Source organism: Medicago truncatula, chromosome 7, assembly GCF_003473485.1.
Source record: "Medicago truncatula cultivar Jemalong A17 chromosome 7, MtrunA17r5.0-ANR, whole genome shotgun sequence".
Classification (NCBI taxonomy): domain Eukaryota; kingdom Viridiplantae; phylum Streptophyta; class Magnoliopsida; order Fabales; family Fabaceae; genus Medicago; species Medicago truncatula.
The window spans coordinates 34,821,291-34,882,444 of record NC_053048.1 but is presented as its reverse complement, the minus strand read 5'-3'; the positions used below and the strand labels follow the sequence as shown (position 1 = coordinate 34,882,444).

Below are 61,154 nucleotides of genomic sequence, written 5' to 3'. Positions count from 1 at the left end.
TCATATGTGTTGGCTAGTAATAAATGCAATGAAGCCGTCAACTGATGATTACTTGGTAGTTTTAGGGTCCTATAAATGCGGTGATGATGGCTTTGATCCGGTATCTAGTTCAATTGAATTAGAGATTTTCTCATTGAGAGCTAATAAGTGGAAACATATTAATTGAGTGTGGTTCTCAATTACCTTATATGGTTGCTGCTAGATATGATAGCAGTGAACAGAGTTGCTCTTAAACGGGGCTATTCATTGGTTGGTTCATAATCATGAGACCAAGAGGAATGTTATTATTGTCTTTGATTTAACAAACAAAAAGAATGTTATTGTGAAATATTTGCAATTACCATTTTCTTAATATTTATGATTTTTCAACTAAACCCTCAGTTGTACTTGTGACAAAGAACTTGGAGATTTATAATACAATTAATGTCAAGTATTAGAAAGTAAATTAGGGTATTTTAGTCCAAATATATTAGAGTCTGCATACTTGGCTATGGCGACACAACAAAATTCAAACCTTGTCGGGTGGCTTTAGCCAAATTCTATGTTTTTTGTGATAAAAACCAAAACCTTAACAGAATTATCTTTGATTTGTAAAAGTTTTAACAGAACATATAGGGACAATGATTCTTTTATTGGAACGAAGCTTGATATCTCTTGAGATGTTTTTTATTTTTGAGGCTATTTTAGATGTTTCAGAGCCAAGAAGATAGGCAATGCTTGTAAGGTTGCCATAAGGAGGTTTGGACCTGAAAACTAAAAATGAATTGCATGATGACTTGTATGTGTTTCTCATAAACCTACCTTATGGTGATTCTCATAAACCCTCTTCTAGTGACGAGCGTCTTGCAAATAATGTACCAGACCTTATAGAAGCTGCTATAGGGTTTTCTAATAAACTTGAACAATCGGCAGAGCTCTCTGAAAGAGGGGAGCTTGATCGAGGATTGAGGATTCTATGATAAATTTCGTACTTTTATTCTGAGAACATTTAAATATCTTCCCTGATTGCTGATTTATATATATATATATATATGTGATGGCTGGTAATAAAAAAAAACTCAATTTTACTAGCAGTTTACGAGCTTACGGTTCTACATTGATTGAGCCTTGAATACTATAAATCTAATAGAAGATCAAATTAGTTGGTAGTGAAAATAATTGCATGAATGTATTCATTCATTCTCTATTTCCGTCATATTTATAGCCAATGGACAACTTTGGCAGAAAATGAAAGGTACAAGAATGTGGTATAAATCTGGCATCTTAAAATACTCAGCTAGATGCTTGGGTTATTTTCCATCAATTGCTGAATAATCAATACAGTTTTTTCTAATGCTTTAAACTCAGCTGATACCTCCTCTATTAAATCAAGAATTTGTATCAATGTGGCGTTTTAAAAGGTTGCGGACTCATGAAATATGTCATTAGTTGCATGCTCAAATGATTGTCCATCACTTGGTGATTCATCATGATCATGGTTGATATTAAAGGAACTTTGTGACTTTCTTAGTGCTTCTAATTCTGCTGAAACTATTGTTTGTCTTTTTAAGATTGTTTGAATTGTCTTATTTGAACTTGTTTATTGGTATAAGTAGTTGTAAGAATGTTTGGGAGAACATTTGAAAACAAGTTATGAAATACTATTCATAATATTTTCGTAAGTTCCCAAGATAGTTTTTGAAAACTACTTCAAGCTATGAAAACAATATGACTTTATTTTATCTTTTGTTATAGAAATAGCTTATACATGAGTACTTGACATGATAGTCACTTATATACCATGAGCTAGAAATTATCTCATGGCAAGATTCAGTAGAAATAAAAAGAGAATATCTACAATGTCTCTCATACAATCATGTCCCTCTCTCTCTCGATCTGTATTAACAACTCACTAAAAATTTGCAGAACCATAAAGGATTTGTAACAAAAAAACATTGCACTACAAACCGTAATAGGTTTGGACGAAAACGTATTTTAAATCAAACACGCCCAGGAAAAATTGGTTGGGGAAAAAGACATTAACCACACACCAAGAAAATTCAAAGTTATATAATTGGGTGATTTTTTTTTTCCCAATGTTTTTGTCATTGATTTTATTTCATACAAGTGCTTAAATGGTGAAATTTATTGAGGACTCTTGTATATCCAGAAGAATAGATAACATCCTTTTTGGCCTTCTGTAAATTCCCCCTACGAATGACGATAAATTTTGGGAAGATATATGTGCAAGTTTATGCTTTACATAGTCGAAAAAGATCGTTTTTAAATCCAGGCGGTGGAGAAAGAAAGAGCAGTGAGAAGAAAAGGTGCAGGCCATGGATGTAGAGTGAGATATGCAAAATTCTTCCTACTAGTCCCACTTGAAATAAAGTTCTTCCCATTCCTCCAGGGTAAATTCCTTGGAAAAAATGCTTATGCAGAGCTTCTTGCCCAAGTCTCCTGTCCTTCTAGATTGAAACTATATTTCAAAACTAAATATGCCGACCAGAAATACACTTTCAAAAACATCGTATAATTATTTTTTTTTAAATGTAGGGTGAAAAGTAGTCCTAGGTTCTGGTTCTGCCAGAAATCACCAAGTCCTTTGTGGGGGGTGCTAAGAATTTGTGACGGCATTTTCTATAACTATTTTCCTATGACTGCGGTATATTCCAGAAGATCATAGACAACAAAAGCGATGAATACCCAGTAAAAGACAAGACACAAATCTCCAATTTGCAAAATTCTTAAGAAAAGTCACAACAATAAAAATAAAAAACTAAGAGCAAAGAAAGCAAATTGTCAAAACATAAATGTAAGGGACAATAATGTTTCAAGAGCTTGTTCTTCATTATAATAACGTTTCACTGGTTTCATGTCCACCTCTAAAATTGCATGGGTGGGTTTGTTTCTGTAAAAGGGTTTTGGCATATTTGAAACAAGGTTTGGTAGATCATACAATAAGCATAGAGTTTTAATTCCATAAAAAATTTGAACCAGTTTTCAACTACAAAGTAATCAGTCAAAAGAAACAAGATCTTGGTAGTCGAGTTTATTTAATCAAGCGCTACAACATACATAATCTTGTCTTTTAAGTTTCACAAAAGAAAAGAAAAAACAGAAAGGATACAATAAGTCTACAAGGTGACCTAAACCAATAACAACTAACCACCTAATTAATATCGACTAACCAAGAAAAAGTCGTCGTCATCAAGAACCTGGACGTCTTCAGTTCCAACAAAATGCTGTCTACCAATTTCCTTCACCAAATTGGCAAATTCTATCCTTTTCTCCAAAGGGAGAGGTACAAATGGCAGCCTGAAAACTGGCCTGACAACTCCAAGTTGAGCAAGAGCCGTGTTCAAACCAATGGGATTTGGCATGTGGAAAAGCCAGTCAATCAAAGGCAAGAGCTTAGAATTCAATGTAGGATTTTTGCCCCGAAACATGAGTTCTCGCATTAAACCCGGAATCAAATTGCTTGCAACAGATATCACTCCAGTAGCCCCATAACCCCATCTAGCATCGTGGCATTCATCATCGTTCCCGCTCCACACAGCAATTCTATTATCAGTATACTCTTTGACCCTGTCATTTCCCATACATTCCTTGACACCAGCCAAGCAAGAACTTTGAGCCAAGTTTTGAATCACATGTGGAGGAATGTCTTGACCAGTCCGTGAAGGCACATTATATATGATCGTGGGCCCCATGGAAAGCACACTTTGAAAGTGAGCAACCATGCCTTCCAAGGAGGTTTTCCCATAGTAAGGGTTTATATGAAGAGCACCATGCATTCCAACCGCAAAACCCTGCTCAGTTGCATGAATTGCTTCCCTGGTTGAGTTGCTTCCAGTATTTCCAATAACCTTAATATTCCCACCAAAACAGTTGACGGTGTGCGCAATAAGCATTATGTGCTCTTCCCAGTTCATTAGTTGGCCTTCACCAGTTGTGCCACCAACAATAACACCTTCAACTCCATTCTCAATCTGCATATTTACCAAGGCATCATATGATTCAAGATCAAATCGACCATCGGGTAGGTATGGAGTTTTAATGGCAGTTATCAATCTCAGACACTTTATGTCTTCGGTGCAAGTCCTGTAAATACAATATATATAGCTTCATTAATACTGATTTTGTGATACGGGATCACAAACAAAAGCAGCAGCAACAAAAATAAGCAGCCATGACGCCAGAAACATATGAGACCAGTTTTTAAATAAACTCCTTAAAACATGCAGTGGTACAGTTGTAAGCCTTATATGTCTAAACAAAATCTCAAACGGAATAATAGAGGAAAAACAAATTCAAATTAAAAAAAACCAATGTGTAAATAAGTGAGAGTCTATTGTTTAAATCTCCTCTATGGTTTCACTTTCATCACAAATCAGATTATAAAAATACTTTCTGTGTCTCTTCCAGAAATCCTATCCAGAGCATACATTCTATAGCACTCACTTCCCTCCAATCTACACAATTTAGACATAGCCCCACATAACATATAAAGCATAAACCCAAAAAATTAAAAGATGAAAACAAATGGAAAATATAGAATTTAGTATAAAAACAAATGAACTTGGAACAGAAAATTCATTATTCAAACCTACCTATTTTTCATCTCATAACTCCGCATTGGGAGGTGAAAAGTGGATTTCACAGTTGCTTGTGTGGGCTTCCAGGAAGAGTTCCTGAATACAGACAAACGTTTAACATTAAACAAACAAAAAATTGGATTGATGGTACGGTAATTAAGTTTCTCGGCAGCACAATCAGTATCAATCACGAGCCTCATACATGAAGACAAATAAGCCTTAACGCAAAATAAGAAAACAGAGTAGGCTCAATGATGAAACAACATATTGGGTCTGTTTGGCAAGCACAATAAGTTAGCTTATAAGCTCATATCCCTAAAAAAGACATGTTTAAGGTATATTTAGTAAGACACATTTGAGCTTATAGCTTTTAAAGCTCGTATGACGACAAAAGACCCATTTGGTTACTGTCATTTTCTAATGAGTTTATAGCTTATTTTTATGAGCTTATAGCTTTCTTTGATAAGCTAACTCAAGTAGCTTATAGCTTATCACTTTTTACTTTTTATCTGAATTTTACCCCTACAATCTTTGTTGAAAAAATAAAAATATCAATTAAATATACATTTTTTTATGTCATTTCATATTTGTAAGCTACTTCAACCGCTAATTATATCAAACACTACAAATTCAGCCAACTAGCTGATCCGCTATCAGCTATAAGCTAGCTTATAAGTCATCCGCTATAAGCTAGCTTATAGGTCATCCGCTATAAGCTAGTTTATCAACCATCCGCTATTTTTGAACAAACAGGGCCTAAGTTACCATCATTTTCTCACGCGTGTATAGCGTGTTTTTATAAGCTAATTCAAGTAGCTTGTCATTTTATTCTCTCAATTATACCACTATTAAGCTATTTTTTACAAAACACTCAATTTCGTAATTAGCAAAGGATAAATGTTTTAACAGATCAACACACATGCCCACAAAATCCTTGTTCAAACATAACAACTATTCAACTAATAAACAACCTCATCAACAATGTTCGTATAGAATCAACTACAATACACATGCATGAACACAAATCAAATCAGAACAAAAAAGTTCAAAAAAAAAAAGACATTAACAATTAGTAGCTGATAATGATAAGTAAAATGGAACATTTGAACCTAATGGTTTTGTTAGTAGCAACATTGGAAGGATGAAGCGGAAAAGCGGATCCTGTGAAGCACACGCCAGTATAGGTCTTGAATGTAGCCATAACTCAAAACCCTAGAAGTAGAAGAACGAAAACGGTGTCGCTTTGAGAGTGTGTTGTTGGATGAAGAGTTTGTTTATCATTGTGGAAGGGAAGACTAATGTGTGATTTATGGTCTCAGAAATGTGAGGGCGGCTGCCAGGACTATTGCGTGCGCTTCTTCGATTATTTAATTCTAAACAGGAAATCTTGTCTATTAAAGGGGTAAAAATAACTCTTTTTCATTGAAATTTATATTTTACTATTTTGTATTTTTTCAACAAACTAAAATGGAATATATTAATAACAAATGAGACACCTCTTAAATATAAGGTATACTAAAGAGGACGTTCAAGAATCAGATGTATGATAAATATATATAAAGACTAGCAATGTCTTATACCCAAACAACACAAAGGGTTTGACTGCCACTGCTCGCAACCGTACACAAAAGATGCGCTATTCGCCTTTAACCACCAATAAGTGTGGAACTTAACTTTTTTCGAAATTTCCATAATGGAAGAATGAACATTACTAAAAATTATATTATTACGTTCTTTCCATATGAGCCACACGCAAAGAAGCAACATAAGCTGAAGAAATAATCTACAACTCCTCTTGCCACCCAAATAATTTGTAAATTGAGAGAAGTGGGTGCTTTGGACTTTGTGATCAACACCTGAAAAATCAAGCCACAAGCCAAAAAAATTACAATTAATAAACAAGTGTTGTGTGCTTTCAATTCGACCGCAGCCCGCCACACAAAGAGAATCGTCCACATTAATAATGTCGCGGTTCATGAGGTTTGATTTTGTTGGTATCCTGTCTCGAAGCAACTGCCAAGCTAAGGTAGAGATCTTTGATGGAACTTGATAGTGCCATATAAGTTTCTCTGAATCATCTAGCACCGGAGGAATCTGAGTAGAGAGTGTCTGGTAACCTGAACGCACTGATTAACCCCCTGCAATATCGGGGTGCCACTGCCAAGTATCTGAAGCATTTATCTCCAAAGTAACATTAGCAAGTAACAACCTACACTCCGCTACCAACTCCTCCTCCCACGCCCACAATCTCCTCCTCCACTTCCACGCCTCACCCCCTCCTCCCAACCTAAAGAGAACTTCGATGCTACTGAAATCGACTTGTCCTCCGCTAACTCAAACAAACGACTAAAACGCTGGCAAAGAGAAGCTTCCCCTAACCACCGGTAACGCCAAAAAAAGAGTGGTTGCCCCATCACCTACCTTTCTCGACACCTTCTCTGAGAACCAACTCTCACCCTCCTTTTTAAAACCATCTCTAATCCTAGCCATCTCCCTCCACCAATAAGAACGACTACTGCCCCCTACCTCCAACTGCCCCGCCTCCTATCCATACCTGGCAACACCCTATACCAAAACTCGTCTCTTTCAACCAACAACCGTCAATACCACTTCCCTAACAAAGATAAGTTAAGCTTGCTCAACTTCATAACCCCCAAACTTCCATTCTCCTTTCTAAGACAAATAGTGTTCCAACCAATCCAATGTATTTTCCTATAATCCTCACTCTCATCCAAAAAAAATAAAAATAAAGATTCAATGGAAGAGATAATATCTGACGGAGCTTTGAAGAAAAAAAGAGCATAGACAGACAATGAGGTCAAAACAGATTTTAGCACTGTCAGTTGACCCCCAAAAGACAAAAAACGACTTTTCCACGCTGACAGTCTAGACTTAATGATATGCATCACAGGATCCCAAAATGTCAATCTACTAGGATTTCCCCCAATAGAGAGGCCCAAGTACAGATTCGAAACATGACTAACCTTGCAATTCAGAATTGAGGTTGCCTCTACCAGCCAAGACTCAGAAATATCCACCCCAACCAGCATACTTTTATGAAAATTGACTTTCAAACCAGACATCACCTCAAACAATAATAACACCGCCCGCATGGCTCGAACATTGGCCTAACTCTTGACACCCAGCAACAAAGCGTCATCAACAAACTGAAGGTTAGAAATCGCCATAGAATTAGTTGAACCCACCGAGTATCCCTCAAAAATGTTAGCAATCACCATCTCTGACATCATAACATCTAGACCTTCAATAGGCAAAAGAAACAAAAAAGGAGGGAGCGGGTCACCTTACTATTTTATTTTGAAATTTTTAACAAAAGTGGATTTTCAGCCATTAGAAGAAAAAACAAATGTCCTTAAGCATTTTTTTTAAGAACAAATGTCCTTAAACCTACATTTAATTAAAAACGTGGTTTGGATATAAGACTTTCCTTTTCAACCTAAAATATATATTAAATATATATATATTATATTTGAACAATAAGCCGCACGCTTAACATTTTAAGAGTTTTTTTTTTTTTTTTTACAAAGTTAATCAAGGACAAAAGAAAATAGCACAAAAAAAAAACCAGGTCCTATGGAAGAAGACTCGCGAGGCGTCACTCTAAATCGAATGGAGGACGTCTTCTGGAGGAGCCGAGTGGATGGCGAAGTCAACATCAGAAGCACGTTTTAAAAGTTTTTGTATATTTACTCATTAATGTAATTGGATCTGGATTCTCTCCTGCACTTTCTCTGTTGTTGTCTGTCGTGCAATCATTTCAGCCACTCATCTATGTTTCTCTCTCTTTTCAAAATTGCTGTTTTGTATTTATTTATTTATTTGTTATGAATTCTGAGCTATTGGATGAAACGCATGAGGGATGGCTGAACAATAAAGGCAAGAGATGATCCATTTTCAATGTAATTATAAGTCATGCTAAGAAGTACCTTTAGAGTTAATAAAAAGAGAAAAAAAAATACCTTTAGAGATCAACAATGGAGACGTCCATATATTTAGGAAATGAAATCAAGCTCACATGTATATATTATTTATTTATAATTTTTAATAGTAGTATTTAATAAACATTCAACCTCTCTTGCCCAAAACTTTACACAAATTTTTTAAATGAGACAAAGGGTCTTCTATCATTAAATTTTATTTTTATATGTATCAATGACAAAGATATATCCCGTATTTTTTATACTTATCAACGGATAATATTTCTCCCATATTTTTTTTATGCATTAGTGACAAATATTGATCCCGGGATTTTTTTTATAATAATCAATACAAATATCTTATACTTTCAATGTAATTTAAATTTTTTTACATATATTTTTCTGAACGTCAAATTTTATTAAAATACTTGATCCCTGCACAAGACGAACAGAGACCGGTCGTCCAAAAACTACAAAACATAGGTGTCGTATATATGCGGAACATCAAAAAGAAAAAACGAAAAAAGACGCCAAAACACACACCAACTACCCACGACCTACCTTCAACATCCATAACAAGCAACCCCCAACACCAACATCACCGCATTAATCAAAACTCCATTGCAAACAACCACTGAAAAACAAAAACCATAAACACTCATCGCTTGCTACTCACACAAAAAAAAAAAAAAAAACCTCTAAAAACCACCTAACCCAAAGAACAACCCTCCAAACCAAACATCGTCTTGTCATCACCATAGTTGAGCCCAATTTGACACCCATAATGTTCTTTTCCAATGCTTTTTCGAATTCCACCACCTCTCTACTCGAGAGCCATTGAGGAAAAGACCATAAATATCCAAAAACAAACTTGAGGCAAAGTCTGACCCCCGATCTCGACGTCACTCTAGTCAAGGCACCAAAACATAGTTGAGGCACGAAACAACAAAACAACACAAAAACTCAACGAGAGCTAGCGACGGTGGATATGGGGCCAAAGCAGAGGCGCCTAACAACAACAACAAACCAAAAATAAAAATAAAAATAGGGTAACGTAATAGCAGCAAGCAAAAGTAATAGGAGTAGTAATGACTTTAAAACGACAAATATTGTATTTCACACTGTTTTGTATTATGTATTACGTAAACTGCTTAGTGCTGGCAACTGCAATATTGTATTTCACACTAAAACTTTAAGTCCTTTGATGTCAAATAATATATTGCATAATGATAGTTTTCGTGAAAAACAAAAAAAGAGCAAGAAGTTAGGATGGAAAACGACAAATTACATCTTCTATGTCGTACTCAACTATGTATGTTCTGTACTTCAATTGAAGTTTGGTGACAGTCTCGTCCATCTCACTAACAGGATGAGTCATCAAAGGACCTACCAAATCAATGGAAAACAACATGTTACAAAAAAGTATGACAGTTGTATAATTCAAAAAACACTAATAATAACAATCCAAAAAATGGAAGAAAAAAAATTCAGAATTGAATCAAAGTTACCAGTTAAGCAATGGTATGAGAGGAAAGTTGTAAGATCATGTCCTTCCATTTGCAAACCTCTAAATATCAAAATATATGATTCTTGTGTTGTGTGTGAAATTTACCACGGTTTAGTTTTTTTGTTTTGTTGAGAAAAACACGTTTAGGGCTTGGTATATATAACGAAGTTTACATGGAAATTAGGGTAGCCGAGTTTGCATGAAATCTAGGGTATTCTGTTTGTAAACGTATTAAATAAGTGTAGAAAATATTGCAAAAAAAAAAAAGCAACATGATAGGAATGAAATAAAGACATGAAATTGTGTTAAAAAAAAGTGTACAAAATATTGTCAATAAAAAAGGTAAGAGGATAGAAAAAAAAAGAGGCAAGAGGATATGAATAAAATTGGTGCGATGTATTTTTTTAGTATTAAATAAGTGTACGGAATATAAAAAAAAATATAAAATAGAAGACATCAAACAAAATTAATGTACGATACATTTTTTTAGATGAAATTTGTTAAATTAAACAAGTGTAAACATAATAAAACAAATGAGAGAAAAAGTAATTACTCGAGACCTAACGAAACTAACAAATAAGAAAACAGTGTGTTTTAAATTGTTTACCTCCACTCCACGGTCTACACAGTCCACGGTCTCTCTCCTCTCCCTCTCATCTCACTTTCAAAGTAAGTACTACAACTATAAACTACAGTGGGTCCCACCACCTATCAACAACCCCACACTCTAACACTGGACCCCACAACACCTCCCATTTCCTCCTCCTTCTTCTATTTAACTTTCCAAAAACCGCTAAACACCATTTTCCCACTCTCTCTCACACGATGGCCTCAAATCTCAACCGTAATGGCGCCCAAAGAGGAAGCGCCAAATTCGATCGTCCTCTCAAACCTCGTCCCCGAGCTTCCTCTCCCTTACCGGGAGGATCCGCTCCTCGCCGCTCTAACTCCGCCGCTAAAAACGATGCCGGTTAGTTCAATTTCACCATTACCTAATTAACCAGATTCAAATGTGGTAATGCACCTCTTAATTACGATTAGGTCGCAATAATTAAGCTCTTCACACTCTTGATTATGACTTTTTGCTTGACCTAATGATTATAGCGGTTGTTCACGAATTGCACGGATTCGTTGTTGATTGTGCATTTTTGTTCATGTTTACTCCGTGTGTAGTTTAGGTAAATTTTGATTGTTAGAAATGTGAATTGGAAAGCTAGTACGTGATATAGGACCAACCGTTTGTTGAATTGAATATTAATCAGATGCATGATTGATATTGTTTATTTAAAATTGCATAGCTGTACTTTAGATCTGGAATTATTGATATCTCGTGTACTTCGAGCTCGTAGATGATGAAGATGTGACTGTGATTGCAGAATTTTCAATTAGATTAGAAAAGTAATGTCTATGAGCTTTTGAATGTGCTTTGATTAGTAGGTTTATCTAACGTGTTATCTTATTTTGTCGAGTTTTTTTGCGTTATCATATTTAAACTCATCCGTATTATTAGTCTTATATTCCTCGTATCATTCTAATGGAAAATATCACTGAAGTGATGTGGATTTTGAATTTGAACTGCATTTTATTTTTCAATTATTGTTACGAGAAGTGATTTGTGAAGTTAGTAGCTGCAACCTTTGAATCATATTAAATGCATGGTTAGGATAGGTTTCGATAGGTGAGTGTTGGACTTGGAGAATACTTGGTATTATTGATGTATACTTTGTATTATTGATGTTTTGAAGGCACTGAGGTTACTTGGGAAACTTTTTGAAGAAAGTACTGGATGTTGTTCTTGTAAGCACCAGGACGAAGCCAGAAGAGGATTTTGTAGTTATCAAGGGAATGTGGCCATTATATAGTTTGTTGGACAGTGGAGTCGCCACTCAGAATAGTTAACATGATGTTAGGATATCAGAGAAGGTTTATTGTATTGAAATTAAGGGGCACTGTACACCAGGAGTTAGAGAATCTGGTGATACCTGAAAAAGGCTCAGCTAGATGGTGTTTACCTTGTAAAGGTAATGTATAGCGCCAGACTATGTTAGATTTGGAACTTAGACCATTAAGGGTGGATCTGTAATGACTATAGGCGCGGCACCAAGTTGATGTATTGATAGGTGAAATCTCTTTATGGCTCGGGAGATAGTGAGTAACGAGGTGGAACTATGATGGCCGCATGGTTGCATATATGTAAATTGGAAGAGATTTATAGTTGAACTTTCACATAGTGATATGTGTGTTATTATTAAGTGAAAAATTGAAATTATAGTGTGTTATTATTAAGTGAAAAATTGAAAAATTAGAGTATGAGAATACTTGGAGACCGTAACAGTATGGGTTTAAATTGTTTATTTGACGGTGAAAAAGCTTCTGAGCAGTTCATTACATGAGGAAGGTATAGGGTTTAAAGTTCCTTATAACGACTAGTCAAAATTTTTAGAGACTGTGGATATATTAGGGTTCAAAGTCTGATATCGGAGAGACGTCGTTGTGCTTTTTTTATAATTTTATTTTGAATTAAAGCCAATTCTTGAAAACAACGTGACAATTAAAATCTCTATTTTTTGTTGTGCTTTCTGATATGGTGGTGTTGGAAACACCAAAGACAACAATTGGAATTGGCAGCATTGAAAGTCATAGGTTCATCATGTATTTGTGTACTTAGGAAGTTGCACTTGTATTGATTTTCTTGCAAACATTACATTTGATTAATTGTAAGTATATAGAAATAAATATACATAAAAATGTCGAGTCTGATAAGTGCTGGCCACTTAAGCATTAGCATTACATAATTATCTTCGCTCAAACTCTCAATCTCAACTTCAATCGTTGCCTAACTTTTAGAATCTCAACGGTTGGCATCACTTCACTCATTATCCTATAATTTTGTGTACAGTGCCTGGAAGAGTTCGAGTGGCTGTAAGATTGAGACCGCGAAATGCTGAAGAAGAGATGGCAGATGCTGATTTTGGTGACTGTGTTGAATTACAACCAGAGGTGCATTCATATTACTTGATTAATAACCATCTGTAGAATTTGCGTATTGCTTTGATTTGTAGATACATTTTTTGGATTGTTTTATGCACATGCCTTGTTTGATGTTTGACCTTTTGTATTTTTACTCTCCTTCAGCTTAAAAGACTGAAACTTCGCAGAAACAATTGGGATTCAGACACTTATGAGTTTGATGAGGTGCTTACTCAATCTGCATCACAAAAGCGTGTCTATGAGGTTGTCGCTAAGCCAGTCGTAGAGGTCTGTTACAATGGCGCACATCCTAAATGTTGAATTAACTTCCTTTGCCCAGCTATCCTATCCATTTCTGTTTCATATTGATGTTATTTATGATTTAATAAAAATCTTTTCTGGTTTTAACACTCTGTATTCACTACGATATTGTCCTTTTTTTCAATGTTATACTGTTTAACATGTGATTGATATGTGGCTGGCAGAGTGTTCTTGATGGTTATAATGGGACTGTAATGGCTTATGGTCAAACTGGAACGGGGAAAACTTTTACTCTTGGACAATTGGGGGAAGGAGACACATCAAGTCGTGGAATCATGGTGCGTTCCATGGAGGATATTCTTGCCGATTTATCTCCAGATACTGATTCTGTCACTGTCTCATATCATCAGGTTGTATATTTTTATGTGCATTACTGTTTTTTGAATCATATCTATCAACTTTTATCTTCTAGTTTTTTTTCCCTTATTTTGTTTAATCATGAAATAGTTCCTTGTTCACAACATTTATAGGGTAGTTTAAGTTTTGTGAAAACTTTATCTCATATATGTATGCTATAAATGTGTAGCTTTACATGGAGACTCTTCAGGACTTGCTTAATCCAGCAAACGATAACATTCCGATAGTGGAAGATCCAAGAACTGGTGATGTATCTTTGCCTGGGGCAACTATTGTAGAAATCAGGGATCAGCAGAGCTTTTTGGAGTTGTTAAGAATAGGGGAAGCTAACCGGGTTGCTGCTAATACCAAAATGAACACCGAGTCTTCTCGTAGTCACGCTATGCTGACGGTAAAATAATAAAACTTGTGTCACTTTTATTTTTTATACGTTGCAAATAAAGAAATGCAATTATCGTCTTTTTGCAATTCCTTAAAAATAACAGCCAATCTTGATAAGTTATATTTTTTTTATTTTTATTAAACAGGTACATATTAAGAGGTCTGTCGTAGAAAGCGAAGATATTGTATCTAGTCAAAATGGTGATGCCTCTCACTTGATTAAACCTTCAAAACCACTTGTTCGGAAGAGCAAGTTGGTTGTGGTAGACTTAGCAGGTTCAGAGCGTGTTCACAAATCAGGTGTGCACTGAACTTAAATTCGGTGTTTAGTAATTATGGCATGCATGTCATGAATCACCATGTTCTGAGAGTGGCTTCTCCATGAAGGATTGTCATGGATGAATGCATGCATTATGCTGGCAATGGCATTGTTGCAGGAAAATGTGGATATATCGAGAAGTAGAACTTTGCTTGCCAATTTATACATACGTGTTTATTTTTTATACATTTCTAAAGTTTTTTAGAAGAATTAATAAGTTATTTTTATTGGTATTGGTAATTTGATTACATTTATTATCATTTTTTGACGAGCATGATTTTATTACTCGTACTTCTGTCAATGTTACCTGTTATCTCTGATATGAAGAGTTGTGTTTTTTTTTTTGTTTTTTTTTTTTGAAATGGCCAATGTTAGTAATTACTAATTAATTGTTAGATTAATATCTTTCTCCTTTGCCTGGGATCCCAAGACCTCCAACTCCGTTAACCCTTAGCTCAAACTGGTTGAGCTAACCCAATCCCCCCCAATATGAAGAGTTTTTAAAGTGCTCAGTTTGTTGATTATTCAATGGTTTCTGACATTAGATGATAAAGATCCAAAAGTGTTAGTTTTACGTCTTTTATTTTTAATTTTCTGGATATATGCACTCCTAAGTTCTAAATTCTAATTGGAAACTTCTAAGGGATGTTTGATTTATTTTCTGTTTTTATTTTGATGTGATTTTTGCTAATAACTAATTTCAAAATAAAAAAAATTTCCCTAAAAATAAAATAAAAATTGACATGTTATTTTTCCTTTTTTATTTCCAATATTTTATAAAGGAAATGGTGAAAGTATTTATTGTTTTGGGTTTCGTGAAGGATTATTTTCATCCAGCTCCTTCACAAAATCTTGAAAACAGAAAAACTGAAGAGGGAAACATTTTTTGTAACTAGTAGTAAACATTAATTAAATAAATAACTAAATTCAAATGAACCACCCTATAATATTCCCTATTTCTTGTGGGTTTTGAAACACGTACATTTGTTCGGTGTTGGTCCTTTTCTTAATTTCAATGGCTGAGTAGCTTCTGTTATTAAGGGTTTGCTTGGATTGGCATTCTTGAGCTTATCTACCAGCATAAGCACTTATGAGACTCTTTGAGATAGCTTATGGAAACAGCTCAAGACCTGTTCATAAGCTGTTTTCAACTTATTTCCATAAGCTCTCCATGATAGCTTATAAAGACAGTTTATAGCTTATATTAAAACAATTTGACTTCATTTTATCTTTTGTTATAGAAAGAACTTATACATAAGCACTTACTCCCTCCGGTCTCCAATGTAAGAAACAAAAAATAAAATTGGTGGTCTCAAATATAAGAAAAAGTATAGTAAAATGAACCTATTAAATGCCACAATTCCAGTTTTACCCTCATTAAATCCACCTCATTAATGTCTTTACTACTTCAAGACAAGGGTAAAATTAGAAAAATATCACTTTTTATAATGACTTAAATGTGGTCAATCCACTTTCTTAATATGTGTGCATTTTTTTTTGTTTCTTACATTTGAGACCGGAGGGAGTATATGATAAGTGATAATGCCATAAGCACTTAATGAAGTTGGTTATCCAAACAGGGTAGTTGGCATGTTCCTAATATTTGTTATTTTTTTCCCCACCAGGAAGTGAAGGGCTCATGCTTGAGGAAGCTAAATCTATAAACCTTTCACTTAGTTCACTGGGAAAATGTATTAATGCTCTAGCAGAGAATAGTGCCCATGTTCCATTTCGTGATTCAAAGCTCACCAGAATGCTCCGAGATTCTTTTGGTGGTAAGTTGCCGTGATCTCTTTTCTTAGACATATCTTATGCTTATCTTCTGTTTCATCACATGATGCAATCAAAATTCAAATATTTCAGTGTAATAATGTCATTCATTGTCTGGGGGAACTGGTTTCTCAAATCCTTGATTGACGTATTTATAGTTTCTTTCTCACAAATATTTTTGTAACTATAAGAATTTTTGGTTCTATTATTCTATATAACCCCAGTTGATGTTTTCCAATACTTTGCAGGCACAGCTAGGACTTCATTGATAGTGACTATTGGTCCATCTCCACGCCACAGAGGAGAGACTTCTAGCACCATATTGTTTGGCCAAAGGGTCAGGTTTCATATTTGAGTATCTGTACTGTAATATATAACTTCTAATTCATACAAAGCACTAGCAACAAACTCTTTGACACAGTTTTCAACGTACTCTCTTTGATCGGTTACAATTTACACCGGTCTCACCAAATCATGTGGCTCATAAAATTTGGTGGAACCAATGTATATTTTACCCAACCAAAGAGAGCGTGTTGGAAAATGTGTGTTGCTAGCACTATTCAAATATCAATTTAACTCTTAATACCTGTTTCGTTTTGTTCCTATTTTTATTTTGGTGTCTGTTGGAAAGTATTTTGAATCTGAAAAGCCATTCATAGCCGACCTTTTGGGTCAGAAGTTATTAAATACTATAATTTGAGGACTGCAGATTCTACGCCTGACTCCTTGTGCATTAAAATACTCTTGCTGGTATCTTAATTAGATCAATGTTCAATGCTCATTCCTCTTCATTAAATTTTTTCTAACCATATTTAGCATCATATTCTGCTTAAATTTGTTGATTTTACTGAGTTGTTATTGTCATTTTCTCATTTATGTATGTTCTTCTATTTAACTCGTAAGTGATGTGCATTATATGTCTCAGGCTATGAAAGTTGAGAATATGCTGAAAATAAAGGAGGAGTTTGATTATAAAAGCTTGTCACGAAAGCTTGAAATACAGTTAGATAAGCTCATTGCAGAAAATGAGAGGCAACATAAAGCTTTTGAGGATGACATTGAAAAAATAAATTTGGAGGCACAGTGTCGTATTTTGGAGGTTGAGAGAAACTTCGCTAATGCATTAGAGGTCTGTTGCATTATCTATACTATGCTAGCAGTGTAGCACAATGCTGAGTGCGTGTTTTTTATTTTTGGAATATGAGTCTTTTAGTTTTGATGTATTTTACCGATGTTATGCATAATGCTGTATAAATTAGGATTTAAATAGATGATTTCACGCATGGTTCCAGCATTTCAGGTGCTGTGAACAGAAGCTACTGACTGTAAAGTAATTATGGTGTATGACTTGGCTAAACAGAATCCATATCTTGTTAACACAGGAGAGACTATGATGAGTGTTATTTTCTAAAGAAGCATCTTAGGTTGTGCTTTTTGAGGATAAGAAGTGATATATCTAAAATAAAAGGGTTTCTGTTTTTGCTGGAAAACCTTGATCAAGTTTTAGGCATCTGTATCTCTTATAGACACAGCTCTTAGGATATGACTTAGCTCAGTGGAATCCATGTTTTGAAACCCATGTCTTGTTAACCAAGGATAGACTCTGATGATGAGCGTTAACTTTTTCTAAAGAAAAATTCCAGCTTGTTTATTTTGAGGACATCTAAAATAAGAGGGTTTCTGTATGTCTTGAATACTTTGAATTAACTTTTATGCATCTGTGTGTGTATATATATATAGACACACATACTTTCTTGACTGAATATTTTAGGATATAACATGGCACTCAATCTGTCCTTATTTTTAAACCCTTGATAGGGGTGTAGTATAAGGACTATGCCCTTCCAACAATTATGTGGAAGGGGTAATCTGCATTATTAAGGCTATATCTAGTTCCTTATAACATGGCACTCACTGTTTGCTATAATATGTTTTTAAGGCTATGTCTAGTTCCTTACACTGTCTTCTGAAGCAGAGATAAGACATGTTACCTTATGTCACATTCTTTTGAAAATCTAAATCCCTGAAGATGCTATGTTTTAACATTTTTATTTTGATTCTTTTTTTTTTTTTAATCTTTGGTCAATTTCTTACCTTGAGTGGTACAATTTTACCCTGTAGCAAGAGAAACTGAAATGCCAGATGGAGTATATGGGAATTGTAAAGGAGCTGGAACAGAAGTTGGTGTTGAATCAAGAAAGACATGATTGCAATGCTGATGATGGAGAGGTATTCCTTTTTAAACTATGATATTCCATATTTTTGGTTGAACTGAGTTTTTTTTGGATATAGTGTTATTGTAGCCTGATTTAGTACTGCGGGGGAATGCTGGGTGTGTCCTAGGTTCCCAGACTAATTGTTGATTATATGCTTACGTACTTTTGGTAGAATTGGTCGAACTCAATTAAAGAACCCAAGTTTTGTCACAATTTGCAATCTATGCCATTAATGGGTTTTCTCTAATATACATGTTTAGGGATTGGGTGGTTTTGTTTGGTCTTATTTTTCTTCTCTTCTTCGGCGTTTCCTGTGCTGTTAGTTTGCTAAGGAGGACATTTATCTTCCATTCTCTTTGTAATTCAAGACTGACGTAGGCTGTAGGCAGATGTTGGAGTCAATATGCTTTCATTTCTACTCAATCATATTGACTTTCTAATTCCAAATTCCGTTAAGCAAGTCTCCCTACACTTCTATCATGCCAATTAGGGAGTGGGAATCGACTGCAATTGATATTCCATGATTATACTATTTACCAAGTCAAGTCAAGTTTTTTTTCATAAATTTATTTAACTAAAATAGCTGGCTTTAGGTCATCAATTTTCTCTCCTTGTAATGGCTAGTCTATTTAAGTTAATATCAACAAGATATTAATATTGTTGCTGTTGATCTATCGCCTTTAGGAACCAGGCTTTTGGTTGATTTTTATCGTATTGAATTCTTTCTTTAATATATTAAAATTATTTATGTTAGTTTATTTGAAGGCTTTGACCTATTTGACCTATTTAGAGGTAGGCATGTTGGCCTATTTAAAGGGATCATAGTAAAGTAGGTTTTTAAACAGGTTTCGGGTCAAGCCCAAATTTTAAAAAAGCTATCTCAAACTTTAAAAAGGGTCCATGTCAAGTATATAGGCCATATTTCTGCCTTAGACCCAACCCTGGCATTTCCATCCTTAGTGCTAATTATGAAAGCACATTCTAATTTCAGTAATGTGTCTACAGTTGAAGTTCCACATTGTATCCATGGGGTGTGTGTTGAAGTCCCATCCCCCACACCAAATTCATAAGGCATTCGAGGTATTCTAATCGGAGTTAGGCTTAACCAAAATTTAAGATGATATGAGAGCCTATCATAGATCTATTGTTGGGTCATCCGCAGATGTCCAGTCTTGCAAACTTCACACTTCAGATATTGAGTTATGGGCTGAGAAGGAGGTGTTGAAATCCCACATTGCCTAGAGATATGATATAAGTAATGCTTATTGGGCTTAAGCAGCCCCCATTTTACAAATTAGTTTTGTAGGGTCGAGACAAAATTCTTAGATACACTTCTGAAAATTTAAGAATTTTGTCAAGAGCCGAGAATGAGATTTGAATTGTGTTTCTTGGCTAACATATGGCATTTCTTAGTAGGCTTTCCTTGTTTTTGACTAAGCTATTATGGCTTGTGCTTAATTCAATTATATTATTAACACTTCAATCTTCACTGGTTCCTATTGTTACCAACTCTGCCCCACAATATGTCATTCTAGTAAAAACAAATTGTCGCGTTTTATATGCGTTTTATAATATCAATGAAGTATTGATGTTACTTTGCCTATTATATTCCTTACTTTTTGTTGCTCTCCTTTTCCAATTCTTTTAATTTCTCTTTCCTACCATTACTGAAGGGTGATTTTGTAAACTTTCTAATTTCTCTTTCCCATGCATAATTATCTATATTTCTTAATTTGTGTGCAACTTACTAAAGTGAGGTATATTTTGGACGGAGGTTGTACAATTTATGGTCGCAATTGGCTTCTGAATTGGTTTGCCTTGTGGAGTTCTATTTACATCTTTTCCCTACTTTTGGGTATTTTATTCTGTGCTTATTTTTTTTAGCTATTTATGTCTTTTTGGCACAGGGGCCTGCACAATCTTCTGCAGACGAAGTTGCTGAGATCAAAATGCTGCTCGAAACCGAAAGCAATAGAAGAAAGGCAGCTGAAGAAGAGCTAACACATCTAAAACGGCAGCTGGGGAAATATACAAAACCAGAGGTGAGCTTCTTTTAAATGGAAAACCTCTCTTGCTTTTGTTTTTTATTCCATTCATGTATTTCTGGTATATTAGAAACTTTTTATTGTGTACTAGGAAGGAGAGGATTCCGAGATTACAAAGCTTCGCAACCTCCTGGAGGATGAAGCTCATCAGAAGAAGAAACTAGAAGAAGAAATAATAATATTAAGAAGTCAATTATTGCAAGCGAACTTTGAAACTGAGCAGGTATTTGTTTTATGTTGACTGAAAATGAAGCATATGCTTCAATGATAAATTTTAGCTTGGATTTTATACGTTAACTTTGCAGTGTAATTGAAAAGTGATTAAAAAAGAACAACATTCTTCAATGTTAGTTATAGAAACTCGTCAACGTAAACGTAAGCAGATCAGCAAATAGAGGTCATAAAAATAATCCTACTCCAAACATATGTGAGGACAACATTGAAGAATGAACTGCATGATAGTCTAGCTGTATTAGCATTTTGAAAATACTTATGCAAATGTAGGAGAACCAGAAGCTAGTTTCTCAGTGTTAACATATTTACATTTTAAAGTACATCAAAAAGTTACATATATATGGAAATCTTGGCTAGCACATTGAAATTGGCAGTTGTATGGTATGAAGTTCTTCTGTTTATACATAGTCTCTAGCTGCTGGTTACGTTTTTCTTTTTAGTGTAACTCCAGCACAATCATTTGTTTAATGTTATGATCATAGATGAGAAGGTGTTTGGAAGGTGGAAGCTCTGGGAGCACATTTTCTGCAACAGATTCCTCCACGACTCAAGTTAGGCATTCCCAATTCAAAGATGCCGCAAATGGTCAGAAGTCATCTGTTGCTACACTCTTTGAGCAAGGTACAAGTTGTCTGAGTTATGCATTGATTACACAAGTGTTCTCAATCTTGGATAGCAGCCAGCCACAAAAGCGCTATAGTGAGATAGTGCAAAGACTGCTATTTTGAAATTTTTATACCGTTTTTATAATCTATTCTATACATATAAGAATTCAATAACTAGCTATGACTGACCAGTGAGACATAGTGAGAGAGAAGCCCAAACACTGTTCTGGTGTCTTTTAATTGCAAAATTCCTAAATTACCCCAAGTTAAAAAGCCAGGCTCTATAAATTTTAAGGGTTTTTTTCAACTTGTGAAATTCCATATCTGGTGAAAACTTCCGTTTGCATGTCCACTACACTGATATATTCAATTTCAATGAATGAATTTTCAAATGGCTGCTATGGCCACTACACTGAACTGCTCTTCTACTGCATGTCCTATAGCGGCCAGGGGCCGCTCTGCTACACTGATATACTGCACTGTTTACAACACTGGAATAAACATAGATCATCAATGTATATATGACTCACATTGTTTTAACAGTTGGATTGCAAAAGATATTGTCATTGCTGGAGTCGGATGATGCCAATGTACGAATTCATGCTGTGAAAGTGGTGGCCAACCTAGCAGCCGAAGGTAGAAGCTAAATTCTTCTTAAGGCTCTTTTATTTGATCCTCTACTGTTACCAGATGTTCTATTTCTTCTTCTTTTTTCAGTCTTTGTCTTTTGTTCGTGATGTAAGAATTCTGGATGGGTGAAATAAAAAAGGCCATCCTTTTGCAAATTTGTTTTGTTCAGAAAACAGAGCTTTCAGATATTTGGCTTATATCTTGCTCATGCTTTCGACCCCTATCTTCATTTGTGAAGCTCAATTTGTAGATTCTGAGAATTGAGCTTCTGTGGTTCTTGCTTACTACTATCGTGTGCAAAACTTGCATTAAGTGAATGGGTTATCGGTTTTTAGTGATGTATCCATATAAGTCAAAACCATTGATAGACCTACAAATATAGCTAGCTTTGTTTTCGCCATGTATAATCTTGCTGCATTTTTTTTTCTTTAAATCATAGACCTACAATAATAGCAATCTTTGTTTTCCCTTTTCTAATTTTTTGTTAGAAATTCTAAATATTCTCTGTTGACTGTCCCTTCAATGTACTATTTGGGTTGTTTCTCATCAGGAAAATTCCATATCTGGTTCCGTTTGCATGTTATATTTCCATGTTTCTTTTTTCTTATCGGTAAATGTTGTTGAAAGCAACTTCAATCACTTCTTTGCTTCCCTCCCCCGGACTATTTCCTCATTTCTTTCCACACTTTCATTGTTTAGTGATTTATCTCAATCTAACATGCAGAGGCCAATCAAAAGAGAATTGTTGAATCTGGTGGTCTTACTTCCTTGCTGATGCTTCTTCGAAGATATGAGGATGAAACTGTTCGCAGAGTTGCTGCTGGGGCAATTGCCAATCTGGCTATGAATGGTAATGAATATTGTAGTTCTTTTTTATTATGAGATGTTTTAGATAACATGATCTTGCATCAGACTTTGTTACCAGTACAGTTTATTTGTGGTTGTACATTTAGCTAATTTTTGTTTTGATATTGTCTTGCTTTCTTTTGTGGCAATTCAGAAGCGAATCAAGAACTTATAATGGCTGAAGGAGGAATTACTCTCTTGTCAATGGCTGCATCTGATGCTGAAGATCCCCAAACTCTTCGAATGGTTGCTGGAGCAATTGCTAACCTATGTGGAAATGGTACAGCTCCCTGTTTTCTAGTTATTCATGTTGGTATATTTCTTGTCATTCATGTAGCTAAAATCTAAAATTTGAATATATATCTTATAACTATCAAATAAAAACAATTGGGAAATTACTTAAAGGCATACCAGGTTGGTGTTGTACTCATAGTTGGTTGTATTTTGACGCCATGACTGACGACTAATCCTGAATGGTTGGTCTTGATGATTCACATGCTACTTTACATCGACTCTGATGGAATAAATTAATGCAGATGCTACTTCATATAAAGGAATGGATTCTCTCCATTGAAATTCTCTCATTTTTTCTCACTTATCACATCTCAACCACAAACTCAATCCCATATTTTCTTTATAGTTTCATCTCTCTCTCTCTCTCTCTCTCTCTCTCTCATGTTTGATGGTTAAGATGTAACAATTCAGAAAAAAAATGAGAGAATTTCAATGGAGAGAATCCATTCTCTTCATATAATCAGTCTGTTCAGAGAGATTTAATTTGCATAATTTTCCAAAGTAGTGTAAAGCTGAAACATTTCGGGACTTTCTATTTTAGAGATTACAAGAGTAATATTTCTACTTTAGAGGGGGGAAAACCAAAAATGACCTATATTACAGGGGGGTAAAGCACCATTAACCCTTTAGAATTTCCATTATCTTCGTATGACCATCACTAGACATGTTGTGTAAGTTTATTCATAATGTTGTCTTTGCATTTTCATCCAGATAAAATATTGATGACTCTGAGATCTCAGGGAGGTATCAAGGCATTACTGGGAATAGTAAGATGTGGACATCCAGACGTTCTTTCCCAAGTTGCACGAGGAATCGCCAATTTTGCAAAATGCGAGTCTCGAGCTTCTAATCAAGGTCTACTTTCTTCCTCGTTCTCAACATGAAAATGTTAAGTGTAAAATGTATAAAGTTGTTTATAGAAACTGTCACCAAAATGCGAGTCATCCTATAATTAAGGTAAATTTCACGTATCTTGGCAAGCCACTCTCTTCTTTTTTGCCCACTCCACTACACTTCCCAGAAAGAAACTGAATATTTCTAGCACTAAAGAGAAAGTGACGAAATAAAGAGGTTTAGACCTAGAGCTGTCAAAATGGGCCAGGCCCATCGGCCCTCTGTTTTAGTGTGGGCCGGGCCGTAAAAAAGGCATGAAAACAACGACCCTATCTTTTTGGGCCAGCCCATCGGGCCTGCATTTTAGATGGGCCGGCCTGGGCTGGGCCGCCGGGCTTGCAGGCCGGCCCATTAAAAAAATAGTGTATAAATAGTTTTATTAGGTAAGACTGAATTATTTTATTATGTAATATTGAAATTTGATGTCTTCAAGGTTCACTTTGTGAGTTATGATAAATACTCTACTTTTGCATTGATTCTTTTGTGCTATTTATCTTTATGGATGTTGATTTAATAGGCGTTTTATATATAATTTAACTAAGTTTACGAAGACATGTGATTTATTCGATGTATAATAATTTATGTAATATGTTTTTATTAAAAAAAATATGTGATATGCTTTATTGTTCACAATTTTTTTCCAATTTCCAAAAAAAACAAAATAATACATTTTGAAATATGGACCGGGCTGGCCCATCGGGCCGTGTAGCCTACTACTAATTGGGCTGGGCTCAATTTGAGTAGCCCATGAATCAAGTGGGCCGACCCACTCAGACCTATTTATATGAGCTGGCCCACCGGGCCGAGACGGGCTGGGCCGGGCCGGCCCATTTGACAGCCCTATTTAGACCATAACTAATTTTTGGTGCTTATAAATTTAAGTGGGTCAACCCAACCCATGTCACAATGAAGAACATAGACCATATTTTACTCACATAGTAATTTCAAATAATAACTTATAGTGGGCCCACTTTTCATATAAGAAAATGTTCTTACTTCCAAACGGTTCTCGACAGTAGCATCCACGTCACACTACTCCTATTCACTAGAAAAACTAAAACGGTTCTTATGTGTTCTTGGCTATGAAGCACGGACATTCCTTGGATTAGGCGTGTCCTGGTGTCCGACACCGACACTTGTAATTACACCGAATTATGTAATTTTCTCAAATTATTAGCGGTGTCGGCGTGTTCGAGTCAGTATCCGTGCTTCATAGGTTCTTGGTATTTGAGGACAAAGCTATGGAATTACTCTTACTGTTATATTTTTCACTCTCAGGGGTAAAAACTGGCAGGTCTATATTGATAGAAGATGGTGCACTTCCGTGGATAGTACAAAATGCTAATAATGAAGCTGCACCAATCAGGCGTCACATTGAGCTTGCACTCTGCCACTTGGCACAGCATGGTAATATGATTTCTTATCGTGTTTTTCATTTTTTGCAAGTACATATCATAAAACTTGCAACTGAGGTTGTACATATTGCAGAAGCAAATGCCAAAGACATGATTAGCGGAGGTGCTCTTTGGGAACTCGTCAGGATTTCAAGGGATTGTTCACGAGAGGATATACGGAGTCTTGCTCATAGGACTCTCAGTTCTATCACACCATTCAAATCTGAATTGCGGCGATTGCGTGTAGAATATTGAGTACAACTCTGCCTGATACTGCATATTATTTCCTGTCCTACAGCTTGTGAGACCAATCTACTGGTACTTCAGATTATTTTAAGTGGCATTTGAGGGCAGTTGTTGCAAACCTTGCTATTTTTATTTAAATCAAGAGAAGCAGGGATTTAGCAAGTACTTTCGTGATATCTAGCCATCACTGACCTAGAATGTAAGTATGTAAGTTAGAGAGGGGGAAGTAGATGAAGAGAGATGTGGTATTTTGGGTGGGTGGTGGGAGGTGGGAATATATGTCAAGGTAAAAGTGGGTTAGTCAAATTTTGAAAAGACCAAATGATATGGAACTGCCTACTGTTGTATTTTATTATTGATTTGTGTAAGTAATGCAAATTATCATATTTTTTAGATGCCAATGCAAGAAAGTAATTGTTCTGATTTGTCAAAGTATTGGAGTTTTATAATTTGGGAGACCAAATTATTGTAATGTAACTAAGGAGACTAACCTCAGCTAATCTCAGAAGATAACTAGATTCGTTTAAAGATTTGACATCTTATAAGAGATTCAATTCCAATCCACATATTGAAGGGATCTTGGCATCTAACACACAATTTCATTTGGTAAAGCATGTTAGCTGTTTGTCTGAATCTTAATTAATGCACTTCTGAACACTTTCATAACATTGGGAGTGATTTATTGGGGAAATTTGTTTTGGCTATGCTGAGTTCATTTCTTTGAAAGAAGATATGTTGTTCATGCTTTTTGATTCATTTGAATGAATCGATATTCAAATTGGGATTCATGTCTAAATAACTAGACATATTCAACTTATATTTTTACTATTGCTTGCCTTTAATTTAAAAATGTATTTTTATTGATCATGAATCTTACATCTTATAATAAAATTTGAATTACAATTCAAATAGTAGGTAATCTCATACACTGTTTGAATATCATTTTGTTAAGTGTTGAAAAGAGTGTCCTTGGACTTTGTTTTGCTAATCATCCTTAATAAAAACCTAGAATTGAATATATGAAGGTTAGGATCAACTTTGAGGGACCAACCGGAATTAAAAGAAAAGAACTTGAATACAACTGAAAGCTATGAAATAATTTCTTGAAACTTAATCACTCCCTTAAAAGTGTGAAAAATGTTCTTTTCATTTCCAAAGTTTTTGGACACTAGTTAACATGACCCTTTATTATTTTTGGAATGAAAGCTATGAATAGTTTAGAAGAAATAATATGAACTCACGTTAAAGTGACTAAAATTAAAAAGACAGACCGTGGAAGATGAAAAAAAGGATGGCGCCACACTAAATTTTAAGAAAGAAAAAAAAAAGAAACAAAAGAGACAAGTCAGGTGTAGAATCGCCACAAAGGTATGAAAACCTTTGATTAAGTTCCAAGCAAGCGGTCTTCAGCAAGATACAAGAGCCACCAAGCTCTCCAAAATGCAAATTGCATAAAAATATCCTTGATTGAAGTCTTACAAACATGTATTTACCAATAGCGTTGATAAGTGCATTTACATAGAAAATAACCTCAAACTAGGAAATAAATTCTCACTAGCTATTATAATGACTTGGAGTACTAATTGACAACATTAAGTTAGGCTAGAACACTAAAAAGGTCACAAAAATTTCAGTCTAAAAACAGTACGAAAACTGATTCTAATAAAATAGATAAAACTTGGTCTTCTTGATTAGATGCAGTCCATGAATGCTTCTTGTATCTTTACTTGAGCCTCCCATTGTGTCTCCACTTCAATATGGACTCGAAGCATATTCATTAATCAAATTAATTAGGTGACGTCATTTTCATGTTTTAGCCTCAAGTTTCATTCCTAGTTTCTCATCAATAGTCCAAATAATTGAAGTGGAAGGAAATATGTACAGCAAAGCCATATCCAAAAGGTGGTGGGTAAACCGATGAAAATTTAAAGCCATGAAAAGAGAAACCTCAGTGTTTCAAATTGATAACACGCGTCACCCTTTCAAAGAATATGGGGCACATGGTTGGACTGAACATGATGTCTTCCCTCATCCATTCTGGTGCTAATCTTTCAAGTGTGCCTAGAGATAGAACATGGTATAGCAGTTCTGCTTCCTCTCCAGGGGCTCTGCTAATCCATGATATACTGAAGGAGTAACCTATCATCAAGACAATAAGAACATTATAGCCAAGCACTTGTAATAAAATGTTGAACTTTATTTCAAATTTTAACAATAAAATGAAGTAGTGAAGGCCCTCGAGTACCATGTATCTAGTATAGGTTACTGTCCATGAATTTTTTACTGAACTGAATTTAGAAAAAAAAGAGGGGGAAAGAGGGATATTATTAGTTAAAATGACACTAATGACTAACAACCCACGGGGGGATTTGAATTCCATCAGTTGAAGTTATAATGTTATACTTTTACCACTGAGCCAACACCTGATGGACTGCCAAGCTAAAAATAGAAAAAACAAAACTTTCAAAGTTTAAAGCCAATAATGATACACAAGCTGATTGGCTTTTACATGATCAAAGCATTTAAAACATACAATTGAAATTTTTGTTTAGTCTCCCATACAACAACTGTTTGTTTAAAGAGAAAAAAAGAGTTAGAAAAATAAGAGGATGAAATATTGGATGAACAGAAGAGGAATTTGGAAGATGTGCAAGGCAGAATGAAGATATATGCAGACAAAACAAGGAGAGATGTACCCTTGATTGGGTTTGTTTGAAGGTTCAACCCTACTGGCTGCAATCATAAGTGCAGAGGCGTACTGATTTGCCAATTGCATTTCTACCAGCAATGAAAACAACAAAAAGCCATTTCTCAATAGCTGGAGTTGGCTACATAGACCAAACTGTCAAAATGTCCTATTGAAAACCATATATAAAGGAAACCCATTTAAATCTAAGTCCTTTATTCATGTCTATAGTATGTTTAGGTCTCCTTTGACCTATAACAGTTTACCCTCCATCCTATTTATTCTGCCAATGAGGCTCCGAAAAGTCTCCTCCACACATGCTCAAACTACATAAGGCCAATATTCCACCATCTTTTCCAAAATAGGGATTAACCAAATTTCATTCCTAATCATATCGTGTCATGCACATTCACTCATCCTTGTAGTTTTCTTGTGTTTTCAATATTGAGCTTTCTTTTCTGTTGACCTCTACCACTACAAATTTAATCTCATACGAAATTGCAAATTGCAAGTCTAGCAGTCCCGCAATAAAATTATCCCTTAAATATGACTGGTGCTTTTCTCATTCAAAGCACCAGTTGATTTCATCCATCCCACTTGAATCCAATAGTTTATATTTCCCAATTAATTTGTATGATGGGTCCAATATATAAACCGCAAGATCTATGGAATGGTCTCCAATTCACCTCTACACAAGAATTAGTATACTTCCTAGTTCCTACTAAAACTTACGATACATATACTCCTTTTTACTCCAGTTAAAAGAAAAATCACAAGCTTTCCAACTTGTCTTCAAATCTTTAGCTTATCAATTTATCCTCTTGAATCTCTAGTAGAAAAAAACCATATTATCTACAAATAGTATACATCATGACAGTGGCTAATCGATATGAAGATCGAGTTAAAGAGATGGACTCGGTTGATTCTAGAGCAGGCCAATAGTAGTAAGAAAATATTTTGTGGCACCACCTTGTGTTCTCACACCAGTCATGCTTGAGCATACTATTACAATTGATATTTCATGGTATTGGTCTTTCCATTTTCAACTGCCAAGTTATGGTCCTGGCAATTTTAAATGCTTTCAAATGAATTCAATCATAACCTGGTTATTGCTAGCCATTTCCACTTGCCACTTCTCTCGCATCAATATATCACCAACAGTATCCCTCAAACCCTTATTTAAAGAGAAAGTTTTACAATTCTGAGATTAGATTGAATCATATTTGAAGAATTTTAAAATTAGGGAATAAATATCATTAAACAAATGTAACAGTTTGATATTTGATAGTAATCGCTCTTAAGCTAGCACTCAAGCTCATTAAAGTATCGAGTCTTCTTCACACAACATATACCCTGATTTCTAAATTCTTTAAATTTTAAACATCTCATTGCCCATTAATGTAACCTTACTAGAGCGTCTAAATTCGTATAATTACATTTATATGCATTTCTGTACTGAAAGATACGGTGTACTGACATCCTGCTGCACCATTGCCAGGATAACATTGAATTAAAGCAAATTGTATGGAAATACTTTGCAAAAACTCCATATATTAACAAAGTAATAGTCAATTAATAAAATAGAATCTTCCCAACATAACCAGATTAAAACAATATAAAAAAGTAGTATAATATTCCAGATAATTGTTAGCGCAAAAACATGGTATAATAAGACTAGGAAATAATAAGAAAAGGACACTGTTCACAAAATAATAAGATTGAATCATATATAAAATTGTTAACTCAAAAGTATGAATTACCACTTGATTGATGCATTGCAGAGAGACATAATCGTCCAGTTTGACAGTCAGTGGATAATTTCATATCCAATGTATACTCAAAAAGAGCGTGAACAAGCCAGTTTTGATGATCACTTTCTTGTGTATCAACGCCTGTAAAACCCAATGAAGGATAAAAAAAAAATATTGCTAAAACCCCATTGAAACAGTTCACATGTAAAGATGCATGAATACTAATTACTAACACCAACCTGATTGATCATTAGCCTTAGAAGTAGAGCACTCCTGCCGCTTTTCAAAACAAAATGCGATTATATTTAGGTGCTTAATGTTTCCATCAAAATAATAAAATGAAATGTGCTTACAAAATTATAATTTCTATTCATATTCATATATAAATGAACACATGCAAATATATTCCAATTTAAGGGTTCTAATTCCTCACCTTATTGGAAGCATTCTCCTTGAGAAAGCTTCGTGTTGACTCTCTATCCACAGAATTACCTTCATTTTCAGATGGTATACACCTTGCTTCTATGTCCAATGCATCCTGTTCCTGCCTCATACGTTTTCTTGTCATTCTTATAGATGAGTTATTGGAGGTATTGTTCACGACTTTTCTGTTACTTAAATCACCGGAAGTTCCTTCATTCAGAAGCTTTTGCAACTTTTCAACTTCTTCAAAAAGAGCTTCATCTGCCAAATGTTGACAACCAAATCCTCAGTAAAAAATGATATAAATGGAATAAATTTAAGGACAAGGAAGAACACAGAGAAGAACACTGTGAACCTACGTTCACAAATCATAACACAATTGAACATGATCAAATTCTGACCTAGAATAAAGATTCCTGCAGAAGTTCCTATGATAAAGATCAACTAGGTAGTCATCATAATGGAGAGCACCTTGCCTTACTACTCCATTAAGGACTTAACCAAAAATAAGAGAAGTAACTAAAACAATTTCAGACTCAAAGCAACAAACTAAAAAACTATACTTACGTTAGATTCTCATGCAAGTCAAGAAACGCCTGAAAGATAATAACTTTCATTATTTGCTTTTTGGGATGGATAAGTAAATCACTTGGTAATTCTGAAGAACCATGAATATCCCGTCGAAAAGAAAAATCAGGTGTTCTTTACTGAGTCGGTAGATATTACTGATATAAGCACATTTTTTAAGTTGATAACTTATGACCTTTGAATTTGGTCTTCTGAACTAACTCAACCCCAAAATCCAGCTTTGGGATAAGGGTTGCCCGCCAATTCATAATTACTATTTGGGCCACATAACTAGTCAATGTGGGATTTTCATCACACTCCTTCACGCCCAAGATTAGACATTTAGAGCATAGAATTTAAATTGCTCATCCACAGATGCCTTGATAACAGGTGACCTAATATATAAAATGAGCTTTGATACCATCAGAAGTTGGGCTTTAGGCCTAACTCATCCGAAATCATTCAAACATAAAAATAAAAAAACTTGTGATCATAATGATAATAAACTTCAATTATTATGAAAGATATCAGATAACATCCCGTGATCACCATGCCAATAAACTAAGATCTTGTAAGTACTATTTTCAAGTCTAACAGAAAATCTTTGATCAACATTTGTACTATGATATTATTTAGCAGATATTTTCAACAACCACAAAAAAGATTGAGAGTCTCACTCTTCTTCTTTTCCTCCAATAAAAGCCTTTGATGTTCAACCAGTTCATTGTCTTTGGCAACCCTGGATGAGAAAAACAAATTTAAGTCTTCCATAGTCCAACACACACACACACGCAACATCCACCACCACAAATAAATAAAAAATACATAGATTTATATATATATATTGGAAATAGTATCCGGCCCAAAGACCACCTAATTTGGGGGACCAATCCCACCATCTACTAGCAGGGGACCAATTGAAGTCGGAGTAAAGCCCTGTATGGACTTATCCAACCCAAGAACTGTTAGCACATTGAACTTACGATCTTAGAGAGGAGCGCACTCGCAAGTCCCAATTTATACACCACCAGGCCAAAATTGAATCATAATACACCAAATCGCTATTGTTGGTATAAATTTTTCAAAAACCCTTTTTTCAATTAATATCCATAAAAATCTACAAAATAAAGAAAGGGGGTATGAGTAGAATATTCCATACCTAACTGAAGTCAATTCATTACCCAAATCATTGATTTGTCCAAGAAGCTTATCATTTTCAGTCCTCAAGTGATCTATCACTTCTTCCGCAGCTGTAACGCAAATTAATTCACACAATCACAAAGAATTACACTTCCTAAATAACTATTAGTAATTAAATTAACTTAAATAATCACACAAAGCACAGCACAAGCGTGTAGAATGAAGAATGAAGAATAGTACCAGAGACGAATTTGAGGAATTTGAGTTCTTGTTCCTTGTTAACATCTTCCAATTCGGAGAGTTTGTTAGTCTGCAACAATAAATAGGTCAGTGAGTAACAAAAAAGTTAAAAACGAAGAAGAGAGAGAGAGAGAGAGAGAGAGAGAGAGAGAGAGAGAGAGAGAGAGAACCTTGAGAGTGGTGTATTTGGAGTAGAGTTTTTTGTAGAGAGCTTCCATTGTTTGGGGAATTAGGGTTTTGAATTTCGATTGAAAGGACGGAACAGTTTTCAGCTAATTTTGAAATTTGAAAGAGTTTGGATCTGATTTCTCTCTCGCGGGGTTTCTTACTTTGTACAAAATTTTGTAAGTGAAGTAGAGGGCAAAATGAAATTAACGACTAAATAGGATGAAAAAAAAACTTCTATCATAAAATATTGCAATTACCCCTAAAAATTTGAGCAAAGCAAAAACTCTCTTCAAATTGTAAACTTTCAACCAAGTGCAATGGTATGTTGAATGTCATTTTTAACACTTAAAAACATGCAATTGTGTCTTGAAAGTTGAGGAAAAATGAGGTGGAAGAGATTTTGGTGTTTTTCTCCCATCAATGTAACTTTACTTCATAAAATGAGTATGTATTCATTGTTGGTATTTTTTTAATCAATTCATTGTTGGTCTAAAATGATTATGTATGCATTATTTGAAGTATATAATATTAGAGTTTTGCTAGCAAGTGCTCCAAAGGTGTTGTTTAAAGAACACATAAAAAGAAATTTTATCTTAGAAAATACAAATCATATACATGTAAAAGTCATAATTACGTAATTTTTAATGTAAAAATTACTACTTTTAAATAGGGCATTGTTTAGCATTTCTCATAATACTATTGTCGTGTATTTTCTTTGTTGTGAACAAGTTATTTGGTTCAAATTAAGTATGTATACACAGAGCCATCTTAACAAATTCATAGGCCCGGTTTTAATTTTATAAGGGATGCAAAAAAAAAAAAAATTCTGGGCCCCAAAAAAATAAATAAGTTATTTAAAAAAAATAATTAAAAATCACACTTTGGTGGGTCTTGAACACATGACCTCACACTCAACAAAAAATTACCATGCCACTAAAGCAAGCTGTGTAAATTAAATAGATTTGCTTTTAATATATATATAATCATTACTTTCGTGTCTTACATATTAAAAAAAATATTTTGGGCCCCAAAAAATTGGAGGCCCGATGTCGTCGCTCAGCCTCGACGGGCTATAGGCCGGCCCTGATACATTGTTAATATGTATGAGATAAATTGTGTGTTAATATGTCAATTTTCATGACAATAAAATTCAGGCAAAATCCCTCATGAAGCTAGACATGTAGAGGAAGATTATCTATAATGGATGGAACATTATTACGGTGAAAAATCGTGGAGAATTACATCTGTAAAGTTAATATCCCAAGAAATAATTGTAGTTAGGAAGAAAATTTTCATCTTAACAATCAAATGATCGATACTAAATTATATTTCTCTTTTGCTCACATTATTTCTTTTTTTAGATTAATTCTTCATTGTCTAAGAGGAAATTGCACACAATCTTTTCATAGACTTGTAGTATTGACTTATTCCATGGACTCTCTTTTTCTTCTTCCAGAGCATTTTTTCATCAAATTATTCTCTTGTTCTTCTTTGTTCCTTCAAACACTTCTCTTCAATTGCATTACTAATATTCTTCACATGCTCCTGATATTAGACTTCTTTCTAAATGTTTGGTATAGACACAATTAAATTGTGATGTTTGATCTCTTCTTTGAATATTACAATATATTATAATCGTAGACAATCCAATATGGACAATACTACACTATCCTAATTGCTATCCTATTTTGATTTCTCAAACAAGCTTTAATTACTTGACTAATCTTGTCCTGATTTCATCATAGACCTAAATTCTTCATAATCCACAAACCCATCTCCATTCTTATCAACCCCTTTGATCATACGCTTGCATTCTCCAATACTACAATGATCAAATCCTAAATTTATCAGAACTCTCTTAAGTTCCTTAGCTGAAATTAGACCATTCTTATCAGTGTCAAAGACATGAAAAGCATCCATGAGATACTCATCTTGCTCCTTGTCATTGGCACAACCAAACTTGCCTTCTTTGTCATCCATAACAACCATGAATTCCTCCAAATCTACAAACCCATCTCCATTTGAGTCCAAAACATTTACCATACCTTCAGCTTCTTTAGCAGCTATGCTATCTTTGCATCCCAAACATGAAAGTAACTCACTTAGCTCACTGGTTGATATCTTGCCATCTCCATTAGTGTCGATCAGCTTGAAAACTTGTTTGAACTGATTAGACATCTCCATATCAACAAAAGAAGATAATCTTGTGTTAGGTTCTCTTATAATGTTCATGCTTCTTGGTTGATTGAAGAGGAATTTGGCCTTTTTGTTGAGAAAAGTGAAGCAAGTCTCAAAAAGTCCTAACATAACTGTTACCTAGTTTGAACTAAGGATCAAAGTAATGGAAGGAGTTATAACAGTGGAGTTAAAAATCTGGTGAATGAGAAAATACTAATATAGCAACTAATATACTAACATTTCTATGCAAAAAAAAAGGGATATATATATATATATATATATATATATATATATATATATATATATATATATATATATGTGTGTGTGTGTGTGTGTGTGTGTGTGTGTGTGTTGTGAAGTTGATAACTTATGGTATATTGAACTCAATAAAAGAAAAGCTATCAGTTTGAGGCTAACATGTTTAGCTTCATGAAGTCTTCGACGGGAGCAACTCCAACTATTTTTCTACACTTTATAGAGGAACCTGAAATTATGTTCACAAAACACATGCACTAGAAAAATGGATAAGTTTTTGGACTGGTTCTTTTTTAGTTTGATTAGGTCTTGTTTGGTGTGTTGTTGAAAAGTCATAAAAATCACACTAATATAAAATGCCGGCAAATTTCACTTCCGTTTCAGATGTAGTCAGGCTTAGACAAGTAGACAACTGCTTAATTTGTTTAATTGTTCTCTACATGATGTTAGTTCCGCAGGACTGCAACTAGATTGATGATTTGTATTTGGATCTTGTGATAAAAAATAGACTAACATCTTATTGGAGAACTTGTTTGCAAAAAGTAATATAGATTTGAACCTTCGCTTGAGTGAATTTGAGTACAAGTAATTTTTTTTGTCTTACTAATCATTATTACCAAACTCAATTCTATTGAAAATAGCAACTTCGGCAACACAAATGTTTGTTGCACCACAGCAAGAAAATTAATCACCAATAATATATAACAAGAAAATTATCAAACTTAACAAAACAGAGAAATACAGGTTGTGATAGGAAACTCATTCTTTTAAAAATTGAGAAGTTAAGCATACAACATTATACCTCTTGGTAATACATATCAATTCTGATTAGAAAAGCTAGGCTTCTAAAATGCAGAAATTGAAAGGTGTACCTAAACATAAATCGCTACTAATTTTGGGTTCACTATCAAACTCTATTTTTGTCACGTGATCAAAGGCGAGGGGTGAGAAAGAAAATATGAACAAAAAGATCTACACAAAAATCCTGCATCTCGAAAAGCAGGGCCAATCTTACTAAAGCGATCAACATGACCGTAGTAAAAGAGGACCAACCGATAAACTAAGCATATCACTGAGAGCAACTTGGACCTCGGTTGATCCATGTTCACAACTTATCAAGCTTGAGAGAAGAGGGAAAAAATGCACCAGATTCTTCTCAAAAGAACTATCTCCCAAATTACTAATAGTCTGAAGCGTGGTCACAATGAGTGGTGCACGAGCAGCTAACTCTCTTCGTTTCCCAGAGCCTAGAGGAATTAACCAATGTTGCTGTCTGCCATGAGAAGATTCAGATACTTGTCCAGAGCCAGAGCCTGAGCCTGCTACTTCAATATAAAACCCTAAGACCTCCTGACAAAGCTGAACTAGATGAGTCTCAACCTCGACCTCCTCATAGCTTGGTGGTCTGTCCACAATGAGGTTCTGTAAAAATGTGATGCACATTTGGTAGGACTCATTCTCAAGTCTTAACAGTGGAGGGTCTTGCATTTGGGTCATAGACCCAAACTCTTGTAACTTTGAGCGTAAAATAGTATTGCTGTTAATCTTGTGAGCATGTGAAGCCACATTACGCATAGCATCAAAGAGGACTAGCATGGCTTTCGCTGAAAGTTGACTTCGGTATATGTTATAAATCTCCATCACAGCCTGTCAATTTCAGTGAGAGTTAATGTTAATATTTTAGAAAAACAAATATATCTCTATTCTATTTCTATGGCAGATATAACTGTGTTTGTCAGCGCACAATTTGAAAAAAATAAACTGATTGAAAAACATGTTTCGTCCCCGTTGATGCAGATTCCTAAGAGTAAAACTATAACTACAATAGAAGTGCTAAAATAGTGATATGAAGACTATAAAATATTTGCAATGAAATTTCCGTAAAAATATTAATAAAAGACATTTTAAGCAAAACATCAGTTATAAATTCTTGTTCTGTTTCTATGATACTCTTTTTTGGTATGGAGGAACATAACGAAAAAACAACCTGAATCAATAAAAGCTGAACAGCTGCCCGACATTTTGCATCAGATAAATAAGCATAAAGACGGTCAGTCCTTGGGCTTTCTGCATTATCATGTGAGCTAGACTCAGCAGGATCTCTGTCATCTTCAGCTTTTGAAGTATGCTGATCATTTCTAGTCACAAAATCTCCACCATCGAGGAATGAAAAGTCGGGGAGTGTTGCATTTGCTGCATCCTTTAGTGACAAAACCACTTCTAACCACTTCTCATCGGAAAACAACTCCCCAGCATTACTCATCAAACGAACAAATGCCGCAATACCAATGCCAGCCAGGCTTTGATGAGGACGCTTTATAAAGCTTATAAGGAGCATCAGCACCTTCTTTAAAAGTGGGTTAACAGTGCTGTAGAAGTTGATAAAAAGATCTACAACCAATTGGAGGGCTAACGTGCATGTTTCATAGAGCCATGCATCTTGATCAAGCTCACCATCAGTCTCCACTTCACTGACCTGGGAGCTATTCCCTGAAGGATCAATAGCATGACGAACATAATCGAAAATCGGGAATAGGACTGATTCAAATACTCTTTCCCATAACGGCAGTGAAAAGAGGTGGCCATGGTTGCGTAAGGTTTCAAATAGGACTTGCAAAGCACTCTGCCTTATCTCAGACCTTGGGTCAAAGCTAAGCTCAGACAAACCTGCACAAAAGAGATAATGACTAAGCACAGATGAAACCAGCTACGCTTCTTACAACTAGAAAGAAGGGTCGCGGATACTGGATATTAATAATCAATGTCTTAAAAACCTGACCGAACCGGCCCGTTCAACCAGTTGACCTGGGAACTAGCCAAATCACTGATGGGTTCAACCTCAGTGGAATCACAATCTAATGAAACCGAATTAAACCGAGGTTGAATTGGTTGAACCGCTGCTCAACTAGTTTTCATGCTGCTTTATTTTTTATTTTTTACTTTTGTAATACTTTTTTACTTATTTATTAGCTAGTTCAACTGTGGTCAAACCGGTTGATCTACTTAAACCATAATCTGGTAGTCTTCCTGTCCGATTTTTAAAACATCGCCAAAGTACTAATCTTGTGAACAAGTTATGAAACAAAGCCAACTATTTTTGCTCTAATTTATAGCTAGACAAACTTAAAAAAAGTCCTTACCAGCCAATAAAGGAAACCAGAAATAGAGATGATCGTCCTTATCCGTCACCTCTCCATTATCGTGTCTCCCCTCTTTTCCAGTTCGAGGTGAAGCTGTGGAAATCTTTCCAGAAGTTTCCTTTCCTTTATTCCTTGACGAAGAGCCAAGGTCTCCTTCAGCTAGTTTTGTTGCACAGAATCGAAGGAAAGTGATGGCATTTAGGCTAATCTCTTTGTTAAATCTACTATTGGTGAATGCAATTAGACAATTGACACAATCTGTAAAGGTGGTAGTTTCAGTCTCAGTGATGTATGGAAAGTAATCTCGAATAATCTTCTCAATAATTTCAAAAGCCAAGAGTACAATGTTTTTGTGATCATCATATGCCGCTGTTGTAAATACCTGATATCAAGTCCACAAGAAATGAGTTAAAGAAAAAATTAAATATTTTCTTCACCGGATAAACTCAACAACAACATCATCTGTGAGAATTGGAGCTCTCTACCGAGAACATAGATTGAGTAGACGTACCATGAACATGCTCTTCCATCCTGATTTAACATTGTTGACACGAGATAAAACCATTTGAGAGACACATCTGATAATAAGCTCTCTAATTTCAACAGCACTACTCTTTCTCATAACAATCACAAAAGGCTTCATAAATTCATTTTGGAAATTATAGTTGGCCAACTCTTCCCGCTCAAGAAATTTCATTGACAACTGACGCAAGGAATCCATAGCAAAAATTGCAATCGAAAGATTTCCTGAACAACCAATGGTTACAAAGAAATCTGAAAGAACGTGCCAGATGCTTGACCACACAAGCCGGATACGGTTCATATTATAGTGCCTGTTACAGAATATTAGTGTCAAAAATCAAATAATATAACTTTGACAGCAGTAAAAAAACTTCAATTCATTAACCAATCATGAACCACAAAATCATAAGACAACGTTTAATGCTGTCCTGATTTTTTTTCAGATGAATAGCACCTTCTCAACTTCATCTTTGGTGAAACTTGTAAGTTTTCCTTGTTAATAAAAGAAAAAACCTTACAAATTGTTATCCAAAAAAAGGTCTCATCACATGCAAAATCTCATGTTATTTTACAACAATTGAACGGGAAAATGACCAATTTTTCCAACCTACAATTTGTTTTGCAATAGATGGGGATTTAAAAGAGGCAATAAATTATAGCAAGCAATCAAAGCCACAAAGTCACTTCCCATAAGATCAAGGTTCCAAAATTATATTCAATTTGTTGTTGTAAATCATATTCCTCAACCCATAAAAACCGAGACACAAAAAAGAGAATAAAGTTCAGAGAGAGCAGGGAAGTAGCATGCATTAACTAGTAGGAAAGATAGTACATACGCAATCTCCACTATCTTCGTAAGACTGAAAACCCGCGGATCAGATGGTGATCTCAGTTCCTCCATGGAGACCTTGCATAAAGCCTTAACAAAGTCTATTATGGCCTCACTATTCAACTTTTGACTCCGCGTGAATATGCGATTCATTTCTGAGCTTCCAACTTGTTCCAACATATTCAAGTTAGAAACTAGACTGTTCACCTGTTCTGATGTGATAGCTCCAGCAGCATTACTGCCGATTCCAGCACTATCATATGAACCACGCATCAATGTGGTAGCTGCATACTGCATCCTCCCAGGTCCCTTCTTCTTCAAAACCGGAAGAATAGTTGTTTTAGTTTGCTTTACTTTTTCAGAATCATTCTGAGGAAAAGCAAAGAATGTGGCATCCGGTGGAGCCCCCTCTCCGAGAAGATGTAGATGCTCAAATCGGGAAACACAGGTCAAAATATGCTCCCAAGCTTCTTGTAGGTAATTCCCATCCTCGTCAGCAATAGCAACTATCGCCTATCAACAATTCAGAAGGAAAATCCAAAGTCAAATCCACAACCACAAGAGTTTAAAATTGGCTTTCAGATATTGTATAATGTATCCTATTCCTACACATGACAATTAAGTATAACGTCTCTTCAAATATAGCTCTCCTACAAAAGATTTTAAGCAAAGGCAGAATTTTTACATCATTGAGTTCGCAACGCTGTGTTTTGATTGAGCTCAAATAGAAAGGATGGCCACTTTTATTTTTATATATGTAGTGAAGAAATTACTTGCAAGGAATTCAGCTTTAGATGGGATATGGAATCATCAAGCAAAATTCATTACCCATTACTAGTCGCTACTTCTATTGTGCTTTGGTGTGGGTGTGTGAGCAAAATTCATCACCATGTTTACACTATTAAAGGGGAAGGAGATAGCAAAACTAAAACTCTTAATTAACCCTCAACTTGAAGCAGAGCAAAAAGGACTTGTATCATGAAAAATATCAAGGAACGAACGCAAAAATACAACATGAAGTATATCATTAAACATGCAACACAAAAAAAAAATTAATTTAAACAATGAAACAGATAGAAAACATCCATTTAAGAACAAGAAAAGGACTTCTATCATGAAAGGTATCAAGGAATGAACACAACAAATACAGTAGAAACTATACCACAGTGATGAAAGGGAAACACTAAGTCACACCAACACTGTCAGGATAGCAAAACGTAACAATAAGAATTACTAATTGATAATGACTTCAGCTAATTATGATGTCCACAAGCTGCAAGGAATAAATATAAATTTACCAACCTTGATTGCATCTACATTTTTCTGCTTAATATCAGCAGGAGAATGCAGGGAGGTAAACTTCGCTAATGAAGTCACAAAAGCATCCCGATGTGTCTTCATTGACATCACAGATGTAACATGAATAGCATAGCGGAAGCCTTCAAGACACAGAGCTATTACAATTTCATCATCACTTTGGTCAAGAGGAACGCTAAAAGCAGCTAACATTGGTGCCCAACACACCTCGATCATGAATCTAAGGATTACTACATCAGTTGCTGCATAATAGACTGACCTACAAGATTAAGCAAATAAATATCATATTTATGCATGTTGTATGAGAGGAACATTCTTCTCAAGTTTGAAATAGGATAAATTTCTATAAAAAGAAGAATAAATTAAAGAATTCTGCTTTTTACCCAAATGGATTTGCCCATTCCCAAAGTAAATGACCAAAATGCCCCTGCGTGAGTTAACTCACGCTAGTGTTAAATTTGCATGAGTTAAGTTACGCTGCGTGAGTTAACTCACGCTAGTATAAATTTCCAAATTTTTCACGTGACTTAGTATAAATTTCCAAATTTTGGACCTGGTGCTACTAGTAACCCATCAATGAATTTGATACTGTCTCCAATAAAGCGACCTCAGCTCTCACGTAACCGCACCAACCTATTCATGTTGATACTGATTTGATTCTGGCTTCAGTTTGCATATGTGATATTTTAAACTTAAACCTTCAAACTCTGATAGATTGAAGAAGAGCGGCTAGCAGGAATATTGTGTGTGTGTGTGTGTGTGTGTGTGTATCATTTCTTTGTCTAGCTTCAAATTATCTATAGATAGATAATTCCCAGCGTAGTTTATGTGCGGTGAATGGTAATTGGTGAAAACTCAAGTGTGTCGCTGAAAATTTCTCAACTCTGAAGGAGCTATAATCCCATTTTGTTTCTATTGATTGAGTATAAAGAATGAAATCAAGCGTATTCTTAAATTAGAGTGTTGGTGTTATGCTGCTGAAAGTGAAAGTGGTCTAGCGGGACTTAACTCCCGTGAAAAATTGTTTTTTTTTTCATAACTAGCGTGAGTTAAGTCACGCAGGGGTATTTTGGTCATTTACTTTGGGAATGAGCAAAATCATTTGGGTAAAGAGCAGAATTCTAAATTAAAATTCCAAATACGTGATCTGATTCACATTAAAGTTACAAAAAAATAACATAAAAAGAAGACCACTGTGGATGCTTTGGATTGATATATTGAATGCACAGCTGACATTAACAATGCAAAAGCAACATGTAAGCACTCGTAAAAGTGGTAGTACCGATAAACGGCTTCAATGTAAACGAAAGGTGGCAACAGAAGGTATTTTGTGTCAAAAATAAAATAAGGATTATATATGAACTGAGAATAAAATATAGAAAAATATTATCATTGGAAAATACTGGAGAACATACTCAGTTTTGCGAGCTTTTTCTCTGAATTCTTCTTGCATACGACGGATCAGATCATCACTGGTCCCCATATGACTGTCCTCCCCACGCTTACGGACCACGATATTCAATATACTATCCAAGCCTAACAGTCTGTTGGGATTCACTGCTTGTACTTGTTGGTGTTCCAGATCAACATCTTTCATTTTGATCTCATTTCTAGATATTCTCTCAAACAAAGACCTCAAGTATTCCTCTGGTATATCTTTTCCATCATCTATGCCACGGTTGTTTTTTATGAAATCTTCAGGAGACATCTGCAAAATTCCGTAACCAAAATAAACTAACACATCACATCTATCATAATCATATGAGCATCAATTTTTAGAATTAAATGACCACACCTTATTCTTCACCATAGGATTGTGAGCGTCAGTGTTCAACAATATCACAGAATAAGCAAGGACATATGCTGTATCAGCACTAGAAAAGACTTTTGGATTACGTTTGCAATAACGTTCAGCAAACTTTTCCATGATTCGATCAATTTTTTGTGCCTCACCAGGCAATCTAAAACCTTGAAGAAACATCCTGATTGCCTCATCAAACTCCATCCCTTGAAAGTCAAAAGAATCCACATAGGCATGCATTACTTTCAAGGATAATTCTTCCCTTTCTCCAAGATAATCACCAATCAAGGTCTTGTTCAACCCAGATGCATCTTTAAGAAAAGCAGCAATATCTTCCGGTGAGTTGCCTACTTTGTGGGCATTGATGAGAAACTCAATTCCTTTCTTTGGCTTCCTATTAAAGAGCGATATACCTTCCTGCCATAAACTTTGCATTAGCTTCATAGAAGATGAACAGTTGAAGTAGTAACAGAGATCTGCTTTGTTATTCCAAAATTTATGCATTTGCTTACCTGAAGTTCTAGCTTATAAGCCCGGCGTTGCTCAATATTAGAAACATCAGATGCCTCATTGGATAGTTCAGAATGAGTATCTGATCCTTCAACTGGGTCTTCTCCATTACCATTTGCCATGGGAAAATCTCCAGCTTCATGGCCGTTATCAACTGCTTCAATTTTCTTGCCTGAATGAGGATCGGGAATGCGCATTTGTCTGTTCATCCAGTCTCCCATTGATTTTAAAACAGCAACCAAACATTTCATGGCTTCAAGTTTTAGAGTTGCCTCTTGAGGCGGCAAAACTGTGGTTGTTACACCAGGAGGGACACCTTGGGCGGTTTTAAGAAGTCCATTTACCATCCTAGAAGGAACATAATGATTAAATATTTAAAGAGAAAGTATAGTTTATATTCAATGATAGTCAATACAACCACACCCGAACCAGCATGAATAGTGTAAAAACCAACCCAAATACATAAAATGCTAATAAATTCGAAATCCATCTATAAATGTAAAATAGCACAGATGATTCATAAAGCTTAACAAATTATATTCCATAGCACACCTCTCAAATATGTTCGATGAATTGACATCACAATCATAGTTGATAAAAATGTCTACCAATATCTGTGAATCAAGACAAAGTTTCTCTAGAAAACGAAGCACAATCATCTTTTGCTGAAAATTAGGTTGAGCAACATTTTCTAGAACCCTGAGAACAATCATTGGGAAAAATACTCCAATTTCTGCTTTCAACCCAGCTCTAAATCTTGATACCAGACTGATGAAGATAGAGCATGATAACTGAAATACGATCATAAGAGTTGAAGCACTGTTCTTTAACAACGATAGGCATAAGTACTGCTTGATGGCACCCAAAAACCTGTTTTACCAGTCAATGCAAACATCAGTGTTCTTGTTTATCCAGAGAAGTATCACAATAAAGTAAACGCAAAATGTGTCATGTAGAGAGCAGAAAAAGTAAGATGATACAGTAATGAAATTAAAAGGGAAAATACTAAAAGAACAAAAAATCACAACATAATAGTAGTTTATCAATTAGAAACATAAAAGTATTTAAGCACAACGATAATAATCATATGCAATTGATGGATGTTGGTACGGGTGGGGAGCCAGGGTGAGCTAGCATCACAGAACTAAAAAGTAGTTCACTGTTATTAAAATTAAGAATGGACAGGGATGATGATTGACCAAGGCACTATAAGCAGCACTACTGCCATTTATATAGCCCACTTGGGATTTAAACACATCCCGCTCATGGGACCTTGGAGTGTCAAGTTAGATTCTCCCTGGTGCCAATTTCGGTGGGCGTTTGGCTTCTTAAAAAAAAAAACGCATCCCGCTCGTGCCAGGACTAGAAATTTGTAAGATCGGTCAATTGCATGTGATGTACATCAACAACACACAACTAAACAGTAGTTCACTGTTATTAAAATTAAGAATGAACAAGGATGATGATTGGCCAAGGCACTATAAGCAGCACTATTGCCATCTATATAGCCAACTTGGGATTTTAACACATCCCGCTCATGCCTAGGACTAGAAATTTGTAAGATCGGACAATTGTCGTGATGTACGTCAAAATCTGGTGTGGTATAAGTTCAAATCCACATTAAAATTGAGAACGGAATAAGCCTATCTCAGCCCTAAACCTAGCTCAAGGGAAGAGGATTAACGAAGTAATTATAGGAAGTACTTTGGCCATATTATCTAGAAAATACATGATCTTAACAGTGTTGATAAAATGCAATTGAATTTCTTCTTTTTTCTTGAATAGGAAAACCTTGCTAGTGGTGCACCTAACTTGCAAAGCCAAATTAACGCCCCTACAAACTATGTGTATCATCCAATAAGATTGGAAACCAAAACTTAGTACTAATCATTGAAAATATGAAAAAACACCAACAAAAAAATAACACCTTGCTAAAATCACTATATGCAGTACTTTGATCATCTATCTAGCCAATTTGGGGTTTTAGCACATCCCCTTCGTCCTAGGACTAGAATTTTTGACCTTGAGGTTTGTAAGATGTGGACAATAGCATGTGAGGTAGGTCAACATCAGCAGTGGCACAAGTACAGTTCCACATTAGAATTGAGAACAGTCCAGGCCTATCTCAACCCAAACTTAGCTCAAGGGAAGAGGATCAACGAAGCCATTGTAGGGAGTATTGGGTCAATATGCGATCTTAACAATGTTGATAAAATGCAGTTGAAATTCTCCTTGTCTTGAAATAGGAAAACCTTGCTGGTGGCACACCAACTTGCATAGCCAAGTTAATGCCTAGAAACTATGCTTAAGAGCCTAAAGGATTGCAAAACCAAAACTTAGTGCTAATCATTGAAGATATGAAAAAGCACCAAAATATCTATTACAATTTAAATTTGTTGCACGTGTTTGGATAATTTGGTTTGTAACTCTTATACATCTACTACATAAGTGATGCAAGTGCCATATTTATCAACATGACAAAAGGAAACTAGACTGACATGTCTCATATTGCACCTGTAAAAGCACACGACAAATTCTTCTTAATTACAAGTATACTGCTTCTACCTGTCCTCTAGTATTCATTCTCCCGTGCTCTCTCAGATATTCACTATTCTTCGCATGGAAAGGCTCGGCTTTGTTTCCCATATATCAATGTCAATTAAGTATTTTATTATGAAAGATCATCCATTTCCTTATTTAGTTGTTCGCTTGGTTTTATTAGTATTACCATCTTGGAAGTTTGAAAGTAATGATATAATAGCACAAAGTCCACATAATTTAGTCATGTCTACGAGCTCCAAATAGCATATTTAACTCATAACTATAACAGCTAGTCATCTACACTACAACTAAACCAAGATATATCTCACAACCCTAACTAATATAAGATGCTAACTCTTTTAAAGTTTGAACTGAATCCCCTAAATAAAAGTATAGCAAAATGAGAGAGAGAAAAAAGAGTATATCAACACAGAGTAAATAGAAGGTACACTCTACCTTTCACTAGTTCTGAAAACAGCTCCAGCATTCTCCAACAAAATTTTCAACAACTCCAACGCCACAATCTTCCCTCTCATCGACTGTGGATCAGCGGAGGTCTCCTTAGACGGCGACTTCATAGACAATTTACAAAGTGCCCTAAACACCAAAAAAGCATCTCTCCTCAGCTTATTCCCAATCTGAATCTCCAAATCATCATCCCTCTCCTCCACCACCTCCCCATCCACCAACTCCCCTTTCCTCCCTTCCAAAGCCGACTTATACATGCTAATCTCCCAATACTTTGCATCCAACATATCCTTATCGGTCGAATCCAACAAATCTGCAGGATTGGTAGTCTCCACTGTCGCAGTAGTCTGAAACGCACCATCATGAGCCATAGCTGCAACTTTACTCGGCGTACCCAAGGGATGCAAAACTCCATCTATATCTTGCATAATTTTTGTTATAAAACCTTGCACAAACACTGTCATAGAGCTATCAACATCAGATTTCTCCACTGGATCCATCAATTCCGCCACCACAATCGGCTGAATCGGAACAGTCGAAGAATCCGCCTCCATTCTCCTAAAAACAATCACTAACATCTGAATCAACGACGCTTTCGCAGTAGTTTGATTCACCACATTCTTACTTCCTAAATAGATATCATAACAAGTCCTCACAATCAAAAGCAAACAATCACCGTGAATCCGAAGTGAAATCGAAGTTACCGCAGATAAAAGCGTCTTCAACACCAAAAGCTCCATAGCATCATCACCTAGGTCGTGACATTTACACACCGATTCAATCAATCTCGCTAAAAACTTCGATTCAGGACATTCACCAGAAGCATCCGCTTCACCGCGGAGGTAACCTACAGCAATCAGCTTCTGAATCGCATCAACCGCCGGATCGGCGATCTTCAACACACTGGAGCTCGCCGCGTTGATGAGAGGAGATAGAATTGTTTCAGATTCAGCTAAAGAATACTCGATCGCTCCTCCGTCGTGAAGCGGTCCAGGTAGTGATACTTCCGGTTCACCGGAATCATCAGAATTCGGAGATTGAATATTCTTCGGTGAAGTGAGGGTTTCGGTGACGGATTTACACTCATGAGCGAGTTTAGCGTGTTTTCGCCAGGAAGCGTTTTTGAGGATTTTCTCGAGAGCAGGGACGATGACGTGGCTGAGACGGGAATCGGCTTCCGAAGAAGCCATTCCCGAGTTAGTTGAAAAGCTCGATTGAGTTCGTTAATGGCGGCGAGTTGACTCGCTGAAGAACGAGTTTGTTACGGGATCTGATCGTGGAGTGTAAGAGAGACTGTGGATGAAGATTGCTTTTGTGAGTGTAAAGTTTTCGTAACTGAAAGTTTGAAATTGGATTGACCGAAATACCCTTTATTCTTTGCTGTGAAGTGAAAAACTGTAACGTATAATGGTGGCAGTTATGACTATTGGATGAATTTTTAGTTGATTATTACATGCAGATGTAGATCTGAGTACAAGTCATAGACACAAGGGTGTGAAAGTCAATTTTGCGTGTTGCCATTTTCTTTAACCGTATTGGTGAGATTTGAATCTGCTATTTTTTTTTTTATGAAAAAACAAAGTTAATACGAAAAATAAATCAATAGCATAAGTTATGCTATATTGCTATGATTATGCTACAATAATACATCACCACATTTTGTGCTCTGATCCAGCACACCATTGGACCTGCAGACATATGTTCCAGCACATCTACTATTGTCTTTTGTTTGAAGGAATCTACTAGTGTCTTGTATTTTTTTTTTAAAGTGTCTTGTGTATTCTATATAGTCTAAATTTGTGTCTAATATACAAAAAAAAAAAATTAATAAAAGAAGAATCTAATGGATAATTTCATGTATATGTTAGAAGGTATTTATTTTCGCCTTTTGAAGATGTTGAGTCTCGACTAAAAGATTGAAGAGTAAATCCTGCAAACAAGATGCATCATTTAGCCTGGGAAAGGGTGACATTTTCCCGGTATGGGAAAGTTTGCTCAAGTTGTACAAGTGGCGGTTTCTACCTTTTTAAGTCCAAAAGAAGTTGGCATATTTTGTTCGTTGATTGCAACATACTTGTTTATCCTTTTCTGTCGAAGAAAGGTAAGTTTTTACATATATCAGTATTGAGGTGACATTTAGGGTCTATTTGGATGACAAAAGGAAAGAAAATATAAGGATTGAAAGTGAATAGAAAAGGAAAAGAAAGTGAGATGATTGTTTGGTTGTTTGGTATATGAAAGTGAAAAGAAAGTGAGAGGAAAGAAAGTGACATATTTTAGTAAATGACATAGATATCCCTACATTTGAATAAAATATGAATGTAAAATATTTAAAATATTTATACTAATATAAATATATACATATATTTATGGAATATTTTAAAATAAAATATTAGTGTATTGGTTATTTATTAATTAAATTATTGATTTAAGATTGTTATTAAATATTTGTTTCAAGTTGATTGTATAAACACTATTGTAAAAGTGTAGATAACTCATGCACATCTACCAAAGCAAGGGCATAAATGTCCATTTGATAGATTGAATGATCTCTTCCTACTTTCTTCTCAAATTTGGACCGAAAGATTTCTTGTTGTAGGACCTACCAAAATTGATCATTCTACATTCTTTTTTTAGTGTTCCAAACGGTGGAAGCCCAACTCCCAATAAACTTTCCATTCTATATAGCTTCTTTCCTTTTTCTTTCATTGGTTCCAAACACACCCTTAGGGTGGGAGAGGGAAAGAATTCCCCACCATATGAAAGTCACTTTGTGAAGGACATATGGTGGTTTAATGTGTCTGCTTTTTTTCAATCTCACCCCCTACTCTCATTAAAACAGATCATACACCCTCTGAAGGAAAATCAAATTCAAAACAGAATAAAGCAGCGGATAAAATTTTCGATTTTCTTTCCTTGGATCATTACGAATTACACATGAATCAATGATTCGATTGTTACTTTGAAGTGTGGAATCTGAAAGCTGGAATCACGATCACAACAAAGCCTCTAGCAAGTCCACACGAACAATACTCCTCCAAAACTCGGTGCTAGCCAATGAATCAGAAGTTTCAGAGAGCTAAGGTTTCTCCAAAAACGTGTAACCAAAAACTTCAGCACTAGGGTTCTATTTATAGAACTTCTAGCGTGCTCAGCAAGTCAAAAGTCACTATTGGGCTTCAGTAACCCCAATAACGAGTTTAGTAATTCTGCTAAATAATTAGCGTTATTTACTAAACACACCCCTTATATAAGTCATACTTATATATTTATCTTTTGTCCGTTCTTTGTGTGTGACTCTATAGGTTATAGTCACGTTGGCAATAATATTAAATCTAATATTTAATAGAATAAACAATGAGCGGTATCTAACGACACATAGTTGTTACCCAAGTGACAAGAATGTCAAGTGATATGACGAAACCTTTTCCATGATAATACTTATGTGTATGATTACTCATTTGTCCTAATATCTATATTGATCTCAAGGCATAGATTTTGTCACCCTTGTATAGATCAATATTTATATTTCTTGATTCCGAAATATACTGAATAACGAATAAGTCCAACATCTCATATTGACTTAGTTCGGCATGGCCATGCAGTTTTACAGTCATATTTCATCAAGAGGCCTGAAGATATATCTCCTGTTTATGAGGAGGGACAAATTTCATCTATGACACTCATGTCCCTCAACATGATTCATTAAGTACCCATCAACCAACGTTATGGTTATCCTTTTACAGACAACGTTAGAATGACAACAAAGCACTTGAGTCCACATCTACGGATCATAGTGATTTCAGGTCTAAGAATGATATACACTATTATTATTGTGAGAATATCTTATGACAATTTCATAACATACTATGTAATATTCTCACAGTGGGTCAATCCAGTATAAATATTACTCCTGATATTTATACCTATGTATAGACTTAATATCTCATATTTATGACCCATGAGATGCGGTCATCAGTCTACATGCATAATAGTCTCGACGCTTTATTATTATCCTTATTCATATTAAAGCTTGACTACAGATACATTTAAGAATAGCGTTTTTTATGATAATGTAATCTCATGATTAAGTCACACTTAATATATTATTACACGAACTATCTATTATAAGGACTTCATTAACATTATTATAAATATAATAAAGAGTGTCACATACTATTCAATAATAAAAGTTATGATACATAAGATAAGTTCAACATAAACTATTGGCATATAGGGCTTACACCAACACCCTCCCCCCATTATAATGACAGTTATGCCCCTAATTCATGAAAACAAAATTAGTCATTGGTTAAAGTTACATTTTTACACGCGGAACCTATTCACCAAAGATTGGATCTAATCTTATTCACTAGGCTTAAATCCCACCATGTGTAAACCTCAACTTTTTTCACCAAGCTTGAATTTCAACTTCATAACTAAGTATGAATCTGAAGCTCTTCACAACTCTTGAAGTCGAACCTATTAATCTCTAACACATTCATGTCCTTGAACCGTAAACAATCTATGTTGATTGTCTTCAACCTTGTCGCAGATCCGAGCTTGAAATCTGAACATCTTCACTAACCATGAATCTGAACCTCTTCACCATTCTTGAAGTTGGACCTCTTCACCCCTAACCCATTCAAGTCCTTGAATCGCAAACAACCCGTGCTGATTGTCTTCAACCTTGTCACATATCCAAGCTTAAAAAAAAAACATAAGGATTAAAATAATGACAAAAAATAGATTTAAAAAAAAAACATAAGGATTAAAATAATGACAAAAAATAGATTTTTATAATATTTCACACATTTTTGCACAATTTTATTAAAAAAATACATAAATTGACTTAAAAATAATGACAAAAAATGATGATTAAAATTTTTATAAAAAATAAAAATCAGAGAAATTTTTTAGAAGTATTAAAATAAAAATTTAACATAGAGATCAAATACATATTTTAAGTCAAATTTTCATCATATCACACTCAAATGTAAAAATATAAAAAACAGAATCGAAACCCAATCCACTTCGTTTGACTGAGAAACATGTTGGAGTCTAACGGAACTCAATGCTCACCGGAAAACGGAAAGCTCGCCGGAAAACCCAGCGGTTAGTCGTCGGCAGTAACATTTTGTATAAAACGGATTCGCATTTTTATTCTCCTTCTGTGTAGTAACTTTCGCTTTTTCTTCACCATTTTCAGGTTCTTCAATATAAAGAATTAATGTGTTAGATACTTCAAATTTATTTTATTGTTCTTCATTATGAATATCTTAGCAAATATTAGGTTTTGTGTTGATCCTAATTTCATAATTGGAACCTATTGCAGTAACCTTGTATGCAATTTTTACAATCCTAATTACTCAATAACCAAATTGTATCAAATTCATAACAAAAGAAACTCATTATCGAAAAAACCGAGTTATCTTGATATTCATAAACACCATTTTGATTCGGTATTAGTTAGCGTCGGGACAGAGGAAATTGTAGAAGAAGTGATAGAAGGAAGCTACAAAAAATTTAGGTGGAATGAGATAAGAAATGATATCACGGAGGAACAAAAACAGGCTATAGCTAAGCTTCCGTTCAGGATGGAGAAGCGATGTAAAGCAGTGATGAGACAGATTATATGTTTTTCTGAAGAAAAAGGAAGATTATGTGATGTTTTGAGGGCTTGGGTGGAGATTATGAAGCCTACGAGAGCAGATTGGCTTTCGGTTTTGAAAGAGTTGAAGAATATGGATCATCCTCTTTATCTTGAGGTATTTATTTCACATTTTTTACTTTTTTTTTTTTTTTTTTTCCGTACTATGGTGATAATGAGATTGTAATTTGTATCAATCAGCTTATGATTTTTTTTTTTTTTTTTGTGAAGAAGATCGGCTTATAAAAAGTACTTAAGTCTCTTGCTATTAGTTAACCTCATGCCAATGGTACTTTGCGTCTTTTAATTTCATTCATTATAGGCCCTGTTTGGATAAGCAACGTAATTTCCAGCTTATCGCATACGCCCTTATATATTAGCACTTATGAATAACATATTTCTATTACACAAGATAAAATGAAGTCAAATTATTTTCATAGAAGCTATCAGCTGTTTATTAAGCTATTTTGGAGAATTTATGGAAATAAGCTGAAAACAATTCATGCACATAAGTTGTTTTCACAAGTTCTCCAAAACAATCTCACAAGTGCTTATGCTCGTAGACACTCAAATAAGCTAATCCAAACAGGCCCACAGTACTTTTTGTTTCTGTATATTGTTTTGCATATGACATATTTACTGCTCTATAGGGCCTAATTTTTGAGTTAATGTATTGGAGTTTCTAGATTTTATTCTGGAGGAGTTGTTGACATCTTGTCGGCATCTAGTTGCTTTAGAAATCTGTATATTTTTGTGTCTTAAATGATTTATTAAGTGCTTTTGCCACCCAAATTTCTGATGTCAGATGAGAAATGAATAAAGTGAGACGTTTCCTGAAATTGGCCATTCTGGGTTTTCTTTGACTGTAAAGAATGCAGTTATTAAATATCATTCTCTGTGTTCTGTCGTATGATTTTCACATCTTATCTACATCAACTAGGTGCAAGTTTGTGGTTTAGGTATATAGTATACCACAAAGTAGTGATGCTTAATTAAAAGAAGTTTAATGAATATGTATTATGAATATTGTTGTGTCCATCATATGGCTTTTATTGGTAGTGGGAAGTGCGGTGCAATTTACTGATCTCGTATTCTAAACATCCTGGCAACCTAATTAAACATCTTCCTACTAAGATTCTGATTCAAGGAACCAATTTACCTTTATAACCATTTACTTTATTCAAATACTTTTCTTGGTGGGTAGTCATTTTCTTACCTGAATATATGCAACTTGATTTGGCTGCATGAGTGAAACATTTATTTACTTTATCCTCTACAATCTGAAACAAAATTTGATTTATATACTTTCATAGGTGGCAGAACATGCTCTTGTTGAAGAATCCTTTGAACCTAATCTTCGTGATTACACAAAGTTAATTCATTATTATAGCAAGGAGAATCAACTCGAAGCTGCTGAGAATATTTTTACGTTAATGAAGCAAAGGGGCTTCATCTGTGATCAAGTAATTCTGACTACCATGGTTCACATGTACAGCAAGGCTGGCCATCTTGACCGGGCCGAGGAATATTTTGAAGAGATCAAATTGCTTGGTGAACCTTTGGACAAAAGATCATACGGATCAATGATTATGGCCTACATCAGAGCTGGAATGCCTGAAAAAGGAGAGAGTTTACTTGAAGAAATGGATGCTCAAGACATATATGCAGGAAGTGAGGTTTACAAAGCATTGCTTAGAGCTTACTCCGTAATTGGTAACGCAGAAGGTGCACAAAGGGTCTTTGATGCAATTCAGCTGGCCGGTATTATCCCAGATGATAAAATGTGCAGTCTTCTTATTTATGCCTACAGTATGGCTGGTCAAAGTCAAAAAGCTCGAATTGCATTTGAAAATATGAAAAGAGCAGGTATCGAACCTACTGATAAATGCATATCTTCAGTACTTGTTGCTTATGAAAAGGAAAACATGCTAAATACAGCATTAGAGTTTCTAATAGAGTTGGAAAGGGATGGCATTATGGTCAAGGAAGAAACTTCTAGAATACTTGCTGGGTGGTTCCGGAAACTCGGGGTGGTAGAAGAGGTAGAGCTTGTTTTAAGAGACTTTGCAACCACTACCAGTCACCAAATAAGCTAATGTAGAGGTACTGCATTATAATTTATTCGAAGTTTTGTATGACCAATGCCCCTGAGGAACCAATCTTGTTCTCAATGTATTATAGCCATTTTAATGTGCAATGCAATTGTTAAAATAGTTGGAAGTTATGTGTAGTTAGTTAAGGTAGTTAGACTAGAGTAATTGTAATCAACTATAGTTAGTTGATAAGTAAACTAGAGTTAGTAGTTTGGTTAGAAGTTAGTTAGAGTTAGTTACTCAAACTAATCTCTATATATAGGAACACTATTGTACTCATTCATCATCTTTTAATCAAATATTTTCATTCCAATATGGATCTCTATGAGTATCTCCCACATGAGTACTCTTATGCTTGCTCTCTTGCTTACATCTATGATCTTTCTCCCTATGATTCCATGATTTTCAACATGGTATCAGAGCGATACCCTAGGGAGGAAGATGAAGATGACGCTTCCGTTGATGATTCCGATGAGGATGCAGTTTCAGTTGAAGATTCCGCTGCAATTGCAGTTTCTGATGAAGATCCCGATGAAGCTTCTTCAGCAGAATTCGTTTCTTCTGATTTCGTCACAGTTCCAGATTCTAACATCATCTTTGGTAGTTTCGGTCAAGCTTCCGATGCTATTCCAGTGTCTCTGATCACGATGATTACACCTTCAATTGAAGGAAAATTGTTCAAGATTGGTGAAATTGATTGTTTTCTTTTGGTTTCTGAGTCTGTTACAGTGGCTGAACAACAAAGCTCGAATGTGGAATTTCAAGGTTCATCTTCTTCAATCGTATGTCAACATGGAAACAACATCGATCAATTCTTGCATCGTAAGAAAATCAAGAAAAGAGTGCAACTTGCTGCAATGGTGATGCAATTGTCTGAGATGATGAGTGCGTGCACAACCAACGCCATGGTAACTTTTCTTTCAGATTTTTCTGCAGCAAGCTTATGCTGTTCTGATTTCGTATTCGATCCCGGCGGTGCATTTTCCTTGATTATGGTATGTGTTGTTCGCAAAGTACTTCTTCACACATGTTCGCGTTTATGGTGGATACCTTGGGATCGAGGGAGGCATATACGGATTCAGATGAAACTCCTTCTTCATAATCTCTTTTCAAACCAAAATCCTACCTTAATTCTCAAACTTTCTAAAGTCACAGCTATGCCAAGAAACAAAAGCCATTTTTGTTGCATGTTTTCCAATCATCTGAGGTTCCTCATTCGCATTTTCCGAATTCTGTTCCAGAAGCGTGTCTTTGGAAGAAGCCGTTTTTGTTGTGGTCTCAGTCTGAATTTCTGGCTCTCTTTACATTTACAGAAGTGCGTTTGGGTTTGCATGATTACGTTTGAATCATGTTTGGTAGCGACAAGCAATTTTGGATGAAACTGTGCTTTCTGTATGTTTTCATATTTGCAGTTGCAGAATCGCTATTACACAAGAATACTTTTGGAAACGCGCGTTTGGGAAAGAAAGTCTTGTTCCAATTCTCAGAGGAAGATCGCATTTGCAAAACTTTGTTATCAGAATCGCGTTTGCTACAAGTTAGTCTCGAAGTCCTTGCAAAACTGCATCTTAGAAATGTTGATTTGGAAAAGCGCTTATTGGAAACACGCGTTTGTATAAGCTGTTCAGAAGCGTGTTTTGCAGATAGTTATTTTTTTGCTTAGTGAGGCGTGTTCCAGAATTTACAAAGCAGAAGATGAATGGGTGGTGCCGCCATCAGTTTCCAAACAAAGGCACAATTTTCATTTAGGCATGGGATTCCTCAAAATCATTAGGCTTCAATATGGGATTTGCTGTTTTTTCACTGTTATTTCGTGTCTTTTACTAGCTTACACCCCTGTTTCCCTTAGTCTTTTATAGTATATAAATTCCAATTGTACTTTCATTGTATTCCAAGCTCAAATTGGTGAATTTCCCCATTTTGAGTTTGAGGGAGGCTGTTAAAATAGTTGGAAGTTATGTGTAGTTAGTTAAGGTAGTTAGACTAGAGTAATTGTAATCAACTATAGTTAGTTGATAAGTAAACTAGAGTTAGTAGTTTGGTTAGAAGTTAGTTAGAGTTAGTTACTCAAACTAATCTCTATATATAGGAACACTATTGTACTCATTCATCATCTTTTAATCAAATATTTTCATTCCAATATGGATCTCTATGAGTATCTCCCACATGAGTACTCTTATGCTTGCTCTCTTGCTTACATCTATGATCTTTCTCCCTATGATTCCATGATTTTCAACCTACTGATAACGCAGAAGGTGCACAAAGGGTCTTTGATGCAATTCAGCTGGCCGGTATTATCCCAGATGATAAAATGTGCAGTCTTCTTATTTATGCCTACAGTATGGCTGGTCAAAGTCAAAAAGCTCGAATTGCATTTGAAAATATGAAAAGAGCAGGTATCGAACCTACTGATAAATGCATATCTTCAGTACTTGTTGCTTATGAAAAGGAAAACATGCTAAATACAGCATTAGAGTTTCTAATAGAGTTGGAAAGGGATGGCATTATGGTCAAGGAAGAAACTTCTAGAATACTTGCTGGGTGGTTCCGGAAACTCGGGGTGGTAGAAGAGGTAGAGCTTGTTTTAAGAGACTTTGCAACCACTACCAGTCACCAAATAAGCTAATGTAGAGGTACTGCATTATAATTTATTCGAAGTTTTGTATGACCAATGCCCCTGAGGAACCAATCTTGTTCTCAATGTATTATAGCCATTTTAATGTGCAATGCAATGAAAGCTACCCCTTTCCTTCCTCTCTCACTGCCCTTCTGGTCTTTTGGCTGAAATTTCTTCTATTGAAGAGAGCTGTGACATGTACATTGTCTCACTTTCTTAGTCCTTATACCTATGCACAAAATTGTTAAAAAAACACCTAGTGCTGGTTCTAATTGGAAATCCACATAGTACTAAGACATGGTCGTGATTGTGAACACCTACAGAATCATTATACTAAAAAACAGATCTTGTAACAGTTTCGTATCTGACTTCTATCAAATTACCTGAGTTTGTTTAGCAATACAAACTGTTATACATTATCTATCTCCCCTCTTTTATTTTTTATCTCAATCTTACTCACAGGTTTACATCTTGCCATGATTTGTCGATACAGAATCACTGTTGAAGGCCAATTCTAACTTTATTTCATAAAATATCTCATACACAGACCACAGTTCAACTATTCTTTTGTGTTTCTCAATGTTCTTCCAAATCAGATGTAAGAACTTGTTTTGCTCCACCCGACCAACCCCTTTGAGTTTGGTCCGTGATGGTGGGGTTTGCATTTTTCTGTGTACTAAATTTTGTGGCTATATGGATGCAAAATTGTAAGAATGAACTAAGACATTATTTTTGTCTTCTAAATCTCAACTAAGAGATTGCGAGACCAAGTGTGTTTTTCTCTGCTTCCCAGCAAACTTGGTGTGTTTGTTTTGGAGGTAGACTTGACGCAGCCGTGCGTTGAAAGAGAAGCTAGAAAATCCAGCTTCACAAAATCATGGTAAAACTAGCACTGGGACATGACAATTGCAAGTTTGATGCGCAACCAAACATTGCCTACTTTTGAACCAAAGCAACAAATTGTTACTTCTAACATAATCAAGCTTTGAAACACATGCAAAGCCAACTCAATACACACACATACATGCTGTACTCGTTGGAGAAAAGACCGATTCATAGACAGAACTACAATATACATCAATCTTAAACCTTTTTATTCTCTCGCAACGAAACTAAAAGCGATATACCCTTACTCCTAGTTACACACAACAAGTTGGACGCGCAAGAACTTATAAATATAGAATGTAAAGTTTGCAAACATGAAACAACACTTTCACACATAGTATGCATTGATCATTATGAGATACATATACTGCACATGCATCTTTTTCTTTCTAGTATTCGTGACTCATCAACATCAGCCACATATTATACTGTCAACAAGAAGTAATTGTGAATTTTTTTTTGAAAAGTTCTCAAGTACTTCGGAGAAAATGAAACAAAAAGAAAGGGAGGAAATTAAATATAACAATATAACCACGATCATAGTTATTTTTGGCAGCAGATTAATACATAATAATTAATTGGTCTATACTGAAAAATGCTTGAAAATTTAAAATCCCTTGCTAATATATATCCCATGTCTGGCCGAAGGATGAAAAAAGAAAGACAGATTTTTGTAATAGACAACAGAATATATTAATGTATTATATTCAAAACATGAATGATCATTTAGAAAATTTGGAAAACGAAGCAGATGATGAGGCATTGGAGGATGGTACAGATGAAGAGCCAATTTGTCTATGAGTAAGGTCACATGCCACTGATTGAATCCCAGCAGTGGTTGATGTTGGGGCATGATGATGAGCAGCTAAGTATTGACGTGGATCAATACTGGACCTCTGTTGTTGCATGGAGAATGAAGGTTGTCCCATTGAGTCGAAAAGTGTAGACATATCATAGGTGACCGGCATGGTTGTGGCGGTGGTTGGTGGTAGGTCAGCAAAGGAGAAGACTGTTGGGGCCGCGGTCGCCTGTGGTGGTGGTAGCGGTGGTTGTTGGGTTAGCCCAGATGAATTAATGTGGCTTTGTAAGTAGGAGAGTTCAGCTTGTAAACTCATCACCTGTGGAACACAGAGTCCAAAAAAAACTCTAATTATTAAAACGTTTTACACATGCATATATATATATATATATATATATATATATATATATATTGTTATGATGTTACTTTTGCCACATTGATTTTCAAAATATAGAACTTAACTTGTATATACTATCAATGTAAACAAGTTTTACGCATGCATGTAATTATATCTTGCCATGACGCTACTTTGCTGTATTGATTTTCAAAATATCTCTATGATCGATTGTGTGTGTAACTTTTTGTTTCTTTCTAATCTTCTAATGTATATGCAATGTATACTCTAATTAAATACAATAATGATAATGATGAAATATTTTATAAAAAATGATAATAGTAAAATTAAGTTGAGAACCCCGAGCTAATTTGAGAATAAGGAACCCTAGCCACCTAGGATGCAAGAATATTGACATTGACTAGTATGAAAGTGTGACTTTAAACAAACTTCTTGAAGAAATAAATAAGAGTTTTGTGCAAACACATGCTTGGGAAAAATAAACAAATAAACATGATTAAGCTTAAAGGGAAAAAATATCTAAGATCAGCAATCTTCACAAAATAATTTATATAGATTTTGACATTGACCTATTTTAAGCACGGGGATTATCAAATTATAGCTATCTTTAATTTCTACAATAGAGATACTAGTATATAGGTTACTTAAAGTCAATCAATTATAGTATTCGGAGTATATTTTACTAATATATATATATATATATACAAGGACAATATACAAGGAGTGTTAAAAAGTGAGTTTTGTTTTTGAGGAAAAAACAATTTATTATATATTTTATTTATAGTAGGGACTAATTAGTCTTTTAAATTATTTTATTTATTGTTTTTGTGTAATAAGAGTTTATAAGATAGCTCTGTAAGTGCAACTCGATTGATAGCTTCATGAACATTAGTATGTGAGGGCTGGAATTTGAATCTCGAATTCTCCACTTCTCATAGCCATTAAGTTACTTATAAAAATAAGAGTTTATAAAATAATTTGGATAATATAAGTCCAAATAGCTAAGTGGAAAAAACATTTATCTTCTTGCTTTATGTCTTCTATTTAAAAGAAAAATAAAATACAATCTCATGTTTGATGACTTAGATTTCACTTTAGAGAAATGAAAAACATTCCAATAAAGAAAATTCAATTCCTTGTCGTCGAAATAATTTATCGACTAATAAGATATTCATCCTTATAGCCGTTAGGTTAATCTAACGACCAAGATTTAATGATAGACAATGGAAGGGATAGCCAGGATCAAAATGTTTTCTACCGAAAAGAGAGTCACTTCACAATACTTGACATGCACAACACAACTTAAAATTTTAAACTTACTGTTGAAACCATATTATACAAAAGAAATTGCCAAAAAATTGAGGGACTTTTACCCCATATTTTATGGAGATTATTAAAGTATTAACCACTACTATATGTGAGACTCACCTCACGGTTAAACATTCTCAAAGTCTAGGGAGAGAGTTTGAGTGAAATTATTTGTATCAAGGTAATTATAATTTCACAAAAGGATAGGGACAAATTAATGTGAATATTGTTGATTTCCCAATCAAAATTGCTTAACTGAACCATGGAAACTACCGACCATCTCCCTAAAAACAGCATGAACCAAGGACTTTGTGTAGACTACCCATTTGAGTACGTAACAACCGACCACATATCATTTGTTAATCAATTCAAAGATTTATGGATTTCACTAAAATTAATGTATAGAAACTGTTCCCTCTTCTTTAGTTACTTCCATGGCTTCGCAAATTGGAAACCCTACCTTTTTTGTTTTCCTCTTTCCCCAAACCTTCCTTTTGTTTCTCTTTTGGATGGCACAAAAGCATTACTACAATGTATGCAAATGCTTTGTTGAAGGAATGTTGAGGGTATATATGCATAATATATCTCTTAATATATAGAAAATGATTATTTTTGAGGCATAAAATGAATATGGAAACTTATTCATGTATGTAGACGTGTTCCATATTATATAGCTTCATTTATAAGCCCTAGGTAAAATAAGTTTAATAATAATAATAACAATAATAATCATGTTGCTGTTATAAAATGAGTTTCAAATTTCATAAAAGAAATGAATTTCAAAAGCATCAATGTGAACAAAAGAAAATGAGGGTTAAATTCCATTTTCAGTTTTTCACTTATTGGCTAAAAAACAAAACAAAATAAATTTGGGAGGTGTTAAATGAGATCATATGTGGTTTTGCATCATCTTGCAACTTTGTCTAAATTAAATAGCCAATAAAATAAAATAAAATAACTTCTACAATCACACTCTAACTACTTTCAAAATTCCTTATAAGATGCTGCTTGATTCTTGAGTCAAGAAAAAAATGGAGATTCTTAGAAGTTGACCAACTTATGATTCACCCGGTTAGCAAAGTAGTTTAGAGAAGGGAATAATCAAAGACATTCAAATTAAGAAGCAAATAAACAATCAAAATGATGATATAACAAACAAATTTCATCTTAATTCATCTCATTTTAAAAAAAAAAATGACATGTTAATTAAATTAACCATAGTTTCCAAATTGGAGTAGCCCAGATTTGGTGAATTAAATACCTGCAACTAATATTTTTTTCTCTCCTCTTGGTGAATTAAAAACTTACATTTAACCTTGACCAAAAAAAAAAACTAACATTTAACAATATTTTTTTTTTAGTAACTA

At 34.9% G+C, this 61,154-nt stretch overlaps 7 protein-coding genes across 12 annotated transcripts in view; 2 read left to right on the top strand and 5 right to left on the bottom strand.

Moving 5' to 3' along the window:
• Window positions 1–2,957: 2,957 nt before the first annotated feature.
• LOC11430086 (4-hydroxy-tetrahydrodipicolinate synthase, chloroplastic) lies at window positions 2,958–5,962 on the bottom strand. The gene is made up of 3 exons (XM_003623681.4): window positions 5,687–5,962; window positions 4,593–4,673; window positions 2,958–4,083 (listed from the first exon to the last, which is right to left on the bottom strand). Exons 1-3 carry the CDS (start codon window positions 5,776–5,778, stop codon window positions 3,156–3,158), a joined length of 1,101 nt encoding a protein of 366 aa, XP_003623729.1. The 5' UTR covers window positions 5,779–5,962; the 3' UTR covers window positions 2,958–3,155.
• A 4,702-nt stretch (window positions 5,963–10,664) lies between these two features.
• Window positions 10,665–26,072, top strand: LOC11430085 (kinesin-like protein KIN-UB). 3 transcript variants are annotated; one of them, XM_003623680.4, is made up of 19 exons: window positions 10,669–10,992; window positions 12,922–13,022; window positions 13,158–13,280; window positions 13,478–13,663; window positions 13,840–14,061; window positions 14,198–14,351; window positions 15,996–16,145; window positions 16,389–16,477; window positions 17,066–17,269; window positions 18,262–18,369; window positions 20,264–20,398; window positions 20,493–20,624; window positions 21,118–21,256; window positions 21,784–21,876; window positions 22,595–22,720; window positions 22,871–22,996; window positions 23,722–23,865; window positions 25,183–25,311; window positions 25,393–26,072. In XM_003623680.4, exons 1-19 carry the CDS (start codon window positions 10,848–10,850, stop codon window positions 25,551–25,553), a joined length of 2,667 nt encoding a protein of 888 aa, XP_003623728.2. In that variant the 5' UTR covers window positions 10,669–10,847; the 3' UTR covers window positions 25,554–26,072. The 3 variants fall into 3 exon arrangements, with proteins under 3 accessions (XP_024626909.1, XP_003623728.2, XP_039683530.1); XM_039827596.1 differs by lacking the exon at window positions 10,669–10,992 and adding an exon at window positions 11,310–11,420; XM_024771141.2 differs by lacking the exon at window positions 25,393–26,072 and having other exon boundaries at window positions 10,665–10,992; window positions 23,751–23,865; window positions 25,183–25,317.
• Window positions 26,073–26,976: 904 nt separating this feature from the next.
• LOC11426684 (uncharacterized) lies at window positions 26,977–32,844 on the bottom strand. Of its 3 annotated transcripts, none has more exons than XM_013593843.3 (8): window positions 32,522–32,828; window positions 32,352–32,421; window positions 32,131–32,221; window positions 31,649–31,710; window positions 30,415–30,665; window positions 30,221–30,254; window positions 29,991–30,122; window positions 26,977–27,683 (listed from the first exon to the last, which is right to left on the bottom strand). In XM_013593843.3, exons 1-8 carry the CDS (start codon window positions 32,567–32,569, stop codon window positions 27,493–27,495), a joined length of 879 nt encoding a protein of 292 aa, XP_013449297.2. In that variant the 5' UTR covers window positions 32,570–32,828; the 3' UTR covers window positions 26,977–27,492. The 3 variants fall into 3 exon arrangements, with proteins under 3 accessions (XP_013449297.2, XP_003623727.3, XP_039683716.1); XM_003623679.4 differs by having other exon boundaries at window positions 26,979–27,683; window positions 30,221–30,260; window positions 32,522–32,819; XM_039827782.1 differs by lacking the exon at window positions 26,977–27,683 and adding an exon at window positions 27,714–27,983 and having other exon boundaries at window positions 30,221–30,260; window positions 32,522–32,844.
• A 920-nt stretch (window positions 32,845–33,764) lies between these two features.
• On the bottom strand, window positions 33,765–34,967 carry LOC11430084 (probable calcium-binding protein CML18). Its single transcript, XM_003623678.4, has one exon. It carries the CDS (start codon window positions 34,824–34,826, stop codon window positions 34,239–34,241), a length of 588 nt encoding a protein of 195 aa, XP_003623726.1. The 5' UTR covers window positions 34,827–34,967; the 3' UTR covers window positions 33,765–34,238.
• A 730-nt stretch (window positions 34,968–35,697) lies between these two features.
• On the bottom strand, window positions 35,698–47,270 carry LOC11427277 (brefeldin A-inhibited guanine nucleotide-exchange protein 2). Its single transcript, XM_003623677.4, has 11 exons — window positions 46,069–47,270; window positions 43,624–43,941; window positions 43,074–43,419; window positions 42,556–42,978; window positions 42,176–42,468; window positions 40,746–41,019; window positions 39,451–39,956; window positions 38,604–38,925; window positions 38,093–38,474; window positions 36,940–37,619; window positions 35,698–36,599 (listed from the first exon to the last, which is right to left on the bottom strand). The coding sequence occupies exons 1-11, from the start codon at window positions 47,268–47,270 to the stop codon at window positions 35,976–35,978; spliced, it is 5,370 nt and encodes a 1,789-aa protein (XP_003623725.1). The 3' UTR covers window positions 35,698–35,975.
• Window positions 47,271–51,059: 3,789 nt separating this feature from the next.
• On the top strand, window positions 51,060–56,691 carry LOC11436433 (pentatricopeptide repeat-containing protein At1g01970). Of its 2 annotated transcripts, XM_024771330.2 has the most exons (4): window positions 51,060–51,195; window positions 51,290–51,848; window positions 53,044–53,455; window positions 56,079–56,691. In XM_024771330.2, the coding sequence occupies exons 2-4, from the start codon at window positions 51,351–51,353 to the stop codon at window positions 56,447–56,449; spliced, it is 1,281 nt and encodes a 426-aa protein (XP_024627098.1). In that variant the 5' UTR covers window positions 51,060–51,195; window positions 51,290–51,350; the 3' UTR covers window positions 56,450–56,691. The 2 variants fall into 2 exon arrangements, with proteins under 2 accessions (XP_024627098.1, XP_003623723.1); XM_003623675.4 differs by lacking the exon at window positions 56,079–56,691 and having other exon boundaries at window positions 53,044–54,136.
• A 1,154-nt stretch (window positions 56,692–57,845) lies between these two features.
• LOC11442110 (LOB domain-containing protein 18) overlaps window positions 57,846–61,154 on the bottom strand; it is a 4,277-nt gene continuing 968 nt past the window's right edge. Inside the window, exon 2 of the mRNA XM_039828107.1 lies at window positions 57,846–58,443. Coding sequence (XP_039684041.1) covers window positions 58,048–58,443 — 396 coding nt within the window. The 3' untranslated portion in view covers window positions 57,846–58,047. The remainder of the gene's footprint in view (window positions 58,444–61,154) is intronic.

What these genes read in the sequence shown, in the direction of transcription:
- LOC11436433 (XM_024771330.2), top strand. Translation starts at nt 51,351, where the DNA reads ATGAATATCTTAGCAAATATTAGGTTTTGTGTTGATCCTAATTTCATA. An exon ending in ATCATCCTCTTTATCTTGAG is followed by an intron (nt 51,849 to 53,043) that starts GTATTTATTTCA and finishes ATACTTTCATAG; the next exon opens with GTGGCAGAACATGCTCTTGT. An exon ending in CGTAATTGGTAACGCAGAAG is followed by an intron (nt 53,456 to 56,078) that starts GTGCACAAAGGG and finishes ATAACGCAGAAG; the next exon opens with GTGCACAAAGGGTCTTTGAT.
- LOC11430086 (XM_003623681.4), bottom strand. Translation starts at nt 5,778, where the DNA reads ATGGCTACATTCAAGACCTATACTGGCGTGTGCTTCACAGGATCCGCT. An exon ending in GCTACTAACAAAACCATTAG is followed by an intron (nt 4,674 to 5,686) that starts GTTCAAATGTTC and finishes GTCTGTATTCAG; the next exon opens with GAACTCTTCCTGGAAGCCCA. An exon ending in AGTTATGAGATGAAAAATAG is followed by an intron (nt 4,084 to 4,592) that starts GTAGGTTTGAAT and finishes TTGTATTTACAG; the next exon opens with GACTTGCACCGAAGACATAA.
- LOC11430084 (XM_003623678.4), bottom strand. Translation starts at nt 34,826, where the DNA reads ATGTTAGGACTTTTTGAGACTTGCTTCACTTTTCTCAACAAAAAGGCC.
- LOC11427277 (XM_003623677.4), bottom strand. Translation starts at nt 47,270, where the DNA reads ATGGCTTCTTCGGAAGCCGATTCCCGTCTCAGCCACGTCATCGTCCCT. An exon ending in GAAAAAGCTCGCAAAACTGA is followed by an intron (nt 41,020 to 42,175) that starts GTATGTTCTCCA and finishes TTAATCTTGTAG; the next exon opens with GTCAGTCTATTATGCAGCAA. An exon ending in TTCAGCTTTTATTGATTCAG is followed by an intron (nt 36,600 to 36,939) that starts GTTGTTTTTTCG and finishes TGAAATTGACAG; the next exon opens with GCTGTGATGGAGATTTATAA.
- LOC11430085 (XM_003623680.4), top strand. Translation starts at nt 10,848, where the DNA reads ATGGCCTCAAATCTCAACCGTAATGGCGCCCAAAGAGGAAGCGCCAAA. An exon ending in CCATATTGTTTGGCCAAAGG is followed by an intron (nt 16,478 to 17,065) that starts GTCAGGTTTCAT and finishes TATATGTCTCAG; the next exon opens with GCTATGAAAGTTGAGAATAT. An exon ending in CTGCCACTTGGCACAGCATG is followed by an intron (nt 25,312 to 25,392) that starts GTAATATGATTT and finishes TACATATTGCAG; the next exon opens with AAGCAAATGCCAAAGACATG.
- LOC11426684 (XM_003623679.4), bottom strand. Translation starts at nt 32,569, where the DNA reads ATGGAAGCTCTCTACAAAAAACTCTACTCCAAATACACCACTCTCAAG. An exon ending in CCAAATACACCACTCTCAAG is followed by an intron (nt 32,422 to 32,521) that starts GTTCTCTCTCTC and finishes TTATTGTTGCAG; the next exon opens with ACTAACAAACTCTCCGAATT. An exon ending in ATTCCTCAAATTCGTCTCTG is followed by an intron (nt 32,222 to 32,351) that starts GTACTATTCTTC and finishes TTTGCGTTACAG; the next exon opens with CTGCGGAAGAAGTGATAGAT.